Source organism: Electrona antarctica (genome assembly GCF_951216825.1).
Source record: "Electrona antarctica genome assembly, chromosome: 15".
Classification (NCBI taxonomy): Eukaryota; Metazoa; Chordata; class Actinopteri; order Myctophiformes; family Myctophidae; genus Electrona; species Electrona antarctica.
In genome coordinates this window covers 23558944-23631032 of record NC_136796.1, presented here as the reverse complement: position 1 = coordinate 23631032, position 72089 = coordinate 23558944, and the positions used below count along the sequence as shown (strand labels likewise).

Sequence of the window (72089 nt, the reverse complement as noted above, 5' to 3'; positions counted from 1 at the left end):
TGGTGTGTGGACTGGCTCTTCTTTTCGTGTCTGTGTCAAGGTATTCTGGTATACTCTGATACTTTTACTCTGCCTAATTCTCTCATTTTAGTATTGTAGTTTTCCTTTAAAGTATTTATCCTTAAAGGTATTAATATAGAATTACAGTTTAACATTATAACATTAAAGATAAAGTTAATATTCACTTGGTTTAATAAGGTTTTACAGTCCTTCTGACTTGAGTACTTTTACTCGATTACATTCTTCCAATTCTCCTCAGTCTCCAGATTTATTAGCTTCTAATTCAAAGGTTATCTTAATAGTTTATGGCTCTACACGCCGAAAGGGTCTCAGTATGTCCACTTTAACCACTTAGTTCTTAAAGCAGCAATGTTGCTGCGTCATAATTCGGACACTATGGTATTGGCTATTAATTGTCATAATTAATAAATAGGTAATTATGTAATCCCTTAAAAATACACAACAAATATAAACATGTTTTTTTGTTTGTTAGTTTTTTGCAACAATTTTCTTCATTTTGTTGAGGAAATGCAGAGCCAGATCACTCATAGCATGAGGATAGAATTCTGGATGAGCAGGACATGTGCAGCATTTTGTACAAAACAGGCCACTCCTGAAAACTTGGAAGGCAATGTTAGCCAATCAGTGTAGAATCTGAGAAATCCAACAGACTCGTCTTGATCACATGACTACAGAGATCATGTGTACCGATTTGCGTGACATTTGGATGAAATCTGTGCGACTAACATAAGCAATATGTTTTGCAGAAATCTGCCTCATGGTGGCGCTATAACCGGCAGATGTGGAGGGATGCAGGGACAATGTTTTTCCATGGCCTCTAGGGAGTGCGCATACATAAGTTGTATACAGATTGATGCAGTTATAGCTAAAAACAGCGCCACCGTGAGGCTGATTTGGGGAAACAATTAGTGGCATGTCGTCCTCGGCCTAGTGGAAATGTGCGTGTATAATTTCACGGAAATTGCACACTGTGTTTGTGATTTATGGAAGATGGGAAATGGTGCAGATCCGTGTTGATCACATGACTATGGAGATAGTGTATACTGAATTGTGTGATGTATGGATAAAATGTGTACGAGTAATCTACATAAATGTGTTTTGCCTAAATCGGCCTCATGGTGGCGCTATAATAGGCCGTTGAGGAATATTTGGGGCAGAGGTTCGTCGTTGGCATCCAGGGAGTGTGTGTGCAAAGTTTGGCATGGATCGGGCCAACGGTGGCGGAGATTAGCTGGTAACGGACGGACGGACGGACGGAAGGAAGGAAGGAAGCTAAGGACGGACGGACACACACGGACGGAGTGCAAAACATACTCTCTCCCTATGCCTTCAGCCTGGTGGAGACAATGAAACATGATCTGAACTCTATCATGACTATCCATGGGGTGATGCAATATTAAACTAACTCCTCCCCTCGATCCTTGCTGAGTATAAACGTGTTCCTCCTGCATTTAGACCAGGCCCAGTCAAAGTGCCTTGTCATAACCCAAGCGCTGCTTTCACTCTGTAGTTTCATGTGAACATTTCCTGTTACAGTTCAAAGGAAAGATTTCATATATGTGATGTATTCCCATGATGTATTCTTGCCTAATGTAAATCGCTCTGGATTAAGAGCGTCTGCTAAATGCCTAAATTGTAAATTGTAAATTGAAAGGTAACGGTTACCTTTCCTTTGGACTGGATATGGCATATCCAGTCCAATAACAATTCAATTAGTTATTGCCATTTCAATGAGTACACTGACTGGAATTTACACTTGCGCGAGCACGCACGCACAAACAAAACTAATTGCACTGGCTGCTGCATGAGGGGGGTCTGATTGCACTTATCCTTGGAAATTGAATCAGGTGGTTGGTAAATCCTGAACAATTAGTCAGCCTATTTAACCTCATTTCTGTCATCAACTGCAGTTTTCATACCAACTGTGATAGAATACGAACACTCTATCAAGTCACGCATACCTGCCTTTTGACAGAATGTCTGCACAAAAAGCCTTACATCGATATTGATATTGACATTTACAACCAGCTCAGTGGCCTTGCGATTGCAGTGGTTTTCAAACCTTTTAACTCTACGAATGGAACCAAATTGACTCGTACTGTACATTTGCACACTCTCAGATTACAGATGTGTATTGGTCCATTTTGGAACCCCCTGAGGGTCCCTGGTCTCCATTTTGAGAACCACTGTATTAGATTGTCCACAAATGCTGGGAGGATTCAAAGTCATACCAAAAATGATAAAAACAAGACTGGGCAATATAACAGCATGGCTGGAAACAAGTTCTTGAGCTTAGCCCAGATACCCTGGGTAAATATAGTAATCATTTAATTTCATTTCATTTCTTCATGTGGGTCTTCTCTTGAAGCCATGTGGGTTATACATTATGATGTATCTATGATGTTTGTTTCATTTGTTTGGAAGAATAAAACAAATCTGTTCACCAGCAAGTACACATGTACTTGATTGATTGATTGAAGTATTTAACAGTTTGCAGAATGGGTACATTTCACATGAAAGCACAACTCAATGCAAAGGTTGTTACTGTGGACGACACACTGCATAGAGCATTACACTTGTTTACAACAGGGTCCACCATTTTCAATTCATCAGAACATTTAGAGACAAACAAATATACACTTCTAGTCTTCTATATAAAAAACAGGAAATCATGTAAGGAGGTAAAAATGGAAAGGAAACATATACAGTAAGGGGGAAAGGGGGGCGGGGGGATTCAGATTTTAATGTTTAGCCATCCGTATAGGTGTCCTTTGAGAGCGGTTTTGAAGCTACTGTTGAGATGTTCCCAATCCTAATTTGGACATCCTCCTCTGCTCCTCAGACACTTTTTTCTTCTTCATTCCAAACAAGAATAAGCACACATGGGTTACGCCGGTAACTGTATAAATTAGCACTACACACGCCAGCCCTGAAGATTACATACTGTAGCAACAGCCAAGAACTGTGGTGGAAGTCTGGATCAATCAGGCAAAGTAGGAGTCGAGACAATATTCTCAGGTGGTGATGGTTGTGCTTTATGTAACATGCTATCATGGGGAGAATAACACTCGGGTGGTGGTATGGTAGTTCTGCCAAGAGCACAGAGCAGAAATCATAGTTATATACTCTAGCTGCCTCAGGGACAAACTAAACCATAACAAGATAGGCTGTAACACAGCTACCAAATATCACTGCTGTATAGCTGCAAAGCTCGCATTCCTTTATCTTTTGAATTATTTCTTCTAAACTGGGCATCTGATGGCTTATAGACAGTTTTGGGGTTTTTTTCTTATCCATTTTGATTTAGTTGATCAGGTCATCAGCCTAATGACCCCCCCACCCCCCCCCCCCCCCCCCCTCCCCCTCGCAGTTCATACCTCCTGTCAGGCTGCATGGCTCCCAGACCCAGGCAGCAGACAGGCCGTAACAAACACATTAGAATCACAATGTAAATTCACCCGCATGGTGACATGACTTGCGTCATCACAAATGAGGGATGAAATACCGATCGTACAAGTTTATTATTCACTCCCCCCCCTCCCCCGGCCACCGCCACCATCACTGAAGTAAAGACAATAGGGTTGCATAATTGGCCCATGCATGGCCTATTTGACCATTATACTGGCCATGGCCGGGCTAGCAGATTACAAAATCGAAATAGGGAATAATCAAGCTGTCTCAAGATAAGGAAACAAAAGATAGGATCTTGACCTATGGGTCACACGGTCCGGGTTACCCAAGACTACTTACTTACTCCCTCGGCAGCTGAATAGGCTCCCTTTTGAGCGGTGCAGAGCGGTCTGACGTTAGATACCTCCTTGGTTTTGTAAATGTTTATGTATAAGTGGTTAAAAACACATCACTCAGCTAGTGAGGACTGGAGATCTGCTGGAGATCTGCTCTGTATTTCATCATTACAGGAGCTGCTGTGCTCTCAGAATGAGAACAGTTGTTGTCACCGGCGGAACTGCTGTGCTCAGCTGTCGTGCTGGCTCACCCTGGAATTACTAAATGTAATCTAAGTAAACTATACTTAAACGGTTAAACGGTAATGTAGTGTCGGTCAATGAAGATACAGTTCTTATGCACTTGGTTACTTTATTAATCACAAGGGTTTGTTTCAGTCCATCTCACAGCTCCCCGGCTTTCTACCCGGTCTTTCTCTACTTCCTGCTTCCTAGTCTCACACACCTAAACTGTCGCGGTACATCCCACTCCACTACAGGTAACCTAACCTTATTCCTAACCGTATAACCTCAGCAAAACGGTGCCAAAACCTAACCCTATTCCTAAACTTAACCCCAGTAAAACTATGCCCGGGCTATAACCTTAATAGGCCTAAAAATAAATAGAAGAATACAAGAAGCTCCCCACCGAGCGGTCGACGTGAGGTTGGCGGAAGAAATCGAGGGCGAGCGTGTTTTAATGCGAGCACTGCTGATACCGACAGCCAGGGAAACAACCGTGAGGAGGAATGGGAATCCACTTTCATAGCTTGTTTAACTTTAGCAACTCGTGATCTATTGGTCAAAAGGTCACACAACAAAGGTACAAGTTCATTTCCCAATATATCTGACTGAAACTATACTGCCAGCTCAATTGACACATTTCACACCTGTGCTCTATTCCAGGTCCACTTGGGAATATAATTGAAGAGTTGAATACACTGGATGGAATCGTTCCCGGGATATACACTGTCAGGCATCAGAATTTACACAGTATGTGGTACGTGCCTTTACCACTCGGTGTGTGTGTGTGTGTGTGTGTTCGTGCGTGTGTGTGTGTGTGTGTTCGTATGTGCAGGCGTTCACTGCATTTATGTATAGTATGTTGGTTACTGTAGTGGAGTACGGTAGGTGGTTTGGATAATTTCACCAGGATGGGGTGTCGATCAGAAAACGGACACAGGACTTGAAATCACAGCGTGCTTTACTGGTAACACAGGGTACATGGGCATAACATTGGGTTTGTGTGTGTGTGGTCTAAAACAGAAGATAATAATAATAATATCAATCACAGTTTACAAGTAGAGACAGGAATAACATTCAACATCAATATGCAATCATCATAAACATAAATCACAGTTTGGCTTAAAGAACTACCAACTGACATTAAATGCACAGAGCATTGGCTAATAATGCACATGGCTAATGGAGGCTAGGAATTAACATGGCTCACAAACATTCCTCCTAATACAACTAAAGTATAAATTCACCTGTCTGTAAACATCTAACTCAAAGTGTGAGTGAGTGACTGAGTGGGGAGTTTGGAGACTGCTCTAATCAAGATACAGGTGTGGGGGATTTAGCAGGTGTATGGAATTCCCCTAATCAGGCCTAGGCTGGGGTTTTCCACTGCCAGAGCCTTTTCTACAGTTACTTTAACTTCACATCATTATGTTAAAGGTGTAGTGAAATGAAAAATACGTTTTTCACACTTTTAGACCATATCCGTGGTCATCATATGGGCATACCTAACAATGGATGCCAAAAAAACGAGAAAATTCACATTTGTGTGTTTTTATATCAAACGTCCATAAAAATATATTTTGTATTACTTCCTGAAAACAAAAACGTGCTGCGTGATGACGTGTCGATGCCAACATCGATAAAAGCCAATAAAAATGAAGCTCACCCGTTTAATTCCCCATATCTCCGCATCCGTCCAGCACAGGCTGCACAGCTGCTACTGATTACAGACATCTTCCGTTTTTATTCCCATTCAAGATAACATCCAGGGAGTGTATTACTCGGTTTCAACTTAATCATCACGCTAAAAAATGTATCTGAAAACATTATAGGGTAGAAATAAGCCACATAAGAGTAAACTGGTAAAGCTGGACGACTATCTGATTTGTAAACAAACATCCACACGCTGTCCTGCGTAGCATAGCAGCAGCATAGCTACGGCCCCTAGCTACCGTCCCATCCCCTGAAGGGATGCGACGCTCTGATTGGTTCAGAAACGTCATAGCGGTGTTTCAACTTGAAACTTCACAATAAATGTCCACCATTTCCGTTTCACTACACCTTTAAAATAGATAGACATAATGTTGAGAGCAAGAGAGAGAGAGAGAGAGAGAATTATTCATACAGTAGAATGGATATAGTTTTACGTACACATTCATTTCGGTCAAAATGGCGGTCACTTTTTACCAGGAACAGTAAAGGTGTAAGAAAGTTAAATAAACCACTGTAGGAAAGTGGCTTGTGTGCGACACAGCGAGGCGGGTGAAGCATAGAGGATTCCGACAATTCTACCAGACAGTGGCCTTGTGGTTAGAGTGTCCGCCCTGAAATTGGAAAGGTCGGGGGTTCGATCACCGGCCGGGTCATACCAAAGACTGTAAAAATGGGACCCAATGCCTCCCTGCTTGGCACTCAGCATCAATGGGTTGAATTGGAGGGTAAAATCAACTAATGTTTCCAGAGCGAGGTGCACGCTGAGGCTTACCGCCCCAAGAGATGGGTCAAATGCGACTTTGACTTTCTGGGTGGTTTTGGGCGGTTATACTTATAAATTGGGCCAGGCAGATTGATGTAGAGGGCGGAGAGTGCCGTGAAGGGCAGGGTTATGGTCTCTGTACACAGATCGCGTTTTTCGGATTTTTAGCAGCGTTTCTCCATCGGTTTTCCGAAAAACGCATCCAGTGTGCACTATGGTGAAAGAAACGCAAATGCCACTCCTTTCCATGCCATGCTGAAAGGAAGCATTCAGGAGAATTGAAAATTTTCCCGAATTAAGTCTCCTGAACGTGAACACAGTATATTTTGCGTTGAACAAATTAGTTTAGAAATCCAATGTCGTACACTGCATCTCCACTAGCTAAATAGTGCTGGGTTGTGCCCCGAAAATAGCTTGTAGATCTGCTATTTTCGCTATTTTTGTCCAAAAGTGCCCTCTTACAGGATTTCAGCCCTGCATGCACTCTCTTGGGTATACAACATCCAGATGCCTTCTCTAGAAGCATGGATCAATTTAGAAAAATCAGAAAATAATGTTTGCTGCAGAGAGAGTCCAGGTAGACTTGGAACAGCTCCATGATGAGGGTAAGTGAGGGATACTCAAAAGTTCAAAACCCATGCCCTGGCTGTGACTGTGAGCCACACTTGATGGACATCATGTTGGAAGCTGTACAATTCTGTTTGCCCCTTAGCCACACAGGCCTCAGTTACATGCACAAAATGTATTCAGAATGAATGAATTCATTCCGAACAGAGATTCATACCCAACTGTTTACATGGAACCTGATTACAAGTATTCCTATTCCTCAATTGTTTACATGACCAAAGCATTCATTCGGAATATAACTTTGGACTATAGAGATGGCCAACCCATAACCGTTATCCCTTAAGAAATTAATAACCGACAAACACTAACAGCTATTATCTGATAAAATAAAATACAAATATATTTTTACGCGTCCTCCACCCAAAACAACCCAGAACTAAAAAACACAGCATCCATACACCCATACACTGCAATTGGCAATGGCACTGTAATTCGCCGATGGGTTTTTACGTAAATAGCGCATTTTATTATGGGGAAAACAATTGGTGTATTTGTATTTTTCTAATGGGTAAAATAGCGCATTTCTGCGCACATAAAATGTCTCCAAATGGCCATCCCTGCATGGACATGGGCATAAAGCACTATAGTCTACTAAGGGCAGACATGTGTAAAATAATACATGTATTCCAAACTCCCAGTAGCATTCGGAATAAAGTGTTTATATGGTGATCTATACCGATTCAAACGGTATATACCACCCCTCCAGACCGGAATGAAAATTCATTCGGAATGGGATATTCTATTCCAATTGAGGTGTTTACATGAGCATTTTTATTCTGATGACTGGAATGAATCCATTCATTCCGAATGAATGTCTGCATGTAAATGTAGCCACAGAGGTTCCTCAAGCCTGCATGCATCATATGGAATCATTTCATTTTCCTAGAATGGTAGGACTAAAACAGTAGACTGTTTAGTCATACTAATAGTATGAGTAAACAGTCACGGTCACATTGTCACCTTGACTTATAATGTTTGGTCAAACATTATTTTTTCTTTCAAAACAACGTCAAACTCACCAACATTGCAGCTGTATGAAAAGCTTGAATTATTCTCTTTCTATCCTAAAAGTTTGTTTCATAAAAATCCACTGTAGACATGTTATGAGTTACTTTCTGTCCTGGCAGCTGATTCTTTTTGTAAGTGTTGCAGTTTGGAAGTGCTCGTTAGATATCACTCAACTTCCCTGCGTACCACCTGTTTTGAATTTGCACATAATGCAGGAGGCAGCAGGACATTGCTTTACTGAAAACGAGTGCTTCCAAACTCTGATGGCAAGATCTGGCCGCGGTCTGCAAATGGTCAATAGGGACAGACAGACACACACATTGCTGTTCATTGGAGTGGCTGCACCACTCAAAAAGGTCTAATGAAATTAATTAAGAATATAGCTGCAAGCAGCGATAAGGCGGGACCAAGAAAGAAGACAATACGCAATAAGAACAATATGCACAAATAAGACTCATGGGTTGAGTTGTCGGTACCCGGATTTGAACACACGACCTTGTGATCCAAGGGCAAGAGCTCTACTAAATGTGCTACATGGACACAATCAGTTGTTGCATTGTAAACAGCAAAATCATTCAGTGTTATTGATAATTATGTGTGTCCTGGTTTATGGTATCATTGTCGATTACTACAGTGTGTTCGCTGTTCATGTTTACAAACTTCTCTTCAATCGGGATTTCAGATAATGGTCCACAGATTGTGTGTAGGACATTTCACACAAATTGCTCGAAAATCCAGGCAGAAAATCAGGTATAAGGATTTTTTAAACTGCTCAAAGTAGCGGAAAATCTGAGGGCGGAGCTCACTTGTCAAGATGTGTTACCCATGAGTCAAGGAACATGTGGAAACAACTGCCATGAATTTTGGCCAAACAAACCATGAGTTATGCCTGTTCAAAGGTTTAATTTTCAAAAAATTGCTATAGCGCCCCCCTTTGGCCAATTTCTTCTTATTGGTCCCTTAAGGACCAAGTCCTTTCAGGACTGCTTGGTCCTTTAATAAAGATCAACATCAGCACAAACATACTGTATGGTCAACAAGCCTCTAAACCCTCTAAACTGAATATAAGGAGTAGAGGACTGTGTGAGAACTTGTTAGAAGAGAAGCATCATTATTTCTTTACTGGCATGTCCAGTCAGCAGCATTTGTTTTGAGCTTTTGGACTGCTAGTAGACAGGACTTGGTTAAGCATCCTAGAAGCGATGACCCATGGATGTGCAGTGCCAAGTAGGAATTTGGTTGGACTGATGGTTTCTGAGAAAAATCATGAACATCTGTAGGCCTATCTGTCTGTCCACAGGAGTGTGAAGGACACACACTTGCACAGAATCTCTGTGTGTTTTGTGGCTGTAGACACCATCTACAGTACTTCCCTGATTGGCGAATGCGACCCATGGGCTTCACAGGTTGACCAAGCTAGCTTTGGGTCACACTTGTTCGGCTGCACCAATAGAAGTGGTGGAGCAATGCACAGAATGTCTGTACTGTAGTCTGTACCTGTCCCATTTATGCCTATGTACAGTTTGTACACAGATCGGTCGTATGGTAGTGGGTACCTCACTGGGTACTAACTGTCTAATGGGGACACTGACACAACAAGTACATTGTTTATCAGATATCTTTTTATTTTTTTAATATTCCATATTTTGTGTTTTTTCGTAAGAAATAACGACCTAATTGATCATACTACAGCATCACACAAATGCATCAAAAGTAGCAAATCTGCAAGCGCGCCACAACGGGAATCTACTATTTTTTTATACTTTTGAATTTGAATCCAGAAAAATAACAGTTTTGGACATATGAGGTTTCCATCAAACAGAGGCGATAAAGTCAACTCGTGGGGCTTGCATTCCCAAGTTGCATCATTCCCGACTTGCATGGTTCCTGAGCAGGTATAGTGTTTGAGCTGAAAACTAAATTTCCCCTGCAGGACATTAAAGACTTTAACTCTTGAACCTTTGAACAAGTAATGGATGAAAGCATTTAAGACTCACAAAATGAAAAACCCTCTTTGCATAATATAGATTGTGATGTAGATTGTGACTGTTCTACCATAAAGTGTATATGAAATGGATAATCCCTATGGCTTTGATGACTATAAATATGACAAAGGCGCCACCTTGTGGACTTTTATATGAACAGCGTTTTGCTATTCAAAATTAAACTGTTGTGCATGACCATAAAATGCTTTTAGGATCACCTCTATTAAAAGCATTTGTCTAATGACAGCTAATTTGTTTAAACATCCAAGTAACTTAGTAGGATCAGAATTTTTCTCAAATGATTCTTGTAGCTTGAATTGTTGAATGTGGAGTCCCCAGATAAATTAATGATTAGTTACAAACCAAATGGACCCTTACAGGTCTGTGACTCTGAGAGTTGAGTTATGTGACCTAATAAATAAATACCAAATTAGGGGTCCTTGAAATTAAAACATTATTTTGAGAACCACTGCTGTTTTGCTTATTGCCTTAACAATACAACAACTGATTGTGTCCGGATAGCTTTATTGTTAATACAAAAATGGTTACAAAGCTGATCTGTGATGTGACGTGTTATGAGCATGTGTAGCAGTGGCTCAGAGCCTCTGCCTGATGGTGTCAAAAGTCTAATATCTCCCCCATTCTAGAACGATATCCCTTTGGTCTAGTGGTTAAGATGTTGGTCTTTCACGCGGGAGGCCCGATTTCGAATCCCGGGTGTTACACATGTAGATCTGTTTGAGTACTTATGCGTTGGTACTCAAAGTAGATTTGCTTATTGCTTTCTTGCATGATTTTGCTGTTAACAATACAACATGAGTCTTGAGTCATGCGTCTTCAAGAATGCTGCATATTATTCGTATTGCTTATTGCCTTCCTGCTTGGTCCTGCCTTATCGCTGCTTGCAGCGATTCTTTTCTAGTCTTTACTTGTTATTTATGTGGAAACTGTGATACTTCTTTTCGAATACAAGCGGCCGAAATTAGTTTTCTCCGACGGGTCACTGGCATCTAGGGTGAGAAGCTGGAGCTCTCTGGTGGAGCTGTTGCCCCCGCGACCCGAATACGGATAAGCGGTTGAAGATGGATGGATGGATGTGATACTTTATACAGTACTACATACTACATAATCATGGCTTTTGCCTGTAAGCCTCTTTGTCATGAACTATTTTGCAGTGGTGGAAAGTAACTAAGTACTTTTACTTAAGTACTATACTAATTTTGATTATAGAAAACATACATTAACCACTTCAACCCTATACATTTCGGCTATTTTCAATAGATTTTCTACACATTTTGAACTTGTGAAATGGGACATTCTGCAATATGAATACTTTAAGTACATTTTGATGCCGATACTTTTGTACTTTTACTCGTACATTTTCAATTCCGTACTTTTACTTGTAATGAAGTAGTTCTAAATTGCAGTATTGGTACTTTTACTTAAGTAAAACAATTGAGTACTTTTTCCACCACTGCTATTTTGTTAATGTGTTAAATAATTCATTGATGATGGCTGATGATGTGATCCCGATGTGTGTAATCCAAATTGAATTGGACGGCCTACTTCCCTTGTAACATGACGTAGGATCATTAACTTCTTTGGAATCAACGTGACTGAATTTGTTCTGCTTGACGACATTAATCAAATTCAAAAGAGAATGAACAAACAAAATGCAAATGAATGTGCAAACATTTATCATTTATTATTCAAATTATTGCAGGCCACTATATGTTAGACACATGTGTAGAACTGAGCAGGACACATTTCTTAATTTATTTTGTTTGGGGCCAGGTTTGACTGTCATGTCCAGTAGATTTTATTTATACAGCACAATAAAACAACAGTGAAACGGCATAAACTTAAAGGTTTTGTACAGTAACAGACCGTAAACATTAAAACAACATTAAAACAAGAGAATTAAAACAACTAGATGGTAGATATAACGCTATACAATGGCAGAAGGAAAATTAGATAAAAATGATTTGGTGTGTTTATTATCTAGATTAAAAACACATTAATCACACTTTTTAAGTGTTTTTGTGAGAGGAATGAGTAGAGTAGACCTGCCTGTGCATGTGAGGCATCAGTTTACAGGGTACAACTATGGAGCTAGTGAACGCTACACAGAATACTCAATAGAGTTTCTAAAAAATACCCTACTCGGGACTAGTCAAATGTATCTATAGCATTGCTGGTTCAGTGCAGCAGTGCTGTCTAAGAAAACATCACAAACATTTCCTGATACTTGCCATGGCATTTCCATATTTCCAAATACATTGGAACTAATCTTGTTATAAGTCAACTATGCTGTGTAAACTATAACTGGAGGTACAGGACATGCTACCACATGCACCAGCCATGTCCTAGAAGACATTTGTAGAATCGGCCTTCAGATCTTGTAACAAGAAAGGGTGTGTTCAGTACGTGGAGTATAGCACGTGTGTGGAAGGTCATATTTAGCAGGGAGGTCTGATCAAATTAGGTGGATCGGCAGGAGGGTGGATAAGAGATTATAAATTCACAAAATGTGTGAGATGACCATGGAGACACACACACACACGCACGCACGCACGCGCGCGCGCGCACACACACACACACACACAGGCTTGGCAAAGATAACAAGATAAGTTACCACGTCTGTTCCTGCTGCTCAGCCAGTAATATTATGATTCTTGGAAGGAATTAAGTTAAACAGTCCTGCCTGCCTCTAGAACAAAACAGAGATTTCAGTGAAAACACTTCACATCAAAGCATGTAGGATCATTCACTGCAACCAAAACAGTTACATTTGGCGGGAAAGGCTCAGCTTTTAGTGGACGTCGGTATTAAATCAAACTAACTTCTTGTTTTGAATCAGTCGGACATGTGCTTTTTGACGCACAAAAAGGTTAATTCAGGCCCACAGGTTTCATGATGATGGCTTATTCACCATGAGTAAATATCTTGCAATGGTTTTTATAAACAAATCTGTGTATGCAACATAACCTTGTTTTTTAAACATCTGTCTCCTCCAGTGCCAATATTCCATGTGACTGAGCAGATGTGAAAAGTCATTCTGATATCATCCTTGCTTGAGTTTCAGTTGAGTTTCAGGACAGTAGAAACGAAACCATGTCAAAATGATTATGCCAGTTTACCTCAGTGACCTGATTAACATACATACATTGGTTGAATGGTTCCAAAAAGTCAGGAACATTGGTTACATTCTTATGAGATGGCCTGCTATTTGCATTGTATGTTGGTAAAGAGGGCATCATCTCTGTAGATAAAATATTACATTTGAGAGTAGCCTACAAATACACCACAGGGCAGTGAAAATCACCACCTACATATAACTAACTTAAAGACACAAAAACAAAACATCCAACGACCTCCACATACTTTTGATTTTCAACCTCGGAAAAAATGTTAATGTGATTTTCTTTCATAATTTATGACCCTTCTGTTGTTTAACCAGTAAACCATGGCCTATATACTCCTTAACAGTGCCCCCGCCTCAGGGCTCGATACTTATGTCATTGTGAAACCAGCTAATCAAATTTCACTGGACATCATTTGCGTTATGTCCGGAAATTAGTAAGTCAAAATGAACTTCCTGCTCTATATGCGTACAGTATGTGTATGTGCCTGGTATGAGGTATGCATGTGTGTGTGTGTGTGTGTGTGTGTGTGTGTGTGTGTGTGTGTGTGTGTGTGTGTGTGTGTGTGTGTGTGTGTGTGTGTGTGTGTGTGTGTGTGTGTGTGTGTGTATACAGTGTGTCAATTCAGCTGTGTTCTTGTCTGCCTGGGTGGACACACACATAGATACTGTTAGCGAAATGAATAAGCACAGTGTCAGTGGGTGACATTGAACAGTCTGGATGGACGGATGTTGAGACAGCTACTGTACAGTACAACACTGTTACTGTTCCTGCTATAACCACAGTTATGTGAACCCTGAGGATATTAATTAGAAGGTTTTCCTGATCTCCCTCGAAAATAAATTTTAATCTCAAGGGATTTCCTGGTTAAATAAAGGGTAAATGAAAATAAAACATGAATAAATAAGGAACAAATAGAGGGCAGCAGGCAAACAGTGGGAGCGCTCACAGCGTGATAGCATAAGCCATGGTGTTGTTTTGATTAGATTCAAAGTCGCACACAACAAAGCAAAGGGGAGAGTCTAGGGTTCCCAAAAAGGTAAAAGGGAAGAATACCGTATTCCTGTGCTTCTCTACAGGGCTGGACTGGGACAAATATTCGGCCCGGTCATTTTCACGCAAATTTGGCCCAGACCAACCCACCACAACCAGCACGCAGATAGCAGAAACTATACCGCCCGCTCCGCTAACAAACAAGCCCTAATACCACCACTTTTACAGAACATAAATGATACAAACCAACACACAACTACACAACCCTTTGTTGCTCTCACAAGAATGATGTTGGCAAAAGGATTCAAGATTTATTTATTTATTAGTGGTTTATTTGTCACTCACTGATACAGGTACAGTGAAATTATCATGATGGCACTGGCAGAATGGCAGCAGGCCCGGACCTTTCAGGTGGCCTGCCGCCTATTGGCCTGCCTGCCTGTCCAAAAAATATCATATCATAACTTGAGCGGCCCCCTACGGTCGCGGCCCACCGGGAATATGCCCGTTATGTCCTATGGCCAGTCCACCCCTGCCCCCCTATAGATAAATGATGAAGGATACGTATTATTTGAAGGTATTAAAGGATTTTTACATACAGTGGTCTACCTCCTCTTTGTTTAGTTTGGTTGAACCATTGAACCACAGTGAAGAACGGGGCACATGTGACTCCACATGGAGTGTGCATGCAGACAGAGTAGCAAACTCAACGTCAAAATATAGAGCAGAGTTCAGCAATGAGAAAAAATGCTATTCTTTTAGTTAACGTGACATTCACGCCCGAGTATGTGTGAATAGGGAAGGGAATCAACATCACGTGCATGCCTTGGACTGGAGCAAACAAAGGTTGCTTCTTGCACAGATTTGGTACGGACCCCCTTAAGGGTAGCACTCAAGTAAAAGTACTTAGTAACTGTCCACCACTGGAAATACTATATTGACAGCTGGAGTTTGGTATAGGTTAACATTCAACCTACTGTATAAGGACCTTGAAAGGCCACAAAATCCAAGGGTTCAGCTTCCCTTCTAGAGGGGTTGATATTTTATGGTGGAAAGTCAGATTTGATTACAGGTACACAGGGTGCCTCATTGCGAGGTTCATCTGCCTGCAGTTGCTGACCGCAAATGGCCCTGTGGAGTTGAACATGGGCCACGTTGCACACACATTCAGAGATGATCTTAGGCTACTGGGTCATGATGATGATGATGATGTATAATGCATTCATGTTTTATTTAAAATAAAGTGCTTCATGTTTGTCACAACAATATGCAAGTACGTATTGAAAACAAGATTGGGTTTAAAATGTGTATTATTCAGAGAATGCAGATAATGTATGTTCCAAGGCATTCATTGAACAGCTTGCATGGATCTTTGACAGCGGTGGAAAAAGTACTCACAATATTTAATTATGTAAAAGTATCAATTCTGCAATGTAGAAATACTGTTACAAGTAGAAGTCTGGAATTCAAAATGTACTTGTGTAAAAGTACAAAAATATTGGCATGAAAATGTACTTAAAGTACCAAAAGTAAAAGTACTAATTATGCAGAATGTCCCATTTCAAAATGTATAATGTATAAAAAGCTTTTGAAAATAGCCTATCTACAAGCTCACAATGCGTCTCATCGCAACGCATTGAGAGCTTGTAGAATCTACAATGTAGATCGTCTATTTTCAAATGGCCAAAATGAAATGGTTAATGTATGTAGTGGAGTAAAAGTACAATATTTGGATCCGAGATGTATTGGGAATTGGAAATACTCCAGTAAAGTAAAAAGTGCTTATTTACCTTATGTACTTAAGTACGGTACTTGAGTAAATGTAGTTACTTTCCACCACTGATCTTAGAGTTATACAACTTGCTCAACTAATGACAATTCAATTAAAACTTTATTGAATTACATTACATTACAGTGCTACACTACAGTTAAGTGTTTGAAATACAGTAACTGGACGTTTTGTGAATATCAGTGTGGCAAAACATTTCCTTTGGCAGTAATTCTCAGTGAGCTCAAAGTTATATACAGTACATATGGCAAACACGTTTGCCATATAAAAATGATTTGGATAAAAGCATCCTCTAAAAAGGGACTCTTATAATGACAGCTGCACCATGTTACCACATCCCAAAGCAGCCACTATCACATTTCTGGCACACAAGCTTTTAAGTCATACTGCAAAAAATAACTTGCTTTTGAAGCATTTTTGCATTTGCATTTTAGGTACATAGATGGTCATTACACATACCTGTAGAACTGTTCCAATTCCAAGTGTAGGAGCAAACACTAAAATTATATGTTGTAGTATTTTGAGAAGTGGTCACCGCCAGACAACACATGTGTGGAAATGACCATTGTGAAAAATATGCCAGTGAAACATTTTCTCAAAAATATTTTTTTATTAGAAAAATTTACCTATAATGACAACATAGCAAAATGACTTCACAAGAATTGTCAAACATATACCTTGTGGCTCAAAAACGTAATTGGCTAAATAATAAATATGCCTAACAGGGAATGTAAACAAAATACAAGAAATAAATTATAAATTAAATCACTGAGGAAGAGTTAGAAACAAGTTTCGCTCCAAAAGTACATATCCAGCAGTTGAAGACTACACAATGATTGGTGTAAAATGTATTTTGTATGCATGGTTAATTCTTTCACAGTGTGGATGGACACAATATTGAATGTGTGTATGAAATGTATCAACCTTCATGTATGATTTATTTCTTGCTAAATGGAGTGTCAGGAAAGCCCTTGTGAAATAGTGCATCTTGAAATAGGGCAGCATATTTATTCATTTTTGGCATGTTCTACTCTTTATTTCAGACAGGGGGGTGTAGAGACACAGGAAACCAAGGGCAGAGAGATGGACTATAGGAGAAGGCCTAATTACAGTCTAATTAAATTACACCACTGATTATTCAAGGCAAGCAACTGGCTTTAACCACTTAAACCCTCTAGTCTTATAGTAAAACAGAGCTGTACTTGGACTGCTTTTTCCATCTACAGATTCTACTCCAAATCTTTTTGCCAAAAAATAGCCGACCTACAAGGTTCAAGTAAACTTAACTAGAGAGTTGATGACACAGCTGGGTCTTTGCAGCATCTATTCGTGTCAGTTTTCTCTCCAGTTTGGTGGCAGGTACAGCTGCACCTATGGTTCTGAGTTTTTCAGAGAGCTGTCGAAGTTCATGTGTACCTGCATTATGGACCCAACTATTTATCAGCTCATAAAGATCACTGCGGTGAGTCCTCATGACGTTTTCACGCAACTGTTCTTTGCCGTCTTTGGCCGTGAGCTTCAAGGCCAGCCGGCGAAGTCGCTTGACTTGCATGTTCTGGTGGAGGAAAAAGGTGGGGAGGAATTTTCTGAGGTAGTCAGCTCCATCTATTAGAAGAGAATAGACAGAAATAATCAGTGCTGGTCTGGAATTGTACAAACAAAAACCATACATTTCCTTTGGCCACATATTTTCTTTCAAATTATGCAAAAATTGGCAAGTGGAATCAAGGAAGAAGAAGGCAGACAGCTGGGAAGAAGTGAAGATTCAAAAGGCACTGGGCTATGGGCAGGGGACGATGCACAGGCTCTAGACTCAGGGGCTGCACAGCCTGCACTAAGCTGGGGGGGGGCACCAAATGCCAGGTCAAAAAGAAAGAAAGGCAGGACACTCAACATAGCCATGGATTTACTTGTTTACAGTAAGACTTTAAAAGGCAAAGAGGCTGTATTGAGGAGCAACAAGGAAACGTTTTTGCCAACAAAATAAGTCCATCAAATACTGTTTCCCCCAGTTCATAAGGCTTTTTTCTTTATATTTTTATTTTTAAATTATATTATTATTATGTATTCATTTTTTTACCTTGAGTGTTGAGCTCCTCACACGTTGCGCACACATTGTCGTGCCAAGTGGAGCCTTTCAGTACCAGACGCTGTCCACTGGCATCACAGTCTGTATGAGCCGAGCAGTTATGACGGGCAGAGACGCTGTCTGAGTAGAACCCACTGGAACATACTTCACACACAGTGTCCTGTCCAGAGGTACCTGGAATTTAGCATGGGTTGATCTGTTAGTGTTAATGAGCCCAACTGTAACAAAACATTGCAAAGTGTTTGTGTGTATATATATATATATATATATATATATATAGAGAGAGAGAGAGAGAGAGAGAGAGAGAGAGAGAGAGAGAGAGAGAGAGAGAGAGATGAGGTGAAAACCGAGCTACACTTCTATACCTGCCCACTATACCAACACATCAGACACAGATACTGCCCCCAGATTACTACCCAAGCAGAGTTTGAAAACATGACAACAATGTGCCAACATTACCTACATGTATAACCATTTATGACAATGCTTGTGGTTTGTAAGCACATTTTCCAAAGAGAGAGAGAGAGAGAGAGAGAGAGTCTGTGTGTCTGTGTGACACAGACAGACAGACAGACAGACAGACAGACAGACAGACAGACAGACAGACAGACAGACAGACAGACAGACCATTTAAACCCCTCCATCAGATCTGTCCAACAAGTCTCATTTGAGAGCACCATGGTTATTGTTAATTATGATGGAAAATATTATAGGCTATACAGTATATGATGCGCCAATATATATATATATTTTTTTTTAATGTAATTTAAATGCCTATATATGATTCGTTTTCTATTATAATTTTTTAAGCCTGATTTATACTCCTGATTTATACTTCCTTATTTAGTCCTTAAATATGAATGGCTCTCCCTTGCTTTTTCTTTTGGCAACGTGTGTTAACTCCTAGACTTTTGATTGATTGATTGATTGAAATTTGTATTTCACAGCCTTGTTTACAACAGGGACCGCCATAACTGAATCAGTGAAAGCCTGTATTTAGGTTTCCGTTCTGGTTTGGCATGCGTAATTGCGCACACGCACCTGTCCAAGACGTGTATAGGCTTGATCACATATCTCATAAAAAAAAAGAGAGAGAATATGAACAAAGAAAGTAGGCTACGATGATGAATAGAGGAAAGAAGCGCTGCCGTGGTCCGACTCCTTTGTTGTGAACTGAAAACAGGTGCTCGTTGGCGAGGGTTCAAACATGAAAAGGGGGTCCAAGGCACTCTGTTCCAGTCAAGTGAAAAAGCCTTTATTTATATATGGCATGGCAAAGATCATTAAAAATGGACCAACGACGAGTTGCCAAACGTGCAGGCCATACCTTTAGACAACACTCCATGTCCAGTGGGGCAATCGCTGTGCCTGACGCAGATGTCATATTTCTTCTTCAAGAAGTAACCCTCTTTGCACTGGCATTCGCAATTGCGATCGGCGGTGCACTGCAGCTTCACCTCCTGGTTGTGTTCGCACATGCCGCAGCGGAGACACTTGTCGATGTGGTTCCACAGCTCCGTGAAGGAGCCCGGCGGGCACCGCGCGCAGTCGCTCTCCTTGGTGGCCGTGCAGGATGCCCGGAGGTATGTCCCCGGGGGACACTGGTCACACACCAGCCCTTTGTTCTGGAAGGTCATCCGGCTCTCGACGCTGCACGCCGCCTTCAACAGCATCACTAACAACACCAACAACTAAAAAGTAAGAGACAAACACAAGCCTGTTCGTTTTCAAACTTATTTGGAGGCGGTGCACCTAGGCTATGGGTTACTTTATTTGTAGGCTATATGGTCGATCTAATAGATTACATCTCGCGAGTGTTCCACTAATATTTCAAACAGGGATACGAGGCGAGTGGATCGATTCACCTACCATATTAGAGTGCGTTCACTGGAGCTCCAATGATGTAGCCTACTGTAGCCTAGGTTACCCTTCTGTAGCATCCGTTGGTTGTTTAAAGGATGGTCGGGGTAGTGGCAGTGCTCTCTCTATTTATCGGCGTAACGAATACAAATAGTTATCGTCACGCGCGCGTGCACGTGACATCATTAAAACTCCGTGATACCAGTAAAAAAAAACACCATGATACCACTGATCGTCATCTATGTACGCAATAACCAAATTAATAGCATCATCATGACACACTAGGCTACCATTCCATTTCCATGTTGTCACACCAGTCAGTGGAGTGCGGCGTTTGCCTCTCCTGATCTTCCGTGGCAAAATGCCCAAGTAGTGACGCGTGGATCGACGTTGTAGAGATGGACAACAGGGACTATGTTTATGTAATACAGATATACTATATACTAACTATATAACCCGGGCCGGGTTATATAGTTACCAGAAACCTTTGATTGTGGGACACTCCCACATGATATGTATAAAAGTACCAGCTGTATTTGCTCATTCTATAAGCTTTCTGAAAAAATATAAAATATGTTTTATGGACAAAATTGAAATGGATCTGCTGATGATTTGGGTTTCGGGATGCCATAATAATATTTCCCCAAACTCTGGTCCAATTTGTAAATTGATAAATTATTGGTTTATTCTATATTTCATGGATGTTTATTTCTGCATTACAAGTAAAAATATAATGAGCTGTCCATGGTGCTGGATTGAATTTAGTTTAGGCCTATATACAACCGTTAATTATAGGCATTACAGAAATCTGGACAATAGAAAAAGACAGGTTATAATAACAGTGTGGCATGATCCACGTTGATCTCAGTCAACTGTGACAGTACTATGTCAAATGGCATCACATTTTGATCCTTATGAAACAAATGTGTTTCAGCAATTGTATTGGTATCATACACTGTATGACAAAGTAATATACTGTCTGGTTCATTATTGGCTTGTGTATTCAGGTGAAGTCAGGGAAACACCACTCAAATAGAAAGTCCCATATATCCCCTCTGTTAGAGTCATGCACACAATGCATTCTCTGTGGATAATGACTTGAATCACTGACAGCATTACTAGTTTCAGACAGTCCTATTTCTCTTTCGCTTCGTAGCTCTAGACAGAGGCATGGTTCATTGACTGCCCCTAGTCTGTAGGAATAATGACATTTGTATATGTGCCAGGTGGATAGAAAAGATTACAAAAAGGAACTGCAATTCAATCCCCCTTTGCACCCCACTGAGATTGTGAGAAGTTTAGGCTATGCTATATATACATTCGGGTATGCAGTATATAGCCTATAGAGCACCGAAGTCCTGACGTCACTGCCCTCTACTACCAGTAGAGGGCAGTGAGCGCCATGGTTCATGTATCTTTTTATAAGCATTGTACTCTCCATAGGGGGATTTTAGATCGCCTCATATAAGAACTGTGTTTGAAAAATAAACCGATCACCCGGGCCTTTTCACTCATATGGATATGAAGCATCGACTGAAGGTGGAAATGTACAAATATACCCAAAGAGTAACAAAATAAGCGTTAGAAACGAGCCAAACAACCCAGAGACTACATTTCCGGGTAGGCTGCTTCTGCCCGCAGCCCGTCGCACAACAGAAACTGAACGTTAATTACGTTTATTTTTATTTTTATTTTATTGATATATAATGTATCGTGGTTAGTACGAGTCGAGTCACCACCAGCTGAGCTTACGTCAACGAGGAATCTCAGGAACGCAATATGTTGACAGCTGGGGGTGACGTATATGCTCAGCGACATTGCATTCATATGTAGTTTCAAGGCTTTTGTGGTCACATTAATTCCATTTTCTCTAGAAACTGGCTGTATCAAATATGAATGAACATCATTAACGACGCACAGCCACTCCCCTGACAGAAACGCCGAGGTGGTCGGTTTATTTTTCAAACACAGTTCTTATATGAAGCGACCTAAAATCGCCGTTTGGGGATCTCAATGCAAATAAACAAATACATGAACCTGGAGATTGACGACCTCTACTGAAAGTGACGTCAGACTTCGGAGCTCTATACTCATATGCTATATATACATTTGGGTATGCAGTATATAGCCTATACTCAGTATACTGTATATCTTAGGTCATCTTAATCGAACAGAGAAGCAGGAAACACTTGAGGAGCAGAATAATAGGCTAAATGGGCTGATGGATGGAGGAAGTAAAAACATAACCTATATGCCGAAGTCGAGCTTCTCTCATTATTCTACAAGTCTGTTAGGCATACAATGTGGCCTTGTATTGGTATATATGTTGTAGTGTCCAACCTATAGGGATTTTTGTGACCGATACCGATAACCGATTTTAGAGAGGAGATAATCACAGATAACCAATATGCAATCGATATAGTGAATTCTTTAGTTGGAATGAAAATAGGCCTTTTTCTGTATGGATTGTGCAAAGATTTTGCAATGATATGATATGATCAGGTACAGTCACAGTGACAGTAGTACAGACAGCTGCGTTCTTAAACTAATATCTTTATTCAAGACTTATAATCTATAATTTTAACTTTTCACTCCAAGAGCAGTTTGGAGTAACTAAGTAGTGTCAGTAAATTGTTGTGCTGACATTTCAATAAATACATTTAAATGTACCCACATTAGCCACAGACCCCCATTTGATACTATTTCGCTCTCTGGGACTACATGCACTGTTAGTTTTACTCTGAGGGTGTACAAATGGAACCAAAAGGACCCATCAGGGTCAATTTGGTTCCATTTGTATGCATTTGTATATGCATTTGCATCCAACATGCATTTTCACCAATACGATATGACCCATTATGACCAAATAGGGCAATGAGGGCATGAGGGTGATGATATATCAGTGGCCAATATATCGGTCGGACACTAATATGTTGGCATATTGTATCATATACCAGCCCATGCTATTTCAGAACTTAACTTATTATCAGGTCTATGCGTCACAGCCCCCTTTCATGACGACGACAGGCCCAGGAAATAATTCCCCATGCATTTTCCCACAGACATTTCAAAAAGTATTTATTTAAAGATCTGTAAGCCTCGAACAAAGCCAACTCGGATCGTGACAAATCATGACAACAAACAAAAAAAAGTTTTTGGGGCCGAACAAATTATATAATTACAAAGAAAAAAAACAACAAAAAGTGTTGCAACCAATTATTTGTTCGGCCCAATTTTTTTTGTTTGTTGTCATGATTTGTCACGATCCGAGTTGTCTTTGTTCGAGGCTTACAGATAAAATAAATACTTTTTGAAATGTCTATAGGGGAAAATGAATGGGGAATTATTTCCTGGGCCTGTTGTGAAAGGGGGCAGAACTGCAGCGCCTACAGTCAACTTAGGCCGTAATGTTTGTTCTCAGTGCCCTCTACTGGTACATGAAAGATATAATCCCCAATGTATAGGCCCATTTTTTTTTTTCTTTTTTCTTTTTTTTTTGAGTGGTGCAACCACTCACACGGGTGTGATTTATAACCACATGAACCCTATAGCGTCCCTATTCTGGGGTGAACATTCGGCAAAAATACCATGCACAAGCTCTCCACTCCCATTTATTGCCATTAATATGGGACCATTTTCTATCAGATTTCAATGCAATCAGATTGAATAATCCTACAGCAACATCAATTCAGAATGCAGTTTTGCACTGCGTTTTAACAGATCTTGAACACATATCCATGAACACATATGAACTAGTTATTTTTTGGTTATTTCTGTATTTAAAAGTATACAATACAGAAATTATATTTTATAATAATTATAGTATTATGAAATAAAGTGCCATTAGTAGGTTAAACTGGAGTTGAGAAATACACTTATATGTGAACCTTTATTTTTAAAGAGGCCCTTTAGTTGGGTGCTATGGTTCAAACTAGGTCAGAGATCCGCTGTGGATGGAGGGAAAAAACAGTTGTAACTCAGGCCTTTTTTGTCTTCTTTGAGGCGAGTTCTTTTTTTACGTTCACTAAATTGTTCCATGCTATGTTTGGGCATGAGAAAACCTTTGTTCCATCTCCACAACCACAATCTTCTAAGTTGATTGTCGGTTCTATTTGTAGAATGAAGATGGTGATGGGTGGCCCTCGTTACACTTGCTTATCCTCTATTAAAAGCAAAACAATAATGAGAAGTGGAGAGTAAGGGAGCCATGAGGATGCAATCATTCATTGTATGTTGGTATCAATTTTTTAAACCGTAGCGTCCCTATTCAGGGGATGTCATATTTGTCAAAATATGAGAACATAGGTTAAAATAGCCGCTCTACAAGCTCATAACATGACATGATTTGAGCGGAAAATAGGAGGGGGAAAGAATAGATGCCTGGTCAACATGTTTTTTTGTGGTTAAAAACATATTCACTCACACCATAGCAGCAAAGTCATTACCATCTAAACATCTCAGCTGTGGTAAACATCTCTGTGTGGTGGAAGAAACCTAACAGTTGTTTACGTATCTTCCCAAGAGATTGAATAATACTGTTGATGTAAATGTCCAAATGAACAAAGGGTGTTTCAGTCTTGACTGCATCTCAATAACCAAAAATACAGCTTCACAGTTCCTTCTGTGAATGTGAATGGAGGTTAATTGCTCATAAATCTGTGTGTTAGTTTTATTCCACTCCATTCAGCCTCACAATGTAAACACAAGGTTGGTTGGTTTACATTGCATCTCTTTAGATAAAGTGTGTTAGCTCTATGGTCCATTTTGGTGTCAAATCAAAGGCCAAAGTTGGGGCCCCCGCTGGCCGCCACATAATGGGCGCATGTGGGTGACAGCGTGTCTATCTCCACTGTGTCCTATCAATAAAGGACACAGTGGATCTCTTAGAAAATGAAGAGAAAATCAAAGCATCTTAAACTGATGAAACCCTCCTTTCAGCAAAAGAGATACACAAAACATGGGGAAATGTTCCTTTACGTCATGACAAACCTGTGGTAAGTTACTAAAATGTATTGGTGCTGCTGAGTACAGTGTCAAAAGCAGAGCTACAATCGAGGAGGATTAACATTGAGCATCACCTGAATGTGACCAGCAAGCTTGACAATATACAGTAATATACTAATTTAATTTACATTACAGAAGACAAAAAATTTGAAGCCTGTATGAAAAACTATTTTAATCTCTTTCACCTGTAAACCTATGATGTGAAAAGGAAATGTTAATTTGCTTACAGAGCTAAATAAACAACCATAATATAATGGTTTCATACTCAATTACAGTATAATCACTGCAAAAATATTAACTAAAGATCTCACATGTACATGCATATCCTAGTATTGAGTTAGTATAGTAGTTTTTGAATGAACAGTTATTTTAGTTTGCATAAACTCGTGAGGTAGCTACTTTAGGTAGTTGGTTGGAGTCACATTATCCAAGAAGCGGAGTAACACATCACATCAAACAAAACAATGTCTTGATTCCTACTGACGGGCAGGATCCTATCTCCTGTTTCTGTAGCGTGTGGCAGCTTGATGTACAAGTACACCCCTTGGACATGATATACTAGTAAACCTCCTTGCTGAGTGCCAAGCAGGGAGGCACTGCATGGGTCCCATTGTCCAGAGTCTTTGGTATGACTTGACCGGGGATCGAAACCCGACCTACACAGTATCAGGGCGGACACACACCATGGCGGACACACACCATGCTCAAGGCCACTGAACAGACAGGGGCAGTCATGCCACTCTATCTACAAAGGCCACAAGCAAAAGTGAAATAGAACTGAAAGTAGTAATGCTGTTAGGTATTCAAGTCATTCACTAATCGGAGAAAGAAGAAATCTACAGAGAAAGCATTGTGCGCATGACTGACTTTCTAAGAGGGAGCTCAGAGGTTTTCTATAATGAAGTGGTATTTCCCTGACTTCACCTGAATAAACAAGCCAATGACCCATTTTGAACCGCACTGTAGGCATAGGGATTACTTTGTCATGCACAGCGTTGTCTTTTGCGGGAAACCACAATATTGAAAGTTTCCCACAGGTTTAGGTCCAGTGAGATGTATTGTTCCTTTCCCTTGTTTATGAACAGTCATTGTGACTGTCGTGTTTCTGAATGTTTTGTCTGGCTCTTTGACCGTCGAATACCGTATGTCACACAAGACATCTTGAATGACCGCACTGTAAGTAGTTGTGATTGTGACTACTCACATAACTACTCTCAATGCAGTAATGGAATAACACAAGGCACACTCTACTTTCTGTCATTGACAGCCCATACATCCAAACAGAAAAGTCCTAACTGATTGCATTAAACAACGTCAAACGACGTAATACTCACTTTGCCACTCACTTTGCCACTCGATTTGCCACTCACTTTATGTATGCACATACCCTTTATAACACAAGCTTATGCTTTATTTTTTATTCTTATGCTTTTACACTCGTCAAACAAAAAGAGGTACAGGCAGCCAGCAGCCGTAAGCAATTTTAAAGTGTTTAAATCTGTCTATTTTCTGATGATAATCATTGTTAGTGTTTTTGTTCAGTAACAGGAGTCTCCCTGTCTCGCTTTAGTAAACTAATACATTTTAAGGTCAGGATACCATTTTAACAGAGTCAGGAGATTGAACTAATATATAATACTGGGAAGTGAAATTAGAAGTGATGACACAAATACATTTTAAACTGGAACACTATAAATGGGTACTCTATCCTGATTGGTTGCAGTTGTCACTTGTCAACCCACCTGAAAATGTCATGTTTTATATAGAGCTTTAACTTATACCATATACTTTTACCCCCATCTATAATCTCTTGTAAGCTTGTAGACCTGCTATTATTGTGTCCGTCCGTCCGCCACTGGAACATTTTCAACTCAGCCTCATGGTGGCGCTATAACTGGCCAATTAGTGTTTTTACCTCTATCTGCACGGATCTGTGTTAAACTTTGTATACACACTCCCTAGAGGCCAAGGAAAAACCTTTGCCTGGAATCTTTCACATCTGATCTTTATAGTGCCACCAGGAGGCCGACATATGTAAAACACATTTTCTAATATTACTCCTTCAGATTTTATCCAAATTTCACGCAAATTGGTACACATGCTCGCCATAGTCATGTGATCAAGACAGGTTTGTTTGATTTCTCATAATCCATCCTGATTGGCTACGATTGGCTTCTAAAGTTTTCAGGAGTAGCCCGCTTTGTACCTGTTTTGTACAAATCGCCACAACTCCTCAACGCAGCGTCCAATTGCGGTGAAACTGTGCATGCATATTCCCACTATGCTGAGGAAGAAATGCCACTTGACAGTTTTCAAATCAGCGTCATGGTGGCGCTCTCCAAGTCGCGTCACACACACACACACACACACACACACACACACACACACACACACACACACACACACACACACACACACACACACACACACACACACACACACACACACACACACACACACACACTACAGTAGGGCAGAAATGGGTGAGCTGTTTCATGTTTATATTACTCCTAAACATTTTGCCAAACATCACACACACTCCTATCCTCCTGGTGGAGACCTGTGCCCAGAAGGGCACTTTTTCTAGTTGCCAAATGTTACTGTCCTTCAGCTACCAATATTGACCGTGGAACCATACAACAAAAACAACCTCTATAAAAATATAAAAGGGGGGCACCCGGCGCCTGCTGGCCTAGTGGTCCAGGCACATGCCACTTATAGGCCTTGGCCTGACAGAGCGTCGCATGTACGAGTCCCGTTCATGACAATCTTTGCTGAATGTCTCTCCCCTTCTCTCTGTCCATCTTCACTAAAGGCAGAAAAGCCTAAAACAAATCTTTAAAAAAAATAAACGTTTACATTTAAGTGCAATTCTCATTGACTGTCCATCTTCACCTACTTTGAAATTAAGGTTTTATTTACGGAAATATAAACATTAAACAACATTTAAAATGACATTATTTTTACCAAATCATCTAATCAAGTTAATTTAATAGTCAACAAGGCCTGTTACTCTTTTTTTCTTTTCTTCTTTTTTTTGCAAGAATTATCTTTGAGTTTGGGAATTCTAGCCTACCTGGACCACCAACAGTGACAGTACTGTCAAAATAAACCTTTCATAATCCCCCATGCGTTGACAGCACATCACATTACAACAACAGCAACAATTAACTCATTGTGTACTGAAGGCTTTAATGATCTCATCTTACCGTCTCACAGCTATGTGTGTATATATGTCTACGCGTCCCTGTACGTGTCCTAGCAAGGAAAGCTGCAACACAAGCTGTAACTCTGTCATTTCTCGACCGTTTCGGACGCGGGGTCCCTGGGAGCGTTCCTGGGTTTCTGGATGTTGCGGGGGCCCCGCTCACTTCACACAGGTGTGATTTTCAATGCACCAATAAAGGCATACAGTAGGCTATGGCCTTATTTGGTATTATTTACATTCTTACCTCTCTCATCCTGGGCTGCATGCACAGTAAAATCCTCAAGAGTTAATTTGTCCATCTTATTCTGCCACAAAAGATCCCTTTGCCTTGAAGGGCTGTGCTGTGGTAGGCTTGTGACAGGTCTTAATTAATCAAGTGGGGACACCTGCTGGAGGACTCTGACACTTCCCAGCTGATTCCAAGGTGTTTTATAAAAATCACACCTGTGTGAACTGAGTGGTGTAAGGTTTTATATAGCATGATCAGCTGTGGTCTGACGTAATGTGAGGTATTATATAAGGTAAGGTATTATATAGCCTGATCAGCTCTGATCTGACGTAATGAAATCAGACCCGGATGTGATTTCACAACTGGCTTTTTTTGTGCAGAAAAAATGAGCATGGTTGCTACGGTCATCCAGTTCACCCGGGTGTGATTTCATTACGTCAGAAATTATTTTGAACATAGCAACCATGCTCATTTTTTCTGCACACAAAAGCCAGTTGTAGGAGTGGTTTACACCACTCAAAAAGAGTAAGGTCATCTGTCTAACAATTCCATCTGGCAGATGCAGATTCATTCATCATTAGGAGGAAAACAGCAGCCAGTTGTTCGATGCAATGCATTGTAGTCAATGAGAGCCAGGTGGACCAGCTTATGAATAAACAGTATCCTATATTAAAATTGGCCAATGGGTTGGCGGCGGAGGGACCGATGCATCGTGGCCCGTCACTATATGACTCAGACATAACTATAAAACAAATCACACTTGTGTGAAGTAATGTATGAGGATAAAGTCATCAAGTTCCATAAAAGGTTCATAGACTTGGGTGCCACTACGTCAGTGTACTGTGGCACCCAATACGTCACTATGTATTTTGCCATAGACTTGGCTGCCACATGACGTCACGGGGGGCACGCTGGCGCCGCTCAACGAACCAGACACGCCCATAGGCATATCCATATTATGGAGATCCGGTTGTCCAGAGCCACAGATCCGACCGCTATGCCCATATATGGTCATACCTTGGCTTACGCATATAGGACCGTCAAAACTATTGGTTGAAATGTTCTGTACTGGACACATTTCCCGAAGGGATTCAAGCTAGGCTATATAGGGAAATTCCAGCTATCAGATTCATCAAGCACTGTGAGGCAAACTAAGCTGGAAGTTTGATAGAATGAATGCATTATACAATTAGTAGACGAGAGCCAGGTGTACAGGCTTATGAATAATACATGTCTTTGAATGATTATGGCCTTTGTTAAATAATAATTTAAGAAAAATAAATGAAAACATGTTTTTCTGATCTGGTCTTGTTTTCTTCCGCTCTGAGGTATAAGGTCAGGTCAGGATTCGATCCCTGGCCGGGACATATCTAAGACTATGTAAATAGGACCCAAGGCCTCCCTGCTTGGCAGTCAGCATCAAGTAGTGTCACGTAGGGTACTTACGTATGTACTAAATCATGGGAAAGTACAAAAACAGGCAATTGGCTCCAGCTCTGCAAGGCTTACTTACAGTAAATTGCTAAACCTGATGAATCTGCTAGAGCCAAACATTCTATTGTTAGTGTAAGAGTTTTAATGTATTCTTTATTAGAACATCAGAAGATTAGCTTTCCTGCTTAGCTATTGTTATCGCTTTGTTTAGTCTGGCAAGGGACAATATTATGCTTTCATCGAATTACTTCAAAGAGTGATGCAATCTCTTGTCTTGGAAAGAAGTGCAGTGTTTATTTGAACCTCTCCATGTAGCAACATGTAATGCAGTGCAGAGTACAAGAGTAGCACTGATTAAATAGCAATAGCTTCAATTGTGTCGCCAAGATTGTGTGGTTTCCTACCATTTTGAACATGTGCATCTTCATGCAGGCACGATGTGACTTGTAGTATGACATAGGGCTAAAGTGGTTTAAAGCAAGGAGAAACTTCAGAGGTTTGTTAGAAAGCATAGCATTGGAGCACAAAAATAGGCTACAAGGAAAAGGGGATATTTTATCATTTCTAAGTGCATCTTCATCAGCCAAAAGCCAAAACCAATTTAAAACCATTTACAAGAATGTACATTTCGAATCATTTAATGTCTTCCACATTAAAAACAGCTTCATAAACACACCATATTCATAAAAAAACACTTATTGTTGAAAGGTACAATCTCTATTCTGTAATAGTAATAGAAAATAGTTTTCAGGTGGGAGAAGAATCTTCACACACCTGACCTAGCCCTATATCTTGCGCCACCCGGCCCACCCCTTACCCCTTATCCCTAAACTTATTTGCCATTTTTTACTATTCTAAAACATTTTAAAATGGTACAAATAGCCGATCTGCAAGCTAACAACGTGTCGATGTAGATTGGCTATAGTTGAATTATTTTTAAATGTTTTAAAATAGTAAAAAATGGCAAATAAGATTAGGGATAAGGGGTAAGGGGTGGCGCAAGATGGAGCCCCTAGTATAAAAGCTTAAGAGCATGTGCGTAGGCAAACACGTGCACATCAATAATAAATGAATTACGCCCACACTGTCGAACTGCACAGAGGAGCACATTTATTTAAGGAAAGGCAACATTTTTCAGGCATAATACAGTAGTCTGACAGTGTTACTTATATACAGAGTAATCTAGTAAGAGAGTGGCGACACGCTTTGATCTCGCCGAAAAGCGGGGTGCTATGGGCTAATAGTTCCAAACATTGGAACTATCCCATTGAGATAGAATGAGCACTTCCGCATTCTACAATGGGAGTCAACGCTAGTGTCACCACTCTCTTACTAGATTACTCTTCTTATATACACACATTTGGGTCATGATCAACCAATCACAAGGCAAAGTCTGATATTACCAAGAGGTGACAGTTTGTGATGATGCTCAGTAAGTATGGTGACATCATTAAAGACACAAGCATCTAAAAAAAAAACGAATACATCATTGAAATTAATTCTAAAAATGATACAAATTTACAATGATGTAAAGACACACATAGTTGTATAAATACAATACACAAGGTCAAGTCAACACAAAAGCCACTAGGTCCTGCTCTCATACTGTACATACATTGTCAGAGTGGAAAAACACATACTATATACACAAACCATATCAAGTTCATTCAAACAGGCAAGACGTTCTGAAATGACTGAAGAAAATTTGAAGACACTTGGAGGACAAAGTCAGCATGCACAAAATAATCTCAAGTTTTTCCCCCGCCCCATCGTTCTGAATGAGAATAAGGGCGAATTTTGAATAATGGTGCCACACATTAAGAAGAAGTGAGCGCCTACAGTTTCTGCTGCAGTACAAATAACGTCTACTACCCTCAGAAATTAGTGGAAGCTGCAAAGACGTTGCAGCAGTGAGACTGCGCTACACTAATAAGCACAGATCAGATAAGCATGCCGACAAGAGATCAGTTGGCCATGGATGGCCATGGAACAGGAGGCCTACTTGATTGATCCTGCCAGTAGCATATTGCTTGTCTGAAAGATTAAGCCATGCATTTGTAAAAGAATCATCTGCTGTGTCGCTAATAAATATTTTTGAGCATTCAAAAGTGAGTTGCGAGCCCTCGTTTGGTTCAGCACCAAATTATAGGATATATTTTTCTCTGAATTATAGAGCTACAGTAAACAGGCGCAGACCTTTGGTAAAAACACTGAAAACGTATTATTTCTTAATAAATCTGTTCGAGAAAAGCGCTATATAAATTGGATGTATTATTATTATTAAAGTTGCAAACCACTGTTATGCAGTTATTAAATGATGGCCTTTAGTTCATATTGTTGTTGAGTTCATATGCCCTAAACTTTAGGGCATGCTTTAGGGCCTAAAGCATTTTGGAACACACATATTCTAGCAATTCACTCGGGTTTTCTGTGGATGGCAGCAGTGGGGCGGGTCTTCACCCGTAGCAGTTCTGGGATTGGACGGGTGCTACCCTGGTAGAAGTCGAGTCCTGTGATCCATTCCACATCTCTGACTCGTGATTGGTGGAACCACATGCGGTCTTCGACCCACAGAGATTCAGACTCATTGCTCTGTCAAAGAAAAAGAGCAGAACGTTAGACTATGTCAAAATGATTACTGTGATTGGTAGGGACTCAAGTCCACTACCTTACAGCTGATTCAGGTAATAATTCAATGGTTGGTATCACAGTTGTTCTTGGTTCGATTCTTGCTATGGGAACATATGTTCTTCAGCCATTTTCAACCTTATTTGTATACGTAGTCTTCACTTTGCTCATTGTAAGATTGCACAGATTTACTATTCTGTGCCTATTGGGTCACACCTTGACGGGGCTCAAGCGAACTTCGCAATGTTCGACACGGCAACTCACTCGCTTTAGCTCGCTCTATGGTGTCTCTCGTGGCTCAAGTTCGCTTGAGACGGCATCCCTCCATCGCGGTCTAAAATTATAGGGTGAAGGTCCCTCCCACCTCGGGCAGAAAACTGTGTCGTAGCCAATATAAACACAAGACTTTGGGGCAAAACTTCATATTTACCCTGCTCTGTAACCAACAAAAGTGTGTTCTTACATCCTCCATTTCAGCACTCTGTGAGTAATTGCTGATATGAAAGTTTTCTTTCACATTCTGCATTGCAGCACACGTGATGCTGCTGATGAATGAGCTTGATTTTTTGGGAAAATCGCAGAGCTCTCCTGGCAAAAATGATTGGTTAAGTAATTAATACCAACTAAAATTACAACAAATAGGCTTTCCTTTACGTCATTACATCAATAAAGTGTTCAATGTCGTGCAGCCAGGTAGTGTACCCAACAAATAAATTATTAATTTAAAATTACCCGACAAATACACGCACACGACGCATTTCAGCTGTCGGGGGCCCCCTCAAACCGACTGCTTACTTTTACTATTGGAGGAAAAAATCAACTGCTACGGACTTTTTTGTTAAGTAATACAACCTTATTGTGGTACAACAGCTGAAGGCGCCCTACTTTTATTTGAGTTAGAGAGCTCTCCTGGGAGAGCGTTTTGAGGACACATTGTCTGTGTCCAAAAGTATTGACATCAAAATGTACTTAAAGTACCAAAAGTAGAAAGTACTCATGTCCCATTTCACAAGTTTTCAAATGTATAAAATCTATACAAATATTTAAAAAATAGCAGATCTACAAGTAGCCTATATCGGCTATTTTCAAATTGCCAAAGAATATAGGTCTGAAGTTGTTATAATAATGTAATAATAATCAAAATCTACAAAGTAACTAAGGTTTTCAAATAATTGTAAAAAGTACAATATTTGCCTCTGAGATGTAGTGGTGTAGAAGTAAAAGTAATGCAAATTGGAAAAACTCTGGTAACGTAAGAATACCTCAAAATTGTACTTGAGTACATGTACTTAATAGTTACTTGACATCACTGGTCTTACCATACAGCTTTCGGAGTTGTCTGGTCTGTGAGGCAACAGGAAGGAAATGGTTTGTAGCTCTCCATCACAGTTGTGCACAGGCTCAGTTGTGTTTCTACAGCTGGTCAGCACCACAAAGTAATGGGTGGGGATGGGGATGCGTGTGCCTGAGACAAACCTTTAACAGGAACAGAAAGAATTAAAAAACACTAGTGATGCACAATATAATCGGTAGCATATAGAAATCGGCCATTTCTGCCATAAAAATGCCATATCGGTATCGGATCGGTCTAAAAATAATCCTGATTATTTTCACAGATATTGATGACGCAATAATAATGTGACCGTCAATGGCTTTGTACTCACAGAGCAGCCAGTCTGTCGCTTTTGTATTGTGTATTTCTAATGTTTGAAGGCAGCAGAGGAATTCTTCAAAAGTGTCTAGTACAGTACCTCTAGTCTAGAACAAAAGCCAAATCAAATATGATGTAAGTAAAGAGAATATTTATTGATTGATTGATTGAATACTTTATTAACAGGCTTTGGGCCAAGCCCCTAGGGCCTACCTACTACCTAGGCTTGTTTCCATTGTTGTCAGAATCGGAATCGGTCAGAATCGGTATCGGCACATAATCGTGCTGCCCTAAAAAACATACTTGGATATGCACACCCATAGCCAAGATCTTTTGTTCCAATTACATGTTCGTTCCAAGGGATATGGCTAATTATTTAATGTTGACCTTGATGGTAACCCTGACATTTGACCATTTTTATCCAATGGTTAATCATCAGTTTGAGGAAGTGGAAATCTATGTTAGTGCAATACAGGTCTATCTATCTAAATACACCCATCTGTCTTGAGATATTTTGTTTGACTGACAGACTGACACACAATACAATATTGATAATATTGGTTGTGGCTCATCATCACAGATTTGATCATCACATGGACACAGCCAAAACACGTCTGCCCAAATAGTATCATGCGTGTCTGTCTGCGTGCACACTCACATGAACACACGGTCAGTCAGACAGTCACCGTCACAGAATCTATAATATGACTTACTGCTGTATCTGTTCTGGAGTGTCATACTGTCCATCATAGTTATAGTCAAAGGCAGGTCCCGTCACTACATTCACTCCATTATACTGAGAGGCATACTTCTTCAACAAGGTAGAATGGAAGTAATCCCAGATCTCTGTGAGTAGAGGGAGAGGTAAAGTAGAGCCGATATGACTCGAGCCAGTCAATTATAACATAAATAAGATGTCCTACTTCATGCTAACAATAATTGGCAGTTCGGCACACAGGACCACTTACTTTTGAACTCGGGGTACATTGGGACGAGATTAGTCACCAGCAGTGCATCATACTGCTCCTCTGCAGTGTTGTTCAGGCCTGCCAATCATACAGATATTTATATGAGATGAGCCATTAATGTGAAGCTACATGGTGAGAGAGAGTGAGAGACAGGTATGTACAGTATAGCATGCCTGGGATATACTTGTTTGTATGTGCAGTGCAACTACATATACAGTAAACCGCCATAACACCATATTATAAGTACACAAGCAAAGGAATTACAGAATCCAAGCTAGACTCTGAACTGGGTGTGACAGTACACCGCTGCTTCACCTCCAATGTATGAATGAATGAACCATTGTAAGCGCTTTGAGTAGGCACACAGAAAAGCGCTATAAAATGCAAATCATTATTATTGTCTCCACCAGGCCGAAGGCATGGGGAGAGAGTATGTTTTGCACTCTGTCCGTCCGTCCGTGTGTCCGTGTGTCCGTCCGTCCGTGTGTCCGTCCGTCTGTGAACAGCTAATCTCCGGCACTGTTAACCCGGTCGATGCCAAATTTTGCACACACACTCCCTGGATGCCAACGATGAACCTCTGCCCCAAAATTTCCAGAATGGCCTGTTATAGCGCCACCAGGAGGCCGCTTTGTGCAAAACAAGTTTTTGGACAGTACACCTACATATTTTGTCCAAACATCACGCAAATTGGTACACAGTCTCTCTAGAGCCATTCAACAACACGGGTCTTTCAGATTTCTCAGACTCCATCCTGATTGGCTAAGATTGGCTTCCAAAGTTTGCAGGAGTGCTCGGTTTCAAACAAAATGCTGCAAATCATGAACACATCATGTGATTTCCGTGAAATTGTGCACGCACATTCCCACTAGGCAGAGGAAGAAATGCCCCATGAACATTTTCAACTCAGCCTCATGGTGGCGCTATAACTGGCCGAAAAGTGTTTTTACCTCTAACTGCACGGATCTGTGAATAACTTTGTATGCCAACTCCCTAGAGGCCAAGGAAAAACCTTTGCCTGGAATGTTTCACATCTGCTCTTTATAGCGCCACCAGGAGGCCGACATATGTAAAACACATTTTCTAATATTACTCCTTCAGATTGTATCCAAATTTCACGCAAATCGGTACACATGCTCTCCATAGTCATGTGATCAAGACGGGTTTGTTTGATTTCTCATAATCCACCCTCATTGGCTACGATTGGCTCCTAAACTTTTCAGGAGTAGCCCGCTTTGTACCCGTTTTGTACAAATCGCCACAACTACTCAACGCAGCGTCCGATTATGGTGAAACTGTGCATGCATATTCCCACTAGGCTTTGGAAGAAATGCCACTTGACCGTTTTCAAATCAGCCTCATGGTGGCGCTACAACAGGCCAAGCCGCGACACACACACACACACACACACACACACACACACACACACACACACACGTTTATATTGCTCCTAAACATTTTGCCAAACATCACACACACACACTCCTATCCTCCTGGTGGAGACCTGTGCCCAGAAGGGCACTTTTTCTAGTTACACCTGTTGTGCATTTACATAATAATGCAAATCAACCGATCAATCGGTTTCAGGGCCCTGTAGAGGTTCAGGAGGTAGAGTGGCCGTTTAAGAAATTGTTCAATCCCTGGCTCCCCCTGAGTTAGTGTCGAAGTGTCCTTGAGCAAGACACTGAACTAACTGCTTCCAATGAGCAGGTTCCAATGAGCCTTGCATTGTTTCCTCTGCAATCGGTGTGTGTGTGAACTGGTGAATGTAATGCAATTTGGATAAAGGTGTACCATTTACAGTAGCTTCTGTCATCACAATTTCATGTTGCACTTCACCAGTGTATGACTGTAGGTGAAGACATTTTTTGGTAAGGAATTTATTCCCAGATGTTATACAAGAAATAGATGAAAGAGAGCTATACAAGAAATAGATGAAAGGAAGAAAAGCTAATGGTGATTAGCCTAGCTTTGGGCCAGGCACAGTCTGGCCCAAAGCCAGGCTAAATGGTGATAATATGACACAAGCACAAAGACAGACTCAGGTGTAAAGCCTCCAGATTATTTTCACAGATATTGATTGATGGATCTGGTGAAACGCAACATGGAATTGGATGAACCATTGGAATGGACTGCTTTGATGTCATTACATACAGTGCTGTATAGTAAAGGGCCTCTGAGTTAAATTTCAATGGAACTCGATGAGCTTCTTGGATGAACCATTGGAATGGACTGCTTTGATGTCATTACATACAGTGCTGTATAGTAAAGGGCCTCTGAGTTAAATTTCAATGGAACTCGATGAGCTTCTCTAAGAATTACTGAGAATCCTGGCAGGGAGCACAGGTTAACAATTAACTATCGCAAAAAAATGTGCGCGCGTGCATGTGTGTGTTTGTGTACGTGACCGTACTGGGCGGGTAGAGGAAGGAGCGGGTCAGGTTCCCAGCAGCAGCGTACTGGTCACATCTTGGACTCTGGTCTCCAGGAACTCTGACATCAGCCCTCAGACAGTCTCCAGACACTGCCGGAAATGGGTCCACGTCCAGCTACAAACAGGAAGGACCATTCAATGAATCATGAACCCTCGCGTCCTTATTCTGGGGTGAACCTTTGACCAAAATAGCAAATCTACAAGCTCACAATGTGTCGCAACCCGACGCATGTTGAGGTTGTAGATCAACTCTTTTCGGTCAAAAGATGGTGTACATTGGCCTGGGCGGCTGGCGTAGCTATCTGGGCACCTTGGCTGGTAATCCAGTCTGGCAATGTGCCACGGGTTCGACTCCCGATGCCGACTGCCTTTACTGCATGTCACCCCCCATCTCTCTCCCCATTTCCTGTGAGCCTGCTTTCATATATGCCTATATCAGTAAAAAGGCAAAAGCCAAAAATAATATCTTTAAAAAAAGATGGTCTACATAGAGAATAGGAGGGGTATAATAGACCCCTGGGGAATTCCGGTCAATGGTACTATAGGGCATTTGTCACTTTTTGGACAGGTATTTCTAAAAAGAGAATGCAGGGGCAATTAAAACATTTTTGGTCATAACAACAAACTCCAGCTCCATGAACCGCTGCAGGGCACAATAGGCAGCCCCCTCACCGGTTTGTCCAGCGTGAAGGAGCTCCACAGGGGCATCATGGTCCTGTTGCTGTAGGCACTGAGGAAGCCCTGGTGGTACAGCAGGCAGTAGCTCTCTGCAGGCTGCAGCATCCTGGGTCGCCCCAACAACGCATGCCTCTTCTCCACAGACATCTCTGGATAGAGTGGAGCCGTTTGACGTATTAATATATGCATTTTGGGAAATACTTAGATGTTTGGTTGCATAATGGAGACTTTGCTGAGTTTTCTCTACTCTTGGATGTGGAAGAATAATGTACTCTGATCTTATTTTTGAGGGGTGTTAGCCCCTCCTATATTCAGCTATTAGTGTAGATTTTTGTCTTACGCAAACATTAAATTCCCATTGACAATGAATGGAGAATTTACATCATGTGTCTGAGCAAATCGGCTATTTCCGTCCTACACAAACATTAAATTCCCATTGACGATGAATGGAAAATGTACGTGTCTCAGCAAATATAGTGTCTATTTTACGTCATGATGATGTACGATGATAAGAGCGCCCCTCACTTCACACGGGTGAGGGACGGGTGGAATCGATTTTTTTTATTCGATTCCACATCAGACAGTCAACACCTGTAGGGTTTTGTTTGTAAGAATAGAACATATATCACTACTATATTATGCACACAATAGAAGAGCAATGGTTCCAAACATTAGCTGGGATAAAATAAATATGATACAGTCTATCCACGTTGTGAACATTTGTCATTTGTCACCAGGAAAAGGTTAGGAGAAAAACGCAAATGTCAAATGTAGGTTATAGATGAAATAAAATAACGCTGTAATCTGATGTGAGATGGTTTACTCAAAAAGATAAATACGTTATACAGCCTGAACAAGAATGCATGCGGGCCTCTAGCAGTTTTGCTAATTTCAAAGTGTGGCCTGATGGTGGCGCTAAAGAAAAAGGTTGCCACTACTCCTCTTGGGAAATTAAGCACTTTACAATGTGCATTACATCCACCAATTCTCACACACACACACACACACACACACACACACACACACACACACACACACACACACACACACACACACACACACACACACACACACACTGACGGGGAGGGAAACAATGCAATGCACCAACGTGAACAGTTAGGGGTTCAGTGTCTCACTGATAATGGTGAGGGAAGGTCACAGGGTGGGTAACCAAAATTAACAGGAAGTAAAAACAAAAAATCCAGGCGATTATTCTGAAAGCTGGTTGTTCACTTTATCAGATTAATAACAGGTGTGCAAAATGTGCACTCTATATTTCATTTGAAGTCGTGTCAGTCAGCTTGCCTTACCCTCTTCTGCTGTCAGATTCAGACGGTTGTTGATGGCGTTTCCACTCTGAGGGGGAAAGAAAAACAAGTCTGCTTAATGCAATCTGTATAATGCATGACCTCAATATGGGGAAAATATGAGTAAAATACTCATAGGCCTAGTTCATTTTTCCTGTTGTACACTGCCTAAACTAACTCTACACAGGACTTTACTGTGCAGAGTATGAATTCTATGAAACAGCTCACCCATTTCTGCCCTACTGTAGTGTGTGTGTGTGTGTGTGTGTGTGTGTGTGTGTGTGTGTGTGTGTGTGTGTGTGTGTGTGTGTGTGTGTGTGTGTGTGTGTGTGTGTGTGTGTGTGTGTGTGTGTGTGTGTGTGTGTGTGTGCTTCCTTATCAAAAGGGAGTATAGGAAACCCCACAACATTTTACAGCAGCATGATGTCACATGGATATTATAGGGTGGTATGCACCATTATCTAGTGTTGACAGTATAAGCAGATAGTAACCCCATGCCCGTCACCCATTTCTGCCCTACTGTATGTGCGTGCGTGCGTGCGTGTGCTTCCTTATCAAAAGGGAGTATAGGAAACCCCACACCATTTTACAGCAGCATGATGTCACATGGCTATTGTAGGGCGTTATGCCCCATTATCTATAGTGTTGACAGTATAAGCAGATGGTAACCCCATGCCCGTCACGTCACCATGTACAGTACATAACTGTCTGTACAGGAATTATCTTGAAGTGATTGTTGAAGGAACACATGCCATGCAGAATCATGGCATAATGTTACGTACAGACACAAACTTGCAGATGGCTGAAGGAACTTTGGACTGGCTTTACATTTTTGAAACACTGTTTAAAAATAGGTAGAAAATAGTGAGGTAGCCTATATAATGTTGTTGGAGAGGATGCTGTATGAAATAGAGTGAGCCTATGCCCTTGTTTATGTACTTTATACATGCCAAGATGAGGCAATGGAAACAGGTCTGTAAACAATAATCACAGCAGCCTGTTAGAGGGGTTCATGCCGAGGACACCCGATTACAGGATAAAAAATCACACCTGTGTGAACTGGGTGCAGGTGCAACTCTGTGTGGGGGTGTGGGGGGCCCGGAACTTCCAGCCCCACAGGAACGCTCCCAGGGTGCTGGCCCGGTTCCGGCGAGCCGCCCCGCGTCCGAAACGTTCGAGAAATGACAGTTATTGTGTGGGGGAATTAGCAGACACCTCTCTCTCTCTCTCTCTCTCTCTCTCTATCTCTCTCATTGTAATTAGGCAACAGTGCAACACTATCTCTCTCTCTCTGTTTCTAGCACAACAGCGCCACTTTTACCCCTACTGGTACTCTAAACATAGGGACATTGCTGACTTTGCTGTTCCTTGGAGTGGTTGCACCACTCAAAAAAGAGAAACTTACCGGTAATAGAGGAACTGTTGATATGTTTGACTGCAGGTGTATGGAGATTACACCCTTAGGCCCCGTTCAGCCAGGAAGTGTTTTAGCAACTGGCTGCGTGTTTTTGTAATTGTTATCAATGTGAGTAAAAGCTTTTTGCTCAGAGCTTTTTCATTGCAGCGCACCTCACATGTTTGCACTCTTAAGCCCAAACCACACCAGTAGGGACTCCTTGGGACAAAACCGTTTTAAGTTCAACCACACCAATGCAACTCATTGCAACTCAATGAGTTGCATTGGTGTGGTTGACCCTTAAAAACCATCTCATCCCGACTTGACCCTTTGGTGTGGTTTGGGCTTTATACGTATACGCACCTCAGGTTTTTGGAGGAGCGTTCCTGAACCCCAAGTTCAACTCAAAGAAACAGCAAAAAAGGTGCGTCTCCGCTTTGTAGATGGCAATCAAATGTAATACCAGTCCATTACCAATGAATGGAGTATTTGACCAAACTACTTCTGGAAGCGACGATGGAGGGCTGGTCTGAGGACATCCTAGAGACTGTACATACCAAAGCGGGACAGGAGCAGGTCAGATTGTCTGCTGGGTCCAGGGACAGCAGAGGACAGCGTCCTGGGTGGCTTTGTTCTGCAGGGTGGCTGGGGTCATGGAAGGGCTGCCTCAGTAAGTGGTTCATACTCCCGTGGGTACCATTGTTGTCAGCAGGGGAGATACCCAGCACATCTGGATGTGAGCGACATATATCAGCTCAACGTTTTTATTTACAGAAGATAGATACATAAAAGAAGACAGTGATGTTCTAAAGAGTCAGAGCCCCAGGCGCATGCAGGGAAAATAAACCCTTTTTTTGGACTGTAAATGTAAATGTTTATCATACTTCCAGGGAAAGCCAAACTAAATCCTCTTTTTTCCAGTAACCCCCAGCCTCACACTCCCACAGCTCATAGCTTATGGAGTCTAGTATTATTGTTATACTATATTATAAAATGATATACTATCTTACACTATTATTGCTAATACTTGTTTATACTTGTATATCCCTCTCTGTCTCTGAATCACTGAACCTGTGATTTGCCTTACGTTTCTCACATTTAAGGGGAAGTTTTCCTTTGCCACTGTCGCAAGGGTGGGACAATGTTGGGTCTCTCTATGTGTAAAGTGTCATGAGACAACTTGTTGTGATTTGGCACTATAATTGAATTGAATTGTGCAGTACATTGTTCTCCAACATTTCCAATCAACTAAATGGAGAACTACTCACCACACATGAGGTTGTAGAGTTCAATGTTGGCGAAGGGCTCAATCTCACTTTCAGCCAGAAACTTAGGGCCATAACTGAGGAACATGGCCTGAAAATAACAATAAAAGCGTAAAAAAGCAACTGATTAAATACAAAAGTAGATATATGCAATCCCCATGCATTGCCACAATGTCAGTGATCATGTGTGAGATCTATTTTTGAAATAATGAATTTAGGCTAATTTAGGCTATAGTACTCATTTCTGAGCTGAGACCAGAAGATACAGAACTATACAATACTTACATGCATGCTGTCAGCATCATTGTCATATCCATGAGCCCCACCAGAGCAGAATGTCGTAGAACCCGGGTATCTTTGTAAGACAAAGAATCAGACAGAGAAATAAATCCGACCATGTAGACTGGTGGACAAGTTTATGTTCTGCAGGAATGACGTGCAAGTTGCACGTCATTCCTGCGGAACATAAACTTGTGCAACCAATCATCAATATGATGGCATGTAGTACTTCGTCATTTTTGAAAATAACCATAATTTTGCAATTCCATGTCAGATTGATGTATTAACAGCTGGGGCTGGGCTACCACTGTACCTCTCAAACAGCCATTTTGGAGTGACCATAACATTGACATCTTCTATGCGTCGGCTGTTTGCAAAGTGTAAGCGCTTTGGCAGGTTGGTCTTCAGGTAGGGCTTGATCTTCTGGTCTGGCTTCTTACACTGGAATGAACATTAATATAGACCATCAACTCTGTTGCTGCATTCACGTTGGGACAAAAACACTTTATTTTCATTGTCCACAAAATTTGTGTGGACCATGAAACCAAGGAACAAATTAATACACGCAGGCTCGATTATTTTAAGATTACAACTCCTCTACTACTGTACAGTAATGCAATATAATTGCTGATAACTGGATAATCTATTATCTTCCCTTTGTATTTCATTGCAAGATCATTATTTAAATGAGTGAATGTGTTAGTAATTAATGACTCAAAGGGTCTTCTTTGACCAAGATCTATACATTTATATATGATTTTTTTATGACGTGCTTAAAACATAAATATGAAATATTCTGGTTTAATCATTACATTTGCTTCTCTGAAATCTTGTTTAGTACTGTCGTCAACCTTGTTTGTTGTGTTAAAGTTACAGAAAATGCACAGTAGCACTTTAGGAGAACTGGAAATAGAGGTGAAATAGATTTCATGTCAATCTACTTACAGTCATGTTGGCCACCAGTCCAACAGAGTCCACTGCCAAAGGGGGAAAGACAGCCAAAGTCAGTGATTTGTTTTTGTGTTTTTGCAACATGAAGGCACCAAATCTAGCTACCTAGGATGTTCATACCAATGATAATAGTCTGGGCCAGAACATCGTCAACTGTTCTTATCCCATTTACTACCGACGGTTAATCCATCAATCGCCAACACGCAGTCGCACGCACGCACACACACACACACACACACACACACACACACACACACACACACACACACACACACACACACACACACACACACACACACACACACACACACACACACACACACACACACACACACACACACAGGTGTTTACTTTCGTAACTCTACACAGTAAAATCCTCAGTTAGTTTATGTCAGATTCATTTATTAAAGTGACCTGAATTTATAATTTGACAGTGACTTCCACAGACTCACAGACGGTGTCTTTATCCCTGGCTCTGATGCGTCCAAATGGTCCCTCGGTCACCCAGTACTCCTGGACACTGCCCACCATGTCCTGGAGAACCTCCTTCCTGTCACAACTGGTGTCCTCCATACCTGCAGAACGTTACATATATGCTGTATGGCAGGGGTCTTTTCATAAATGTTTCAGTTCGAGGACCACTTTGCCAAGAGAGACATCAAAGCAGGGACCCCCACTACAATGACTACACAATTGTGTAAAATTGTGTTGCAGATTGAATACTTTCATAGATTTTATACAAAGGAAAAGTATCCATGGACAGTGCAGGATTTGTCTTTTAAGAGAACAAAAGTTATTAAGGATATTGTTTTTTGAATGCTGTGTATTGGTATTGTTTATTGAATGGTATTATTCACTGGCAAATACATAATAGACATTTTATTTTACCACTTGTAGACAAACTAGTAATTTAAACCCTCTTCCTTGTTTTTAATGTTGCAAAATACAAAGCACATGTTCTTAGTATCGATACAATCGATTCTTGGTATTGCAAGATCGATACGCTTCACATCTATCTATAATATTTTATAGACTTGCTTTTACTACAAGATTTAATCTGTTGTTTGTCTCTTTTAATGTTGTTTTATAGTTTATTGCACTCTCGTATACTTTTATTCTTTTTTATGTTGTCTAAAGATTTTTATCCTTTTATTGTTGTTTCTCCCACATTTTTTATGTTGTTTTTATATAGGCCTATAATGCTGTGTGAAGGGATTTGCAAAGTTTTTTGGGATTTAAAAAGTAGCCCTACTATATTGCACTCGGGTGGCGCATATGTTAGGGTGCGTGCCCACCACCACGGAGGATATGGGTTCGAATCCACCATGGTGGCTTTGTCGAGCGTCAAAATAATAGGATATGTACTGTATGTATGCATGTACAATGTAGTACACGACCTACCATGGTCTGCAACTATGATGATGTTGAGACAGTGGTGTAGATTAATCTGTTTGAGACCATTCATGAGCTGACCCATGATCCTATCCACACCCTGCAGGCCCTCTATCAGCTGGAAGAAAACACATCTTAATTCATTGGAGATATACAATTGTAATATCTGATATCACTGCTATACTGCTTACTGTAAATTGGTATGGCGCTTCCTACTCCCTTTAGATAAGGAAATATAGACCTTAATAAAAACATAGACACACTGCTTGGTGAACAAAGGTTAGTCAAAGTTTACAAGATGTGTGCTTTAGTTATTTCCATGACCCCAGGATCAACCCCCCCAAGTCCCATGCACGCTTTTCCCAGAAAAACATCACAATGGTAAATGGACCGTTGTGAAATTATAGTAAAAAGGTCAATTCTGAGTTACAATAGCCCATAGCTTGATCCCTACAATTGCACACAATGTTCATCTTTATGACAATGTAATGATTAATTACTAACTGGAATTCAAACCATTGCCAAGTCCAAACTACTCCACAACAATTACTGCACAGCCTATCTCGAAAATAATTCATCATAGCTGATGGTTTTTTCTTATTAATTTAAGGATTTCTGGGAACCCGGAAGGTTCCCAGCTTGTTCCTGGGCTCCCCCAGAGTGTCCTTGAGCAGGACGCTGAAACCCTAACTGCTCCCGATGACTACGTTGGTGCATTGCATGGTTTCCTCCGCTATCGGTGTATGAATGTGTGTGAATGGGTGAATGTAATGCGTATATCTATGTAAAGCAACTTGGATGAAGGCGCTATAAAAATGCATCATATACCATTTATTTTACCATTTAATGTATGCCATTACCCATTAGCACGGCTGATGGTATAATGAATGGCAGTGAAATGTTAATACCAGCATAGCAAGGCTGGAGCAAATGGTGCCAGCCAGCAGTGGTAGATTAAGATAAAAGTTATGCAAGTTAAAAGCAAGGATGAAAAGAGTGGAGAGCGAGAGAGGGGCTTGTTTGTACAGGTGCTTGAAGTGAAAGCTCAAGAGAAATACCAGAACAAGAGAGGAGAAAAGAAGACAAGCCAAGACAAGGATCCACTGAAAGTTAACCAGATGCTTATATTCATTATTAATTTATTATCATTTATTTTGAACACTCCATTTTAGACTGACTGACTGACTGACTGACTCATTAACTGACTCACTGACTCACTGACTCACTGAAGAAAATCATCAAGTTGATGAAGCCCTACATGGGCAAAAGTTTGTTCGCCTTTGGTTAAATAAATAAAAAAGACAGGAGAGCAATTTATCGTGTGCGTATATTTTTCTTCACTTGATTATTTCTGAGTCAAGCACAGTGTTTAAATAAACTGTGGGGGCCCCGGACGGTTAGCCCAACCGTCTGGGCACCTATAGGCTGCTGAGCCAGCCTGACGGCGTGCCGTGGGTTCGACTCCTGATCCCAACGGCCTTTGCTGCGTGTCTTCCCCCCATCTCTCTCCCCATTTCCTGTCAGTCTACTTTCATCAATAAAGGCAGAAAAAAGCCAAAAAAATTCTTTAAAAAAATTATAATAAACTGTGGGGATCTGCATATAATATCCTACCTTTTTCACTGACTGACTCACTCCCTCACTCACTCCCTTAGTCCCCTACTCCCTCCCTTATTCACTCCCTCCCTCCCTCCCTCCCTCCCTCACTCCATCAGTCCCTAACTCACTTGGTTATTCAGTTATTCATTTTGTCATTCAGACAGTGAGCTTACCCCTCCACTGACAGGACCATAGCTGTGTCCAGATTTATCAGGCTCCTCCAGATAAAGGGTGTAGAAATCCGGCCTGTGGTGACACACTATATATGATTATACAGTTGTAGCTTTGAAAAAGGAATTACGCTTGTGAAAAATAATAATAGGGTTAATGTGATTAACATGAGCAATGTGGTAATTAATTTGTAATATTATCAAACATAAATATTAAACATATCAGACTACATTTCCAAAATGGAAGTGCCAGTCTGACCAGAAGCAGGGATAAAACATCTCTGCACCGGAGATAAAAAAAATGAATGACCAGATGGTAGGTCTAAAAAGCTGAGGCAACACCCCTGCTAGTCAAACCCTGGCCTGCAAGGTGCCAGGACAAGAAGAAGGGATCAAGAAGAATTAATTTAGTGAGAGTGAGATCCTGCCAGGTGGATTCCAGCCAAAGGGAACATACCTTTGGTCTTCTGGCAGCTGCATCCACTTCAGAACAGTAAACACCCTCTCCTCAAATGGTATTTTACTACAATCAAAGAAAGTATTTATATTAAAGTATGAACGTAAACCTATGCCGAAACAGCACTTTATCATCATTGTTGCAAATTATAAAACAGTTGAATCAATGATAAGGATATGAATATACACTCTTTCATCTAACAAAAAAAAAAATATATATACTGTATATATATATATATATATATATTAGGGCTGTCCTCACCATTATGTTAATCATGATCAATTTTAATCAAAATGAATTCTTAACATGTGATTAATCGAGCGATTAACTACATAACTACTATAGATAACTATATTTGTACATGATCACAACTCAAACAGTATTTTGTTTTTATGTAAACATGTGGGCTAATCAGTATCTGGCCATGTATGGTAGAGACTTGGAAATAACAATAGCATTAATGCCATTATGCCAGTATCCTCGAATACGAAATCGTCAGTCCCATGTTATCCTGTTAGGCCTCATTCACACATATCAAACACCAATCATCCCCCCCATCAAACAAAAATGTTTGGTCAAACCATGTGACTCCCATTGGAAAAGCACTGTGGTGGCCTAAAAAAACATTTGCTTGATTGGTGTTTGATACGTGTGAATGAGGCCTTGGTGACACTCTTTTCAGTTCCTCACCCATCATAATTCCGATAGATGTCAGGGAAGCTGCCGTTGATGTTGACGTCTGACCCTGGCCAGAAGAAGGTCCCTGTCTTCAGCCCCTGGTACTTGGCTGAGTGCCAAATCTACAACGAGGTACATGAGAGCATACATTGTATGAGCAACAAAATATAGTGACTCTACCTAATAGAAAGTCATCATTGGCTCATTGATAGCTCAAGATATTAAATATTGTGTCATCCTTGAGACTTTGCTGACATTGAATTTACCCCATGGGGTAAAGCAGCCTTTACCCCATGCAAGCAGTCTATTTGGTCTATCAAGCAGTTACTCCAACTGTACTGAGTGTATGTGGGCTTCCAATTATACACATTCAAAGTTTGTGCTATGTACATAGCTATCTGTAGCTGCCTATAAGTAGATGCAAAATCTGGAGGCTGTATTGATTCCTATAGTAGCAGAGCTAGTCAGGCTTACAGGCTGTCCCTGGTACCAGCGAGGTTTGTCCTTCTCTGAGCTGGACAGACTGAAGACAGCATCAAACACCGGGTCGTACATAACGTTGTCAATCAAACCATTGGATTCTGGGTAAAGACCCTGTGGAATGATGGAGGAGAGGAGAGGAGGAAAATGACTCCCATTAGCCACAGGCTTAAACACTTACAGTTAGTTGATTGGATCCCCCAGGGCTCTATGCTAGGTCTGCTAGTCTTTCCATCTACACCAAATCTTGTAATCAAAAATAGACAATCTACAAGCTCATAAGACATAAGGCGTCGCAAGCTTGAGGATTGGCTATTTTTTACGAATGCTCACTCCCAGAATAGGGACGCTAGGGTTCAACTAAGTGTTTACTCCCTCAAACTGGGATTTAATTCTAAAGACTTGAATTTCTGCCTGTAAGGCAAGGCAATAGGCAATTTTATTTGTATAGCACATTCAATGTGCTTTACACAAAACATAAATAATACAATAATACAATTATAAAATTTCATTAGGATGTATTTAACAAAATAAGTAAAAATTAATAGATACAGTATACAGTGCAGAGGAGAAAAGAAAAGAGAGAGAGAAAAAAATGAAATATAATTCAATCAATGGAAAAATGGAAAACAGAAGGGTCTTTAGTTGTGTTTTAAAGTGTGTATGACTCAGCCATTGATCTCATATGAGTCCCTTATTTTGGATTATTTCAATTATTTTGAGAGAGTGTGTTCTGAATTGTCCGAGGCTTACTGTAACAATGGTATAGTGGTTTGGGAAGGTCTTGCTCGGAAATGCTGGTTGCATGTAAGGAGCAGAGGTGCCACATTTGCCTGTATGGGGAGGAAGAGATTAAAAAAAAACATCAATATAGTGACAAACAAAATCATTAGTGATTATCCACGTCCTGCGATTTATGCATGCGTCATTCACTTGCGTGAATGAGCCTGTGACTCATTCATGTTGTCTATACAGCCAAATCCTCCGTGTTAGTTTAAAGGCTCGACTATGTAAGACTTCTGGTGTGTGTGTACAAACAGGGAAAGTGTGTTGTTAAACACACTCCCTGCGATCGCAGGGGAGACCCCCGAACGTGGTGTGGCATTCGGACGGTTTCCCCTGTGGTCACCCAGCTATGGTCCCTGCTGAGGCAGGGGAGGATTATCCAACGGGGCCCCTGAGCTAGGGGGGGCCCCTGAGCTTGAGCGTCCGCATGACTGCGAAGAGGCTCAAGCTCAGGGGCCCAAAAAATGGGTAACAGTGAATAACAGTGACACATACGATCCTTGTGTCACTGGCTTTTGCATGCCGGCGGCCCAGGGGCCCATCATTTCTAGATCCGCCTATGCTGCTGAGGGTCCCCCACCGGCCCACCCAACACTGTCAACGCCATTCCGTCACCTCACCCCCCAGTCCAGTATTTATATACATACATACACATAAACATTTGGCTAAAGGTTACACAGTTGACCTTTAACTAAACTAACATGTGCACAACAACATATGCAGGCGCTAACTCATGAACAAGGCCCCAGGAAGGTCCACTGGAGGTGAACAGTACACAGATGGTTTTCAAACCTTTTGTGCCCAATTGGCACACCAATGGGAAAGTTAGAATCTCAAGGTACACCCATGTATCTCGATCTACAAGTTATCGCTTTGCTCCCTGACAACTTTTTTGCTATTTTGTTTTTAATTTGTGAAAATAAATTAATGTAAAAACATTGTAATAATATAACATAAGAATTTCTGTATATAGTGACTTGCCCATAATAGGGATGCCACGTTAAAAGTGTGGTGTAGGGTGTAGAATTATCTTTGTAAATGAGTGCACATAAAGTACTGATAGTCAATTAAAAAAATATGAATAACCTTTTGTAATTATTAATAACCTTTTTGGCCTATTGCAATAGGCCAATAATCCCAAGAAGACCTGGACTACCTCGCCACACTGTTTGGAAACCACTGCAAACTGTGTAATAATAGAGTAGCAGAGTAACTGTAAAGCCTGAATTCTACTTTGTTGTTTGCGTTGTGAGCTTGTAGAGCTGCTATTTTCGGCATCAGACACAGCATAAGACTTGGCATGAGACCAAACTCTTTCAAACATAGCCTACACTACAGTAACAGAGGAGAAGAACCCAGTCAAACATTGTCAACACATGGGCTATGTTAGGCAGGCACTTTTGCTTCATGTAAAAGCTTTGAAAGAATTGATTTGTAAAATGAAAACCTTCTCAGTGGGGAAAAAAACTTTAAGCAAGTACATGTTAAAGGCAAAGTTCACCGTTCCAACACCATTTGGAGGTAGGGTTATAACAGCAGGGATAAGGAGACAAAATCAACTCTAAACACTGACAGGAATTGTGAATTGATTCACAGTGGTCTGTAATGACCAGTGTTTACACTTACAGCTTCCATGGTGTGCATGCATGTGTGTAAGGCTTCTCTCAACTTTCCATGGAAGTTCTTTTTTGGGTACGGTAAATATTCCCATAACGAACAAAACAAAGTGTTAACAAAGGACTAACCCAATCAAAAATAAGTGGCCATATTCTTATTCACCTCATTAATAAATAATAATTATGACCTGCTACTGTGCCACAAAGTTCAATGAACCCTTGGTCTCGGGCTCGCGGCTAGTTGTAAGCAACTTTATACAGTTGCAATTCCGCAAGTATAAGTTGCAATTCCATCCACTGACAGCACTCGTGAGACAGAAAAGATCAATATTGTATAAAACGAAAGAAATGTTGCACCTCTACTTGGGTTATCTTCTTTGTCTCTGTAAAGCCAATTTGTTTCACAAAAATCATAACATGTTATGAAATTTCTGTCAATAAACTCAGTGAACTCGTTCTTCTAAGTGTTTATTTTGCTGTGTTTTACATCTGCATAACCTGTCTGCTCATTTTAACCAGGCGTGTAAGCAAAGTGGTTTTGGGGAGCGCTCGTTTTAAATCAGTCATCGTCCTGTGTATAACCTGTTGAAATTGCACATGTGCCGGCCGTTGAGGGATTTAAAACGCCAAAATCTCTCCCCAAAACCATTTTAATTATTAATACAGATTCAACATTTCTGTCTCACAAAGAGGGCTGTCTATGGTAGGAAATGTAACTTGGAGGTTGAATAAGTTGCTTGCACTATACTGTAGGTCTCGGGCCCAATTTAATGTTTTGGAGGTTTCTGGGTATCAATTCTTAATCAGCAAATGATTACTTAAATGTTTCAACACTTTCTATTTGTACAGTAGTAGGCCCAGAGCACTGTTTGAAAGTAGGAATTCAGACAAACAACAAAGGTAGAAGTTGCCACTGACTGAGCTTGTCCAGAACAGGGATGAGTTTTCTCCATGTCTGTTGGTATTCTGCCCTCAGGCCATCTAGAGAGATCAGGAGCAGGGGCTGCTGCTTGTAGCTGTGGGTTAAAACAAAAGAAAACTGTCATTACAGTGAAGACCCTTTCCTCTAGTCCAGGGGTCTTAAAATAAATCCAGACCAAAATTGTCCCCCTAGCTGAGAGAGAGAGAGAGAGAGAGAGAGAGAGAGAGAGAGAGATGAAGCATCTATTATACAATTGAAAAGGTGTGCCCAAAACGCTGTTCGCACCCAGGAACAAAAGGCACCAGCTACTACGTCACTGACACACTGCAACACACACTGCAACAACCCACTAAACACACTAACACGTCACAGACTTACCCTCCGCGTCGATCCATGGCTATCTCCTCATGTCGCGCAGCACGCCCACACTCAACATCACCCGCGTAAAAATTGTCATTGCACTGCCACTAAAGCCGCCTCCCGTCCAGACTCACAAACAATATCAATATCAATAATAAACACAAACACGCCACAAGCACCGACACCCCCGCCTAATTTGTTGCCAGGTCTATGAAAACAAGCCCAGAAAAAATGCCATTCAACACGCTACTTACAACTCGCTTACAATTCGCGGACCTGGCAACACTGCATCCTGTTTTCCCATTGGCTACGGTTGCTACAACACGCATTTGCACTGCATGTTGGGAGCAACACAGCTTAATGTAGGGGTCACCGATTGCTGTGCTACATCCCCCTCATGTTCTCACCACCCCGTTCGGCTACACCACACACACTAACCTACACAATTCTCCACATGCAACACAGGGCCCTTATTGGCTAGCCCCCTCACATGGCGATCCCCACGCAGCAAAACACAGGCCAGCCAGCCACACACACACACCCACACACACACAACGGCCACGTTCGGAAATATCGCACTGAGCGCACTGTGCAAATGCAATGCAAACTAATAGGCGAGTGTGCTTCGGTGCGGTATTTCCCAACGCGCCCATCTCATCGACACAACGCGCGCAGTCGGATGCCAAGCTCTTCCGCGCATTATTCCTTTCCCAGTCTCACCACACCACGGACTCATTGTAACCTCGCATCAGTGTCACTGCAGACACGTAATCACACTGTGGAGGATTTGTGACTGAGTGACTGTGTGTGTGTGTGTGTGTGTGTGTGTGTGTGTGTGGTTTGATTTCAGCATGTTTTACACTGCACAGTTGCGCAGTGCACACCATGGGACAAATCGGCTTTTCACCCCCTGCCACTGTGCCCACACACGCATGTACAAGAGGAAAACAATCTAAACATTATATACTAACGTCAGCATCGGGCAGATTAACACACACAAGCGTTATTAGTTGAGTTTTCTTATTGAAGTGCCTCTGCATTGTAACTGTGCGTTTATGTCAGTCAGCGATGCGATCCGTTGTTATTCAGCCACCAGCAGCACCATACGCACGGACTGGAGAGAGGCGACGTGTTTCTCTCCCTTCGGCTCATGTAGCCCTCATTGTAACTACAAATATTGTTCCCGAAGAAACAATGTGGGGTCACTGCAATCCAAAAGATTGTAGGCCTACTATAATGCAGTCAAGGTCCCCACAAAAATATACTACAGTATGTTCTGCTCCATTCTCAACATCTTTTGGTTTCCACAAACAGTAACTTATTGTAAGTAAACAAAAACAGTAAAAAGCAGTTTCATGTGTGCTTATTTTAATTTAATTTAATTTGCTTTGATGTGAAAATAAAATACAACAAATAATAATAATACCCATCCGTTAATACATGTGAAGGGCACAATACTGGGTTTAAAAACACAGCTGAAACATGAAGTGGAGTCTGTCAAATCTCGCAATTTCCTTCTTCCCATTGCGCTGCAACGGAACTAGGATGAGCCGCCCGAAGGGCGGCGAAATTCTAGTTGCATACAATTGTGTTGCAGATTAAAAAATGTCATAGATTTTATAGATAGTGTAATCACTGACTGTAATCAGTGTTGTGTAAATGCATGTTTTTTTGTTCATTTCAAACCTCTTTGCAGAAAATAGCAGATCTACACGCTACGAGGTGTTGTGAGCTTGCTATTTTCGGCTAATGTTCCTCAGAATAGAGATGCTAGGGTTCAAGTGGTTAATGTTAAAAAATAAATCCTATCACACAAAGATTTGGCAGATTCCCCTATATTAACTCTCTGAGGACCCCCCCAAGAAGTCCCGGACCCCCCTGTTGAATTAAGACCCCTGCTCCAGTCATCATGCATCTATCCTGAATGAATCCAGTACAAACCTGTCCAGTACAAAAGCCTGCGCACTAGCCTCGGAAACCCAGACGTTTTTATTTCCAGGGAGGAAAAAAAAAACCTGCGCACTGGCTCATATTGTATGCAAAATATAGATTTACAAAAGTGAAAATAGTGTGTGGGGACAAAACAGAGTGGACATTTCGGTCATCAGACATGCTGATGCAATTCATCATCAGTTAACGTATACTTTTATTTATGTTTACCCTGCTGGACATGTGGGTGTTGAGAGGTCTGCACATACATCCTCCACCCATTCCGTCTCTCCTGCATTGGAAAAATAAACAAATGCAGACAAGAGCATGACTGATGGGTTAGTGTTGAGGGAAATAGACAGCAGTGGTCTTTGCAAATCACTAAGCCACAAATGACACACAAAAGATTGCATGTCAACATATTTGTTGTATTATAATATATATATTTTTTAATGCTAATGATGACACCATGTGTAAATTAATGGCCGATTCAAGTCTGGCAATGCAAAACAAGGTCAAGTGTACCTGGGCAACTATTCTATAGTCCGCTCATTGTTGAGTGGAACGCTCAAATAATACCGGTAGGTCCAAAACGTACCTTTCAGGATTCAAATTCAAAGATAGCAAAAGTAGCAGATCTATAAGCTCAAGACGTGTCACTTCATGCTACATTTCAAGCTTGTGGATCTGCTACTTCTTCTGCTTTTGTGTGCTGCTGTAGTATGATCATGTAGATCAGTGGTTTTCAACCCTTTTCATATCAAGGCCCATTATTTATTTGGCATTTGAGCCACGGACCACCATGAGATATAGCCTCTCAGACACAAGACTTAGAATATGCGTCGTTATCGTTGGTATATTATGTATACTTTAAGGTATTTTAGGAGGGATAACAGGCATAACAGGGATAACAACGTTCATCAAAATAACAATTCTTCTAACTCTTGAGAGCGTAAAATGAAACCAAATGGACCCGTTCATTTTACACTCTCAAGAGATAAAGATCTACAAAGGTCCATTTGTTTAACAAAACTCTCTATCATTTAGCTGGGGACCACCTGGAACCCCCTCAAGGACCACTGGTGGTCCACAGACCACTGTTTGAAAACCACTGATGTAGATTGTTAATTTACTCCTTGCAGTTGCAAGGAATTGCATTGGTGTGGTTTGTTTTGTTGCAAGGAGTTGCGAGTTGCAAGGAGTTGCAGCTGGTATGGTTTGGGCCTTACATGGGGAATCTGGACACAGCTGAGCACCGTAATCAATTACTATACTGAGAGGTCCTGTATCCTCCATTTCCCACATGGTTGACATGTTTTGAAAGCATGGCAGACATGTTCTGAACGTTTCTATTTGTGCATGGCAGACATATTCTGAATGGTTCTCTACGTTATTATCATGCCATGGCATCAATGTTTCTCTACAGTACGCTACCATGACATCAATGTTTCTCTACAGTACGCTACCATGACATCAATGGTTCTCTACAGCAGGGGTTCTCAACCCGTGGGTCGCGACCCCTCGGGGGGTCGCCAAATTATTTTAGGGGGTCCCCAAATTATTATTATTTTTTCACGATTTTTCAAAAATAGCAGACCTACAAGCTCGTAGCGCGCCACTCGGTGGCGCGCTATGAGCTTGTAGATCTGCTATTTTTCAATAGCTAAATTATAACATAATGCTTAAAACACCAAAAGGGGTTCCCGCCCAAAATGGGTTAAGGTTATTGTAGCAGTCAATTTATATTGGGGGTCGGGAGGGGGTGGGGCGGGGGTCCCGAGACATTGCCAAAGCATTTCCGGGGGTCCCCGGCCAAAAACGTTGAGAACCCCTGCTCTACAGTACGGTACCATTACATCAATGTTTCTCTACAGTACGGTACACCACGACATCAATGTTTCTCTACAGTACGCTACCATGACATCAATGTTTCTCTACAGTACGGTACCATGACATCAATGTTTCTCTACAGTACGGTACCATGACATCAATGTTTCTCTACAGTACGCTACCATGACATCAATGTTTCTCTACAGTACGCTACCATGACATCAATGTTTCTCTACAGTACGCTACCATGACATCAATGTTTCTCTACAGTACGCTACCATGACATCAATGTTTCTCTACAGTACGCTACCATGACATCAATGTTTCTCTACAGTACGTTACCATGACATCAATGTTTCTCTACAGTACGGTACCATGACATCAATGTTTCTCTACAGTACGCTACCATGACATCAATGTTTCTCTACAGTACGCTACCATGACATCAATGTTTCTCTACAGTACGGTACCATGATATCAATGTTTCTCTACAGTACGGTACCATGGCATCAATGTTTCTCTACAGTACGCTACCATGACATCAATGTTTCTCTACAGTACGTTCCCATGACATCAATGTTTCTCTACAGTACGGTACCATGATATCAATGTTTCTCTACAGTACGCTACCATGACATCAATGTTTCTCTACAGTACGGTACCATGACATCAATGTTTCTCTACAGTACGGTACCATGACATCAATGTTTCTCTACAGTACGGTACCATGACATCAATGTTTCTCTACAGTACGGTACCATGGCATCAATGTTTCTCTACAGTACGGTACCATGGCATCAATGTTTCTCTACAGTACGTTACCATGACATCAATGTTTCTCTACAGTATGGTACCATGACATCAATGTTTCTCTACAGTACGGTACCATGGCATCAATGTTTCTCTACAGTACGGTACCATGACATCAATGTTTCTCTACAGTACGGTACCATGGCAGACATGTTTCTCTACAGTACGGTACCATGGCAGACATGTTTGTAGTTGGTACAGCAGTCTCCTGATGCCAGGCAGTCATCAGAACAGTGACACCTGCTCCCAGTCAGTCTCTTCTCTCCACAACGCAGCTTGCTGCACTCCCACTGCTGGGCTGAAATACACACCAGGTATAATCTTAGCAATTCATGAATAACAAAAAAATAAGTATTGGATAATAAAACAAAGAATGATAAACTGATAGTTCCAGGCAAGTAATCAAACCGGTTAAAAATAAAATACTCCCAAGAACTGCGCCGAAAGAAATCAACAAACTATACAATAAAAACTGGTCAAACATTAGCCAAATTGTCAAATAAAATAAGAGGCAGAAAATAGCAGATTTAGATTTTTTTCCTTGGTCAGGGTGGGATGTCAAATCTGATTATTTTAGGCAGTCGCTGCCTGACAAGGTAACCAGTGAGTTAAATAAATAAATAAATTCATTCTAGTCAACAGGTCAATTATCAGGGTGGCAGGCTCACTAGGTTGCAGGCAGATGTCATGGTAGTCATAGCAACAGTTGTGGTTGGTGCCACACTGCATGTCACAGCTGCAGGCTGCATTCTTGTCATCAAACGGCTGGTAGCAGCGATTCTTACAGGATGTATCCAGTGACTCCACTGTAAAAAACAAAGTATTATTACAAATATATTTATAATTGATGGTTTTAATATTAGTGCAGTGGAGAGAGGTATAGAAAGACAAGAGTAGTAAGAGAAGGGAATGATGGGTAATGCCTGATGTATGCTTCAGGCCGTGTTGCTTGACGGAAATCTGTTTTGATGAAGTATAGAAAAAATGTGACTTATAGCAGAGTATGCAAAAGGAAATGGGACCAGTGGCCTAGTCAGGCTTCATAAATTAGAGTCTCTTATCTCTAAGGAACTGATAATTAGAAAGTTGTTGCTGTAGTTTGACCTTTGGTGTTAATTCGAGCTCAATCCTTGAGCATGATAAATGTTGCATGTCACCATTAATATGAACAGTGAGCAACATGTAGCAGATATATGTCTGACTGTGCATGTTTGAGTTGGGGGGGTATGGGGCAAAAACTGCCACGGGTAATCCTTCCCTTTAATCAGCTGCATAACCTGTAATTATTTTGAGCCCGTTAGGGACTGAGACACTAATACTGTGTTTAGTCTATCCATTATAAAATAAGTATGGTATTTTAATGGATCACAGGTGCATGGTTGTAAGTTCAAAACCAGACTCCCACAGATAATTCGTAGGCTACCTGGCACATGAGTCCTGCTGTGATCGGGGTCATCCCTAGACATATACATTTAGCACTATGATCCCTCAGCCCTTACAGAATCCCATTCATATTGGTGTGCTTTGAAAAGCGACTTGGTTGTATTAGTTATGAGGGATTGCATGTATAGTATCCATTTGCATGGTTTAAAAAATAAATGGGCCAGCTAGCACAGCTGACATGCTGACACTAGCCCAATTTAACAAACACTACTTTATGCAATACTATTTTGTTTGTGGCAACTCACAACACGTACTGTGAAAGCTCACTGGAAAATCCTGTGGTCCAGCTTGAGATGGTTTTAGGCATTAAGCTCATCTAGTCGAGCGGGCCAATCCTTTAAATAAAACTACTTGGCTTAAGTAGTTTGTCCCATTTCTATCAGAGACATAACCTGACTCCGCCAGATGGGGCAGCAGAGAGTACACGCATGTCAGCGAATTTTGGAAAAGTAGGTGTAGGTGTAGATTGGGTGGTTGGGGCTTCAATAGTTTGCAGAAAATGGGTCATTTAGCTGAATAAACTGAATCAACTGGTATGAACATAATGCTGTGAGTGACTTAAAAGCCTGGGCCCCAATTTTGGCCATAGGCCTACTGTAATTATAGGTGAAAGTTATGAGATTGTAGGTCCTACACCAATATTCTTAGACTATAGAGCGTCGCAGTCCCGCCCCCTACCAGGGCCCAGGAAATGATTCTCCGTTCATTTTCCTCATAGACTTTTCAGAAAGTATTTATTTAAAGACGGTTACGCCTCGGACAAAGCCAACTCTTGTCGTGACAAATCATGACAATAAACACGATGTTTTGGGCCAAACAAAGAATTAGAAAGTAGAAAAAAACGGCAGGTTACAACACTTTTTTTTTTGTTTTTCTTCTTTGTAATTGTTTGTTTAGTCCAAAATATTGTGTTTATTGTCATGATTTGTCACGACTGGAGTTGGCTTTGTCCGCGGCGTAACCGTCTTTAAATAAATACTTTTTGAAATGTCTATGGGAAAAATGCATTGGAATTAATTTCCTGGGCCTGGCGTCGTCATGACAGGAGGCGGGACTGCAACGCTCTATACAGTAGACAATAGGGCTTAAGTGGTTTTAAGTGCTCTGTTTGATCGTAAATCAAAATCACGTTTAATCAGTGCATTGAATGCTGCAGTAGACAGCTAGACGCGTCTACTGACTTACTGCAACCATCTCCAGCGTGAAACGTTATATTGTGACGTTTTGGAGAAATTCAGTAGGCAGTAGGCCTATCATGCATTGACTCTAACCCTAACCTCAGTCTTAACCAGCCACGTAAGTCCCCTAAACTCATATCAGTTTTAACTATCCACGTAAGTCCCCTAACCTCATATCAGTCTTAACCGGCCACATAGTCAGTTGACAACGTGCGTCGTTGCAGGTAGTCATGATCAACAGCACAGAATGAAGCCTACTGAGATCTTGGTAGGTCAGTAGACAACTCCAGTGAAGTAGCTCCAGTGAAATACATGCATACAGATCAATAAAAAAGAGGAATGATGAACATATAAAAGATACATTACATCTGTGAAAAATAATATCCAATATCCAAAATGGATAATGTCTTGGTCAGAGTCCTCTTCTCTGGACATAGCCGTCATGACAAATGTGATGAGGTCAGCACAAATGTGATGAGGTCAGCACATTTTGGGCACAATTGGGGAAGTGGCTATGGATGTTTTTAGCCCAAGGAGTGTTTGTTGTGCAAAACTAATGCTCGGAAGTCGGAACGGATTCAGAATCATGTAAACCCCCTAGTTTGACACGTTTCACATGCTACTTAAAGCATAAGGAATGTTTGTTTTTTACAATTTTGCCTTATATAGGATCAGGATGTTAATGGTAGGGTCACATATAAACCTCTATTAAAAAAATTGCTCAATACCGACAGCCGGTCAGCAATGGATTCATGAATGTATGTATAATTGTATAGACAATATTTTAGGCCAATAAAAAAAGACCATATGTATACCAAATTTCCCACTCCACTAGTCTGACTGCCGGGCTACTGTTCTAGACACAAACACTCACACACACCTGCACACTATACACTACTACCTTCAAACAATATATAGGATATGAACTCTGGACCTGCAGGCACGAGTGGCTTTTAGTTATCTTATCAATTTAATGTGAAAATCACTTACTAATAGTAAGTGATTTTCACATTAAATAGATAAGATAACGTCGTTTCTACCTTTCTTCCTATCGGTCACTTCATTGCAGACTTGCCAGACTATCTGACTTTGTTACTTCAGAAGCCCTGAAACATGACTGTCATAATCATGAGCCTGCCCAGGGACTACAGATGGAAATTAGCTTTGGCTAACTCTGGCCCATTTACATTGAGGTGAAAACTGACATGTTGATTAATGAGCTTTGTCCCTGTCAAATACATAAATAAATAAAATAAATGACAGAGCGTCAAGCGTCAAGATAAAAAAGGGTTGGCTAGCTAGCACAGCTGACATCCTGACACTAAAGCCTCCCCTACACTACAAGAGTTTTGAGTCAAAACTCTTTTGACAAGACTTTGTAAAGACAAAATTAGACTAGGCCGACAATGCAGTCTTTTAAAAACTCTTTCCAAAGTCTTGTCAAAACTCTTGTAGTGTATTGGAGGCTTAAGCCCAATTTAACAAACACACTACTTTATTAAACTATTTTGTTTATGGCAACTCACAAGTACCGTAACAGCTCACTGGAAAATCGCGTGGTCCAGCTTGAGATGGTTTTAGGCATCATCGAGTTAAGCATGCATATAGGTCTTTTAAGTATAGGCCTACTTGATTTAATGATCCTTTTTCCCATTTCTATCAGAGACACGCAAATAATGGTTACAGTTTCACAGCATTTTGTGGCAGCGCGTGTACAAACAAGTAGGTTGAGTGGTGATATTTGCAGTGATGTGAGTGTCATGAGTTGTGGCTTAAATCATTTGCAGAAAGTGGGCTGTTAGCTTAGTGTGTCTTTGAAGAACACTTTATAGTTGTTCCACTGTGTCGTGTGTATGTGCGTGCGTGCGTGCGTGCGTAAACACACCTTTAAAACGAGAACTGCCCATAGATCCGATGTTCGTTAGTCCGAACATGCATTGGTGGTGGTGTGTGTGTGTGTGTGTGTGTGCGTGCGTGCGTGCGTGCGTGCGTGTGATTGGTTTAGTTGTGTATGCGATATCTTTGCTAACAATCCAAATACACCTGATGTTTTGGTTGACACCAGTCACAAGATTCTGGAGGTGGCGGCCTGTGTCTTTGATTTGTGCATGGACCAGGCATGTTAAGATAAACATTTTAAGTACCAACCATTCATTTGAATTGATTGATTGAAATATATATATATTTTTTTTTTAAGATATTTTTTTGCGGCTTACGCCTTTTATTGGTTTTTGAAGGGACAGACAGTAGGCTGACAGGAAACGGGAGAGAGATGGGGGAAGACATGCAGTAAAGGCCGTGTCGGGCTCAGGAGTCGAACCCGCGGCACACTGCGACTGGATTACCAGTCGGGTGCCCAGACGGTTACGCCACCGTCTGGGCCGATTGAAATATTTATTAACAGTTTGCAGAATTACAGTACATCTCAAGCACAAACTCAATACAAAGACTGTTAACTGTGAGTGGACAACCCAATTAAGCATTACACTTGTTTACAAGAGGGTCCACCTTGTTCAATTCATCAACACATTTAGAGACGTACAAATAGACACTTCTATATAAAGTCAAAGAACAGAACAGGAATTCATCATAATAGAACAGGAATTCATCATAATCATAACAAACCTTGAGAATCGAAGTACAGTAAATTCGTCATACTGATATTTGAAAGCCTGCATGGGCCATGTACATAAACTGACCACGACAATAGCTGGCAATTAAGACAAAGAGCAAAACCAACACCTTGTTAAATACTGCTCTGTTTCGACTGTTATGCAGTTTGTCTATGTGGAGGAGAAGGTGCCATGTGTATCCTTATAGGTGCCCATGAACTGTCAACCCCGTTATATTTGTTTCCCTGTAAAATGTATTGTAATTTGCGGATTCAAATAAAGAACAAAAATGTGTGTGTGTGTGTGTGTGTGTGTGTGTGTGTGTGTGTGTGTGTGTGTGTGTGTGTGCGTGTGTGCGTGTGTGCGTGCGTGCGTGCGTGCGTGCGAGTCTTCAGTATACCTGTATTATTATGACAGTCCCTCAGGGCTAGGCCCAAGCCCAGTCCGAGACCCAGGATCGTAGTACCTGCTACTACAGCCATAGCCCACTGCGCATACACACACACACACACACACACACACACACACACACACACACACACACACACACGCATGCGCACAAGCACACGTGTTATCTTCAGAAGAAGACATGTAACCTCTAGTAAAATCTGTGCTTTGGTTTTGTTCAAAGAACACTAGAATAAAGTAACCACCATGTTCTTTCCACTAGCATGCCTTGTAATGCCAAAAGATTGATTGATTATTTATTCATTCATTGATCTTCTGGAAATTCCTGATCAGTCTACTACAACAGTAAAACACTGGCAGCCAAGATCACTTTTAGCTCAAATATCTGACTTGTGCACCCGCTGGTGTGATGGTCCGTGCACCTTAGGTTGCAATGCCAGCCTGACAGCATGTCTCAGGTTCTAATCTTTGCTGCGTGTCACTCCCCATCTCTCTCCACATTGTCTGTCAGTCTACTGTCCTATCTGTCATGACTCAATTCAAAATCCCATTTCCCTTTCCTACATTAAAAAATATATAATAATAATAATAATAAAAAATATATATATTTATTTATGATAAAATACATTTAAAAACAAACAAATCTAATAAATTCCATAAATAAAGAAAAACAAATTAAAGCAGTGAAAATGTGCCAATCTACAAGCTCGCAATGCTGCGCAAAGCCCGCATGGTGTGCTTGTAGATCTGCAATTTTCACTAGTTTTGGTGCAAACATCTAATCTCTCTTTTGGGTTTCGACCCACTGAGCTATAGGGGACCCTCCTGTTCGACTACTACACACTAGTCAAATTGCCATTTAAACGATTTTTAAAATCAATTAAAAGAGGCCTGCAGTAGCAAATCAAAAGCAGTGCAGGTTGCAGCCCAACAAATCCAAAAAGAAGTCAACAGTCTGAATTTTTAAACATTATTTCAAAATGAATCTCCAGTTCCACCAAAGCTATTTGACACACAATTATACAGCAGCACTTGCTCTCGTAGCATTGAAATATTTTACTTACCATTAACTTCCGTCTCCTCTTTTCGCCACCGTAACCCATGTCTAAAACCCTGTTCTAGACACCAACACTCACACACACCTGCACTATACACCTTTATACTGTTCATACACTCAATGACACTAAATGAACAGATCATAAACAATAGGAGGTGACCTCTGGACCAAGGTGTCGAAGTGAGAGTGGCTTTAGATAACTTAGTAACTGATTTAATAGATAACCTTTCCCCTGTTGATTGCTAGTCCCTCAAGAACAGATTCCGCGCTGCGCTACTGAATCTGTCGGCAGGGGCATTCAGAATGTGTGTACAGTACATTGGGGATTAGTGGAATGAGAGGGTGTGTCCGCCGCCGGATATGTGTACTGGGAATGTGCTCAGTTTTTTTGTGTGCACAGTTCACAGAGTGCACCAAGTGTGGCTTATTTACAATTTGTTGTTTTAACCAGTTAAAACATGGGCCAAGGTAAATGATGAACACTTGTATGGCGATGTACTAAATGCTTGCCTTGCTATCTTATACATTTTGCCCCCAGGGAGCGCTCGAGACAATGCAGTGATGCACTCAAAATGAACAACCCCAAATTCTGAGTATGGTCGGCCAGTGCGGACACTCAGCACACCCGGGGGCGCAGCGAACGACAACGCACCGAGTGCACTGAATATATGAACAATAAGAGGGTACACCAGTGCACTCAGTGCGAACTGCCATAACTGTGAAACACATAAGAAAACAATTAACTTCGCCCCTTCGGGCTTGATCCCTAATAATAATAATAATATCCCTAATCTCTTAATCTAGATAAACATTTTAAATGAAAGATTCTGTACACAGAAATGTATACAATTCTTATTAAGTAAAGGCAACACCACAATGTAGAATAGCCTAAGACCTGCATTCAAAATTATACTTGATTAAATAGCAGGTATGCTATCAAAATATAGTTACAGTGAAAATCTTGAAATGCAATTGGATAGCCTAATATATAATATTTTATCAGTTATTTGTTTGTTTTAATGATGTAATCAACAAAGTAGGCTAACTAATAAAGCTGACAATAACTAAAAAGTACAATATTTGTCTGAGGTGTGGTGGAGTGGTATCATAAAGAAATCACACCCGTGTGAACTGAGTGGTGCAGTGACGTCACACACTAACCATAGCAACCATGCTCACCTGTGCATGGCCCCACGTACAGGCACACACCTGGTACACAGGTACAGACACGGGTACAGACAAAGCTGGTTATTGGAGTGGTTTGCACCGCTCAAAAATAAACATTTAATGTCAAACAAATGAAAAAAGAGAATAGGTGTTCAGCAGCAACAACAACAATAACGCACAGTAGTCACTTCTGGTCAGAGGAAGGAGGATCCAGGCCCGAAGGCATGGTCAGAGGAAGGAGGATCCAGGCCCGAAGGCATGGTCAGAGGAAGGAGGATCCAGGCCCGAAGGCAACCCACAGTGCCTAGAGCCTCCAGGTGTCAGAGGAAGGAGGATCCAGGCCCGAAGGCAACCCACAGTGCCTAGAGCCTCCAGGTGTCACCAACACCTGCCACCAAAAAAAGAAAACAAAAATCATAAAAAAATACACACACACATTAGAGAAATCTTCATTCCTACTCTCAGCTATGGTCATGAAGTGTGGTCATGAAGACGGATGGCTGGCATCTCCCTTAGAGATGTGTGAGAAGTCCAGTCACAAGAGAGACTCGGAGTAGAGCCGCTGCATCTCCACTTGGAAAGCTTAAGGTGGTTCGGGCATCTAGTATGGATACCTCCTGAGCGTCTCCCTAGGGACTGCATGTCCTACTGGTCGGACACCCCGGGTCAGACCAAGGACCAGATGGGGGGAACGCCTCGGGATCCCCTTAATATGTTCCTCTGGAGAGGGACGTCTGGAGCTCTCTGCTGGAACTGTTTCCCCCGCGACCCGACCCCGAATAAGCAGTTGAAGATGGATGGATAAACATACTTTTAATTAATTTCAATTCATCAGATTATTGTGCCAGTTTAACCACCTTTAATCTAACATCCCTATATTGTCCATGTCATTATTGTCATTATGTTTCACATCTTTTTTAAACATTTAAAAAAGATGTCTAAAGAGTCAAAGATTTTCAAATGTTTACAACTCTTTTTGTTTGTTTTTCTTTTGCAAAAATAGCAGATCGTTGTGAGCTTGTAGATCTATTTTTGGCTACATTTCTCTTTTCTTCTTTTTTAAAGCAATGGGTGGGGGACAGCTACCATATGGCTATGGCTATTTGGGGGTCCTTAATGAAAATGTTTGGGAATCGTTGTGCCAGCCATGTGGTTGAGTATGGCACCATCATTTCCTACACAGAGCTGGAACCATGATGGCAAGGGGAGGGAATGTGGAAGTGGAGGGAATGAGAAAAAAAACAAAACGTCAATTGTGTGAGGTGAGGGGCACTCTTATCATCATACATCATCACCTTCCGTGCTCAGTCAATCAAATCATCACATTCCGTGGTACACCTGAGCATAGGAAAGTGGGGTGGGGAAAGGAAAGAGGGGGAAAAAAGTCCATATGGGTGATACTGACTGTACAGTTTCAACTGTATTTTGTGTACAGTAGGCCTACAATAAGAACTCCAACACAATCAGATTCCTCTTTCAAACTATGATGAACACACTGTCACAGCATCCTATTCATCATTAAGTACCATTGTTCATCTGCTTTCCTTATTCCCCCATACAGTGCTGACGAATTACTATTCATAGCCTAGTTTGACAACCAATTTAACATAGGTTAAACAGCTTCGATAATAATTACTGTTTTTGATTTTGTTTTTAATAACACAAGAAAAAAAAATGTTGGTCCAGTGACAAGTGCTGTATGCGGGCTATGAACTTTCAAACAAAGCAACAGTCTACTCTGATCCACAGTCGTCAGATTAGACGTATCAACACATTTAGCAACACATAGCAACATGTAAAACAACATCAGTTAAAGAACCCACTTTGTGGGTTGTTAATAAAGTGAAAGTTACGTTTACGCAACGTTTGTTCATCAAAATGTTGTCCGGAAATGTCTGAAAGGCTATCATAAAACGTGCGGGCTTCCTCAGGTGTGGCGAATGTGAATGTCTCATTCTTAAGCATGACTCTCAGTTGTGCTGGGTAAAGCAGTTTGAATTGTATGCCTCTCTCGTATAGCAGTTGCTTAACAGGTTTGAATGCAGCACGCTTCTTGGCCGTTCCCAAACACAAGTCCGGATAAAGCCTCAGTTTGCATCCCCTGTACCTCATCTCATGTGTGAGGGCCCATTGCTTTGCCTTCTCTTTCTCCTGGAGCCAGTGAAAGGCCACCACGATGGGGCGAGGCGGTTGTCCCACTTGGGGTTTGTGGCTAACAACTCGATGTGCCCTGTCCAATTCTGGAGCTTTATCAAAGACCTCTCTGCCCATGATTTCTATTAGCAGGTTGGACACAAACCTAATTGTACTTTGGCCATGCTCACTGTCCTCTGGAACATTCACCAGCAAAAGGTTAGCTCTCCGAGACCGGTTTACCATCTGATCAAACCGATCATTCATGTTGGTATTTTGCTCTTGCAGGTACTTATTCTGCTCTAGCAGGTACTTAATATTTTCTTCCGCTGTGGCCAGCTTGGTGGCATTCTGCTCATGGGTGTAACTGATAGTTGTATTTGCTAGCTTGGTAGTGTTCTGCTCTTGGAGGTACTTGATAGTTCTTTCTGCTGCAGCCATCTTGGTAAAGTTGTCTCCGGCCAGGGATTCGGTCGCGCTCAATCGTGCCTGGAAACCAGTAACCATGTGATGTATCTTATCCGTATTTGGTTCCAGGACGGTATCCTTCTCAACAATGATTACCTTGGCCTCTTGCAAGTCCGTTTCTTTACACCCACTGTCCTCAGCCTCCTTCTTGTCTTTGGCTGCAATCATCAACAGCTGGCGATTCCAGGCTTTGTTAGCGTTCTTCATTTGGTTCTTAGAGATTACTGCCCAGCGTTCCCCTGCCTTCTGTGAGTCCACATAGATGGTTGGAATAGTTTCCTTTGCAACACACAGAGCCTTCAGGGCGGTCTTGAAGGGTTTCTGATAAGATCCGTCCCCATCCTCATCACTGCCCTCTTTCTCTGATACGTAAAGCTCACCCATTGCTACTGGCTTTGTCTCTTCAGGCAGGCTGATACTATCGCTCTCAATGGTTGTTTTCTTGGCCTTCTTGTTTTTGGTGCCACTTTTCGTCTGCCCACCCACTTTTACTGCCTCTGTCTCTTTTACCTGGGATCTGGAGGATTCCAGGTAGAGCACAGTGGGGAAGAAGATGAGGGTGGCAACGAGCACCTGGTACCAAGGCGGGCCAACCAGCAGCACATACAGTACATACAGCATGGAGGCGCAGCATGCTAGAAGTGTCATCCTAGTAGGTAGATGCATTTTCTCTGTCTGTTCTGTCTATCTGCCAGTCAGTGTCTGTTGATTAGTGTCTGTTGGTTAGTGTCTATTGGTTTGCTGTTCTCTTAGTCTCTGAGTCTCTTGCATTGCCTAGGTTGTCTTTGAAATAAGTGCAATTCCAATTGCATCTACATCAACTTATATAGACAGGCTGTTGTGGTCTGACGTCACAAACACACCAAATTTAGATACTGTCGGCGCCTTCCAGCCGAAGCATTTCCGATGCTATCGGCAAGGTAACATTTCATGATTGCCAGTGAACTGTGTCAATACGTTTTGTGGTCCCATTTGCTTACTGCCACTTGAGTGATTTCTCTGCTGTTCTATTTTCCATTTAAATAGTCCACTAAATAATCCAATAAAATAGACAATGGGTGAATTATGTCTGTGTTTTTGCATGATAAGGAAAGAACTCAAAGGCTAAAGAAATATGAAGTGTTATTTTATATTGACAACTATAAAGGCCTTCATGATTGTGCCAATGCTCACACCTGTGAATAAACAACACTTTTTACTGACGCATAAACCCTAGATGCTTAATATTCAGTGCCAATAAAGGCTGGGTATGTGATCATACAGTAGCCTATGGTACTAGTTCTTGCTCCTTGCTATTGAATCAGGTGCATTGATCACAGACCAATTATCCGTAACTTGGACAGACAGACAGACAGACAGACAGACAGACAGACAGACAGACAGACAGACAGACAGACAGAGTCTGTATGTGTGAAATGATGCAGGGACGGTCATTGGAATGTCTTTAAAAGGTTTTATACTTTTTGAAACATTAACACTAACATAACACAACACTCAAACCTACATTGAACTAATGTAAATCGCTCTGGATTAAGAGCGTCTGCTAAATGCCTAAATTGTAAATTGTAAATTGAACTGCTGATCCGACCGATATGCCCAATATATGGAGATCTCTAGTCTGTACAACAAATACGTCTCCATCACCAAAAGCTTTAAGGGAACCTTAAACCCATCTCATCTTTTATTTGTTTCCTCTGTGAGTCTAGCGGACTCGAATGAAAATCAACCGATAATAGGCTCGCCTGGAGATGACTGGCTGCGATTAGGAAACGTTGGCGTTGGTCGCATTGTCCGACTATTAGGCCTACTAACCTTAACCTAACCCTAAACTATTCTGCGTTGGTCACGTCTACTGATTTGACAGCGACGACACGTTGTCCGATATTACTAACACCAACACTAAATCTAACCCTAACCTCAGTTTTAACTATCCACGTAAGTCCCCTAACCTCATATCAGTCTTAACCGGCACACAGTTGACAACGTGAGTCGTTGCTGGTAGTCATGATCAACAGCACAGAATGAAGCCTACTGAGATCTTAATTGGTAGGTCAGTAGATGACTCCAGTGAAGTAGCTCCAAATACATGCAAGTCCCCTAACCTCATATCAGTCTTAAGGCCTATTATATTCATACTGGATTTTCGGTGGTGAGGTGACCACCGCTCTGGTGGTGAGGTGACCACCGCTCTGGTGGTGAGGTGACCACCGGAGCTGTAATAAGGTGGAGCGGTGGTGAGTAAAAACAGAGAGAAGGGCTGGGGAGAGCGGGGGTTTGCTCTTCACCGCGGCTCAGTGACGTCATGTTGTAGTTCGGTGGTCACCTCACCACCGAAAATATTAGACTATGAATAACGCTTTAACCAGCCACGTAAGTCAGTCATTTATCACTTCCGTGTTTCCTAATCGCTACAAGTAGGCTCCAGGCGAGGCTGCTGGCTGGATTGCATTCAAAGTGATAAGTAACCTACTGGTGATTATCGGTTGATAACATTCGAAGCGGGTGCTGAGTCACTGTTTCAATAACACGGAATACTTTCTATAGGAAATGTGTGCATTCTCTGTTAGAAACCTTCAAGACTGAAATCTGCACAACCAGAACATGAATACAATGTAGCACATGTAACAGGAATATTATTTATCATACAAATGTAGTTCTTCTGAAATGAGGGATTGTACAAGATGCCAGTGGTCTGCTTCTGACAATTCAGCATGATTTTTAGGGTAGAAAACGCTCAGAATGGAAGAAACTTACCAATTTACAGGCCAAAACGAAGAAAGTCTTTCAACTCACCTCGCTCATTATGTTACTTAGACAATTTGTGTTTACTTTGGAGCCAATAGAGAGAATGATAACCTTGAGGTTATCATTATCTCTTTAGAGAGGCTCTAAAGAGCCACATCCTACTGTATCTCCCGCTTCTTTTCCGGTACGAGTCACTGAGTTTGAGTTTCTCAAGAAAGTATTGGACACCTTTGGGTGTAATCTTGAGACTGAAAATGTTACGTTTTCTTTTCCATGCTGCCAGTAGGGCATGCGTATAAATCAAAATAAATCTGTGTGAAAAATCACTTTTAGATCCTATACTTATTTGATCAGATTACCGAGGGCTGTACGTACAGTATGAAGATAGCCGATCTACAAGCTCACGATGTGTCGCAACCCCCCCCCCCCCCCCCAGAATAGGGATGGACACTACAGGGTTCATGTGGTTAAAGGATAGTGATAATTACCAGCTGATCAAACAGTGAAACACAGTAACACACAGGGATCCATTTATCTATTTCCATTTGATACCGTTATCATTTGAATGACTAACCTGAGTTTATTGTTCATTGGTAGTCTTTATGGAAACAGCGTGAGAACAGGGTCAGCTATGAACGTCATTGATATCACAAAGGAGTGCAGATGTTGTCACCACCTGTGACTCACGGGTAGTGCTCTATGTTCAGTGCTGTTGGGTTTGTTATCACTTTGGGTAAACACACGCATCATCTAAAAAAACCATTTGAAAAACCACTCCAAGTATATAGATAGAGTATTAACATACTCTACCATATAGACAAAATAACATTTGATTCACTTTAGGTCTTAGTAAAGCTGTGCTGTACACACATGACAAAACACCCCCTGTAACATTATAAGAATTTATTGAGATCACAAGTTAATGCACACAGTTAAGGATGGAAAACAAATGTTCCCGAGCAAATACATGAAAACTCATACATGGCATAGCACCCGTAAAAAAGAACAATGGAAGACTTGTTAATAACTCTATGCGATCACTTTTGTATGGACGCCTGGGAAGGAAATGATGACGTGATGTGATTTTGACCTAAGCCAAGAATACACTACACAACTCAAATGCCTAGTAACAATTGGCTACCACATGTGGGCAACATTTTGAACTCTCCCCTCTTCACAACCACAAATTGATTTTAAGGTTGAATGTTTTGCTCCAACTAGAATATAGATTAACTCATTTTGGGCGTAGTGTACTGTACTGTACAAGCTTAGAATACGTACAATTGTCTTATTGAAGGGAAATGGTTAGGCTCTAGTAATATAACTACTATATTTCAGGAGATATGGCTACAATTTCTCCTAATTGACCCCTCTTATTATTGTTAAATATTACCAAACAAGTTCTTCAAAAACACTATTTCATTGTATGTTTGGCTTTAACAAGCATGCTAGATGAAAATGTCAGTTTTAAGCACAATATAAACCACTGAACCAATGAGAAAACATTGTGAAGGGCTATGGAATAATACACATGTGTGTATTGCGTGTTGTAAATATGACCACTTTCCTAAATTCAAGCTTCACCCCGCTTTTGTACGTTTGAAATACGTCAATCCTTCTTGAACAAGCATGTCTCCTAGCCTTTCATAATAAACTCGGCAACAAAAGCTTGGTTTAATCGTTGATTAGTCATCTTTACAACAATCTTTACAACAAGGTATTGATCGGACGTTTGTGGAATGAGCAACACAGCTACAGTAAACGTGTGGGTAGCGCCTCCAAAACAAATGCCAAAATGGCAAGTGGTTGGTATTCAACCCTTTGCTATGGATTGGATGATTGCACTCTCCCACAGTAATAAGTGGGAAAAAAACACATATTCGTATGGGGCAGTATCTCTTTCACAGGCAAGACAGAACTTGAAGTTGTCATTATTGAAGGCAATATCAATGCAGTGAGATATGGGATGAGATTCTGGAGCCAGCGGCGATCCCATATCTGGGACCTAACGCCATCCTCCAGAGTGACAACACTCGCCCCAGCCCCCCACAGAGCCAGGATCAGTAGCCTACCTCCAGCATTTTGGAGTGGAGAGGATGGAATGCCGTGAGTCCAGACCTCAACACATTTGAACACTTGTGGGATCAGCTTGGGTGTGCTGTAAGTGCTAGTGTGACCAACAGAACCACGTTGGGTGACTTGCTTGGAGACCAGCATGGTCTCCATGGCTGTTCATTGCAGCTGCTTTTGGATCTTCCACCCGCTACAGAGTTCCCTAACACTGAGTGTAAAATAAATAAAGTGTAAAAATGGCCAATATGTTTTTTCCCCTTCTTATTACTGTGGGAGAGTGCAATCATCCAATTCACTAAGCAGCAACTCAAAGCAAGGGTTGAATACCAAGCACTTGGCAAATTCTTTGGAGGCGCTACCCACACGTTTAGCTGCGTTGCTCATT

At 41.2% G+C, this 72089-nt stretch overlaps 2 protein-coding genes across 3 annotated transcripts; both read right to left on the bottom strand.

The window, feature by feature from the left end:
* Positions 1 to 17214: 17214 nt before the first annotated feature.
* tnfrsf11b (tumor necrosis factor receptor superfamily, member 11b) lies at positions 17215 to 28524 on the bottom strand. Of its 2 annotated transcripts, none has more exons than XM_079521725.1 (4): positions 28416 to 28524; positions 19427 to 19790; positions 18091 to 18273; positions 17215 to 17615 (listed from the first exon to the last, which is right to left on the bottom strand). In XM_079521725.1, exons 1-4 carry the CDS (start codon positions 28434 to 28436, stop codon positions 17293 to 17295), a joined length of 891 nt encoding a protein of 296 aa, XP_079377851.1. In that variant the 5' UTR covers positions 28437 to 28524; the 3' UTR covers positions 17215 to 17292. The 2 variants fall into 2 exon arrangements, with proteins under 2 accessions (XP_079377851.1, XP_079377852.1); XM_079521726.1 differs by lacking the exon at positions 28416 to 28524 and adding an exon at positions 19969 to 20015.
* Positions 28525 to 32249: 3725 nt separating this feature from the next.
* Positions 32250 to 67534, bottom strand: LOC306937998 (venom phosphodiesterase CdcPDE; the record flags this gene model as incomplete). Its single annotated transcript, XM_079522020.1, has 24 exons — positions 32250 to 32426; positions 33782 to 33938; positions 34827 to 34959; positions 35082 to 35159; positions 37495 to 37630; positions 38188 to 38342; positions 39504 to 39549; positions 41454 to 41626; positions 42165 to 42252; positions 42447 to 42516; positions 42754 to 42881; positions 43386 to 43417; positions 43844 to 43966; positions 44793 to 44901; positions 46556 to 46628; positions 47010 to 47075; positions 47700 to 47809; positions 48162 to 48281; positions 48921 to 49000; positions 51488 to 51585; positions 54012 to 54072; positions 56593 to 56718; positions 57089 to 57226; positions 66139 to 67534. 24 exons carry the CDS (start codon positions 67532 to 67534, stop codon positions 32250 to 32252), a joined length of 3873 nt encoding a protein of 1290 aa, XP_079378146.1.
* Positions 67535 to 72089: the final 4555 nt, after the last annotated feature.

Bases quoted from the DNA above. Each gene is read 5' to 3' on its own strand.
- tnfrsf11b (XM_079521725.1), bottom strand. From the start codon at position 28,436: ATGCAGCCCAGGATGAGAGAG. The intron at 19,791-28,415 runs GTAAGAATGTAA...CTTACTTTTTAG, and splicing joins TGCAGCCCAGGATGAGAGAG to TTGTTGGTGTTGTTAGTGAT. The intron at 18,274-19,426 runs GTATGGCCTGCA...GCTAAATTCCAG, and splicing joins ACATGGAGTGTTGTCTAAAG to GTACCTCTGGACAGGACACT.